The sequence below is a fragment of the Molossus molossus genome, unplaced genomic scaffold, assembly GCF_014108415.1.
Source record: "Molossus molossus isolate mMolMol1 unplaced genomic scaffold, mMolMol1.p scaffold_m16_p_17, whole genome shotgun sequence".
Taxonomy (NCBI): Eukaryota; Metazoa; Chordata; class Mammalia; order Chiroptera; family Molossidae; genus Molossus; species Molossus molossus.
In genome coordinates, this window is record NW_023425352.1 from 385,448 (window position 1) to 455,293 (window position 69,846).

Below are 69,846 nucleotides of genomic sequence, written 5' to 3' on the forward strand. Positions count from 1 at the left end.
TTATTTTTTTTTAATCCTTACCTGAGGACATTTTTTCCACTTTTTGTACAGATAGAGTGGGAGGGAGAGAGGAAGAGAGAGCGAGAGAGAGAAACATTGACGTGAAAGGGACACATCGAGTGGCTGCCACCCGCACAACCAACCAGGGCTGGGGACAAACTGCAACCGAAGTACGTGCCCTTAGCGGGAACCGAACCCAGGTCTCTCCGGACCGCAGGCCGACGCTCTAACCGCTGAGCCAAACCGGCCAGGGCTGGACTTACTTATTTTTTAAATCCTCTCCCAAGGATACTCTCCCCCCGCCCCCATTTATCTTCACATAGAGTGGGGAAGAGAGAGAGAGACAGAGAGAGAGAGAGAGATATCAACGTGAGAGAAACACATTGATTGGTTGCCTCCTGCAGGACCCCGACCAGGGCCAGGGACAAACCATAACCAAGGTCCATGCCTCGAACTGAACCCGAGACTCTTTGGTGCGCAGGCTGAAGCTCTAACTGCTGAGCCAAACTGGCCAGGGCGTGGCATTTATTTTTAATCACCACAACTGGACGATTCTGTGGAAGTCCAGACAATGGAATTCTTAAACCTGATGGACTATCTCACAACCTATTTCCACCAAAGTCCAAGCTTGGTAAGAGGAGCAATAAATAGAATCATGATTTTCCCTAAGACATCGTGGTCACGTACCCAACGCAACCTGGTTAGGTTAATCTAACGGGACGTGCTACCCATGAGTACAATGTTAAGACACTGTTTATTGGGATTAAAAAAATTCCGAGGGAGAAATCACATAAGAAAGTCCTCTAGTTTATTCTTCCTTGAAAAACAGCCAATAGCTGGATAAGCACACGCGGACGAAGCTAAGTGGCCCCAGGAGTGAGATACGCCGGCAGGTCGGTGGTGTGGGCCACCCGGGAGACAGACAGGAGCACAGTGGGTGACCGAGAGGTGAGGGGGCTGACGCGGCCCTGCTCCTTAATACCCAGGACAACCATGACATTGGTGACTCTTAAGCGCAATATTTTTATTCCCCAAATATTTGCCCAGAGTCACAATATTTTTATTCCCCAAATTTGCCCAGAGTCACAGAGCTGGGGTGGCAGAGTGAGGCAGGACTCTTGCCTGTCCGTCTGTCCAACCGCAAAGCCCTCAGCATTCCAGCCGCTCCTGCTGCCGCTCTGGACACAAAGGTGTAAGAGAGGCACACCCTTCACATGCCCTACTCGGGACGAACCCGTTTCAGTGTGACTGCTCTGCTCAGAGTGCTCACAGGAGGTCACTGACTTCACCACCTTCATCTTCAGCACCTCCATCCCTGCTCAGACGTGCGTGCCTGTGTTCTCTCTGATGCGGCATCGAAAGTTTACTTATGGAGTCATTGATTCAGTAATACAGTATTTTTGTCTTCATGCCCTTCCTCTGCTTCCCATTCTTAAGAAGAACAGGAATCAGATATGTCACCATATACTCTTATCTCACTACCTGTAAAAGAAAGAGGACGTTGTCCTAGTTTAAGGATGCAAATGATGTATCAGGGGAAGGATGCTCCGAGCCCATGTGACAGGCTTTGAGGTGGACGTCATTGGACATGGGGTGGGATGCTAGTTATTCACACATAGAAGAGAACGGTTTCTTTCCTATTAAAGACGGCAGTTGTCCATGGTGTTCCATACTGGCCAACACGATGCTTCAGACAAGATCATAAAAACCATTCACACACTTAATTCACACTCCTGTACCATGGGAGACATACGTCTGACTCAACCCCAACTAGTCATCCGTCCTGGCCGTGAATATCAAACATTCGTGTCCTCAAGGTGGCTTACTGATTTAAACGAACTAACCCCTCTTCCTCCAAGAGGGCTGCCAGCTGCCCTCTGCTTCTTCCAGCTCCTGCACGGACTCCCCATTGTCACCTCGTGGCTGCTTGACCTTATGCTTGTGGCCATTTAAAACTCCTACACCATCCACCATTTACTGAGGACCAGAAAGGGTGCCAGATGTTGGGGAGAAAGAAAGATTGCCCCCCCCCAAGAATTCTAAGCCTCCCACAGTATTTATTCTCCTATATTACAGTTGCCTAAACATGTGTTCGTCTCCCCTGCCAGACAGACATATCCTCAGATAATATGTGGGGTGCACACATGTCACAAGAGTGATTCCCGGAGTTCACCGCTTACTCCCACTTACATCTTGGGGGCCGATCAGCCACCTGTCACAGAGGCATCAACGATTCTTAACACGGGAGTGGCAACTTCAGGTCTGTGGTTAGGGCATCTCGGTGACCCCCACAGCGTGCTAGGGAAGGGGGTGGTCCAGGGAGAGTCGGGCAGGGGCAGAGGACAACCAAGAGCCAACCACGTCCATCGGCTTTAACTGAGGGGACATTGAGGGTGGCCTTCGAGACGGCTGATCTGCAAGAGGGACGGGGTGACGCAAAGACCTGGCCGCATGGTGTCCCTTTGGTTGACCGGGGAGCGGAACATGTCGGGGAGAAGCTGACCCCTGCAGAAATCGGGGAGGGAGCGATGGGGTCTGCTCCGGGCACTGTTCCCTTGGGGGCCCCGCGGGCCTCAGGGACGACCCGGCGTCTCCGGTGTTTCCAGCCCGAGGTGCGTGTTCCACACCCCGGAAACGCGGTCTGCGAGCCACTCCTCTGACTGGCGCCCCGGGGTCACCCCACGTCCCTCATTCACGGACTGGAAGCGACCTGCGGGCGGACTGAGCCCTCGGACGGGCTCCCCGACTTGCAGCTCTTCCCCTCGCGACTGCGCAGCACGAGGCCTGGGCCGCACCGGCTGCAGAGCAGACACGGCGGGAGGGCCCCGCGGCGCCACGGCCCGGCCTCTGCGCAGCAGCGGACCCCGGGGCTGCGGGACCCGGGCCAGGCGGGACCCCGGGGCTGCGGGACCCGGGCCAGGCGGGACCCCGGGGCTGCGGGACCCCGAGCCAGGCGGGACCCCGGGGCTGCGGGACCCGGGCCAGGCGGGACCCCGGGGCTGCGGGACCCCGAGCCAGGCGGGACCCCCGGGCTGCGGGACCCCGAGCCAGGCGGGACCCCCGGGCTGCGGGACCCCGAGCCAGGCGGGACCCCCGGGCTGCGGGACCCCGAGCCAGGCGGGACCCCGGGGCTGTGGGACCCCGAGCCAGGCGGGACCCCCGGGCTGCGGGACCCCGAGCCAGGCGGGACCCCCGGGCTGCGGGACCCCGAGCCAGGCGGGACCCCGGGGCTGTGGGACCCCGAGCCAGGCGGGACCCCCGAGCCAGGCGGGACCCCGAGCCAGGCGGGACCCCGAGCCAGACGGGACCCCGGGGCTGTGGGACCCCGAGCCAGGCGGGACCCCCGGGCTGCGGGACCCCGAGCCAGGCGGGACCCCGGGGCTGCGGGACCCGGGCCAGGCGAGACCCCGGGGCTGCGGGACCTCGGGGCTGCGGGACCCCGGGGCTGCGGGACCCCGAGCCAGGCGGGACCCCCGGGGCTGCGGGACCCGGACCAGGCAGCACCCCTAGGCAGGCGGAACCCTGAAGCAGGAGGAACCCCGGGGCAGGAAGAACCCTGGGGCAGGCGGAACCCGGAGTGGCCGGACAAGGTCAGGGAAATCCAGGAGCGGCGGAACCAAACTGCGCTGCCCGCGGAGCCGCCCGGACGCTATTGGGGCCGGAAGTGCAGTGGCCGCCGCTTCCGCTCGCCGTCGGCCGGGAGCGCAGGTCCGCCGCAGCGATGTTGCCGCTGACCGTGAACTTCAAGGTGTCGTCCCGGACCCTCACCGGGGCCCTCAGCGCCTACAACAAGGCGGCGGTGGACTGGTGAGGGCGCCGGGCTCCGCGCCAGGCCCGCCTGGGCGTGAGGGGGGGACCCCGGGAGGCTCCGCCGTCCGCTCGCCTCGTCCAGGCGGCGCCGCTGCCCCGCGCGAGGCCGCCGAGGGCGCCGAGACGCTCCTGTGTCGCCTCTGTCTGCCTTCGCGCCCCCCCTCCAACACCGCCCTGCACCCCGCTCTCCGCGCTGCGCCCCGGGCCTCCGGCAGCTCCTCTCGGCGGTCCTCGCCCGCCCCCCCCCCCCCTTCTGACCGGCGGCGCCGCGGTCGGAGGCTGGACCGGGCGCAGCCGGCCCTGGGGCGGGCCGCGGGGTGTCTCCGAGGCCGGGGGAGACGAGGGTGGCCCCTGGAACCATAGGAGGCGGGGGCTGCTTTGTACTTGCTCCCGGCCCCCTGCACCCCTCGCGGCCTTTTGTGTCCCAGTGAAGAACCGAATTTCAACAAGCAGCTTAGCTAAGCCTTTGATTTAGATGAGATCGTGTCCCCTGCTGACCTTTGGGCGCGGAGACGGCTGTTACTAACAGCAGTAAAATCGTATCGGTTACTAATCATGTCGGCTGGACCCGTCATTTATTTAGGGTGCCTGTGGGCCAGAGGCCGCCGGCTTTGTTTCACCTAAAGTTTGTGCTCACTGTTTTCTTAGGGGCTGGCAAGGTTTGATTGCCTACGGCTGCCATTCGCTCGTGGTGGTGATCGATTCCGGCACTGCCCAAACTCTTCAAGTTTTAGAAAAGCATAAAGCTGATGTGGTCAAGGTAAGTCAGAGCCCGCTTTGGCCCTGTGCCGTACTGCCTGCTCTCGGGTTTTAAATGTTACATCACTAGACTCTCCTTCAGTCACACGTATAACTGTTGAATAGCTTTTAAACAGGATAATGGCCCTGGCCGGTTTGGCTCAGCGGTTAGAGCATCGGCCTGCGGTCCCGAGAGACCCGGGTTCAGTTCCTGCTAAGGGCATGTACCTCGGTTGCGGTTTGTCCCCGGCCCTGGTCGGTCGTGCGGGTGGCAGCCACTCGATGTGTCCCTTTCACGTCGATGTTTCTCTCTCTCTCTCTTCCTCTCTCTCCCTCCCACTCTACCTGAACAAAAAATGTCCTCGGGTGAGGATAAAAAAAAAAAAAATAGGATAATGTATTTGGGGTTGATCCAGTGTTTCCATGCCTATGACTTAATGTCGATCCCGGATGAACTGTGAAATGCTAGTTCTTAGGTCACTTCGAAGCTGACGGAAGTCACCAGTTCTGCCGTGTGCGGGACCTTTCACTCATCATTGGTTTGAGCAGAGTGTGTGCTAAGGAGAGTGCCGGCAAAGCCCCCGGCAGTGCCGTCGGTATGAGGCGCTGCGGGAAGAGAGGGGCCGCATAGGATCCTGCTGCAGGGATCTGGAGACGCTACAGGCGTCTTCGCTTAGGGGCCGGTAAGCTGTAGGCAGCCACATGGAAAATTGGGGGAGGAGCAGCACAGGAAAGGGGAAGAATATACACAAAGGTAAATAGTGTGCAGGGGCTAAAAGACAGGATACTCGTGCAGGGGTGATGGAGGAGGCAGCCAGAGACATTCACCCGCTCTGAAAGCTCCATACGATTACGAAAATATTTGGGTTTTTGAGTAGGAGACTGATACGATCATATTTGCATTTTAGAGGAGCTCCCTCTGGCAGCAGGGAGGGGTCTGCTGGAGGAAGGGCAGGCAAGGCTGTGAGGTCCTGTAGGAGGCTTTTGCAGTAATTTTGGCAGGAAGTTGTAAGGGCCCAAAGTAAAGTCGAGGCATGAAAGTCTTATTTAGGAGCTGCCGAAGAAGTAAACTTGAGAGCTTTACGGCAATCAATTTTAAGGGAAAGTCAGAGAACAGAGTGATTCCAAAGTTTCTGAGTAGCTGAATGACAGTGTTGCAATGATAGGCTGAGTGTATGTGAAGTTGTCAGTGAGTTTAAGTTTTCAGCACACACATCCTGAGCTGAACAATGAATTACAGTGATCTGAACTTGTAGGAGGAAGCGGAGGATTCCTGCCATACAGTTCACCCGGTTAGCACAGAAGTCCATAGTTTTTAGTGTAGTCAGAGGTGTATAGCCATCACCATGATCTCCTAACTCCAGAGAGAAACCCTGTGCTCATGAGTAGTCACCCCTCCCCCACCACTTCCCATCCCTTTTACCCTAAGGCAACCACTGATCTGTTTTCTACCCTGTAGATTCACCTGTTGTGGACATTAGATATAAATGAAATAGTGCAGTATGTGCCCGGCTCTCACTTAGCACAATGTTTTCAAGGTGTTTTCATGTTTCATGTGTCAGTACTTTGTTACTTTCTGTTGAATATTTCTCTTCATGGGTAAACTACACTTATTTATTGATGGACTTTTTAGGTATTATGAATAAAGCTGTTATGCACATTTCTTTACATTTTTTGCGTGAACCTGTTTTTTCATTTCCCTTGGGTATATGCCTAGTAAAAAGAATTATTGGCTCTGGCTGGTTTGGTTCAGCGGTTAGAGCATCAACCTGTGGTCCTGAGAGACCCAGGTTCGGTAAGGGCGTGTACCTTGGTTGCAGTTTGTCCCTGGCCCTGGTTGGATTGTGTGGGTGGCAGCCACTCGATGTGTCCCTTTCATGTTTCTCTCTCTCTCTCTTCCTCTCCCTCCTACTCTATCTGAACAAAAAATGGAAAAATGTCCTCGGGTGAGGGTAAAAAAAAGAAAAAGAAAAGAATTATTGACTCATGGTAACTGTGTTTAATTTTTGAGGAACTGACAGACTGCTTTCCAAAGAGGCTGCACCATTTTACATTCCAGTTAGCTGGGTATGAATAGTCCAGTTTGTTCATATCCTCACCAACACTTGTTATTATCTGTCCTTTTGATTGTAGCCATTCTAGTGGCTGCGCAGTGGTTCTCATCCTGGTTCTGTTTACTTTTCCTGATAGCTAATGATGTTGGGCATCTTTACATGTGCTTATGGGCCATTTGTGTATCTGTTAGAAATAGCTTGTCCGTCCTTTGTTCACTTTTAAATTGTATTATCTTTTTATTATTGAGTTGTTAAGAATTGTTTTCTAGATACAAATTTAGATATTTGGTTGGAAAATATTTTCTTTCATTCTGTGAATTGTCTTTCAGTTTTTTGATGATGTCCTATGAAGCACAAAAGTTTTTTATTTTGATACAGTTTATTTTATCTTTTTTTTCTGTATTCAAGAAACTTCTTTTTCCATGTTATGATGATTTACACCTTTGTTTTCTTCTAGGAATTTTATAGTTTTAGCTCTTACATTTAGGTTCCTGATCTATTTTGAGGTTATATATACGTGTGTGTGTGTGTGTGTGTGTGTGTATGTATATGATGAGAACTGGGAAAAAATACTGTTGATTTTGGTATATTGATGGTATCCTGTGATCTTGTTAAACTCATTAGATCTAGTAGTTTTGGGAATTTTTACACATACAATCGTGATCTGTAGGTGACAATTTAATTTTTTCATTGATAATCTGTGTCTTCTTCTTTTTTTTTTTCTTGCCATATTGCATTGTCTAGGACCACTACTGCAGAGAACTGGAGTGGTGAGAAGATATTCTTGTCCTGTTCCTGAGCGTAGGAGGAAAGCATTCAGTCTTTCCCCATTAAGTCTGATGTTAGGTGCAGATTTTTCTTGAGAAAAAGATCTTCTATCTCTCTTTCTCCCTCTTTCCCTCCATCCATCCATCCCTTCTGTCTGTTTGGCATTTCTGGAGTTTTCAAATGTGTAGATCCAAGTTTCAGTTTGGTATTATATTCCCTTTGCCTAAAAAATTTCCTTATTTCTTGAGTTATATATCAAATATTGGTTATTCTCTCAGCTTTTATTTGTCTGAGAAAATATTTCACAGGTTTTTTTTTTTTTTTCTTGTAGTACTTTAAAGATATTACTGCGATATCTTCCAGGTTTCATAATTCCCGATGAGAAATTCTCGTCTCTGTTTCTCTGTATCTTCACTCATCTGCCGCCTTCAGGGCTTTCTTCTTATCCTTGGTTTCCGGCAGTTTGATTATGATGTGTCTAGGTGATTTTTAAAATATATACACTGCTTGGAGTTTACCTAAATGTACATGTACAGAGGTGCAAATCTTCTTGACAGTGGCGAAAGCAGTGGTTTCTTGAGTACAGCAACAGAAAAATAGATAAATTGGACTACATGGAAATTTAAGACTTTTGTGCTTCATAGGACACCATCAAAAGAGTAGAAAATTGGAAACTGAGATGTGAACCAGGCCTGCTAGATCCTGTCCTGTGGAGGTCACGGCTCGTGGGTCGGTGACGATCGCAGGTCGATGTGTGGTGACTGAGGAAGCCAGCAGGGTGCTGAGCTGGAGGAGGGGTTCTGCCAGGAGAGGCCTGGGCGGGGGACTGTGTTTATTCCTGACTTGTCTGTGTTTGATGCTCAGGATGAACCTGATTTGCAATGGAGTTTTTATGGGTTTTATTTTGAAAGTTTTGTTCTTACGATGTTGCTGGAGGTATAAAGCGTACATTTTGTTTTAGAGAAACTTAACATTTTTCCAGTTTTATGGAAGAGGGCAGCCAGAGTTTTTGTTTGGTTTGTTTTTCTCTCTGCAAGGTTTTCACAACTCAAGGTCTCCCTGTCACTGGAGGATGGGCTGCAGGAAGCGTTCTGGTTAGCGGTTCGGGACTTAGATGTTCTGTGATAATTAGATTTTATGACTGACATTTGACCATTAGAACGATGAGACGGTATACAGTGATCACCACCATTTTATGATTTGGTGTTCTGAGTTTTTACCTGAATTTCTCAGGATATTAAGGCTGTGCATACTTTTTCATATTTTAAAGGCAGGATCGTGGTGATGTTTTCAAAAATATTTTTTTTTTTTTTTTTATCCTCACCTGAGGACATTTTTCCTTTTTTTGTTCAGGTAGAGTGGGAGGGGGAGAGAGGAACAGAGAGAGAGAGAAACATCGATGTGAAAGGGACACATCGAGTGGCTGCCACCCGCACAACCGACCAGGGCCGGGGACAAACTGCAACCGAGGTACGCGCCCTTAGCGGGAACCGAACCCGGGTCTCTCAGGACCACAGGCCGACGCTCTCACCGCTGAGCCAAACCGGCCAGGGCTTCAAAAATATTTTAATTGCTACTTTAAAAAATCATAAATGATGAAAATGCTTAACTTTCAAGATGGAAATCAGTTTACTAGATGCCTAACTTTCAAGATGGAAATCAGTTTACTATTTATTCTTTCTAAATGTTTTTGTAATATAGTAGTATAAGTTTAGGTTGATTTTTCTTTAGATATGTTTTTATTGATTTTAGAGAGAGGAAGGGAGAGGGAGAGAGAGAAACATCGATGAAAGAGAAACATCAATGGGCTGCCTCATGCACACCCCTACTGGGGATTGAGCCCGAAACCCAGGCATGTGCCCTGACCGGGAATCATCAAACCTTCAACCTCTTGGTGTATGGGGGACGGGTGCCCAACTCAGAGCCACAATGGCCAGGCCTCAGGTTGGTATTTTATGAAAATTATGTTGAATTTCATCCAGTGCAAGTATTTACTCGATTTATTTTTTCTTGATACTAGGTTAAGTGGGCCAGAGAAAATTATCACCATAACATTGGTTCACCATATTCCTTGCGCCTGGCTTCTGCTGATGTCACTGGAAAAATCATCGTTTGGGATGTAGCAGCAGGAATAGCTCAGTGTGAGATCCAAGAACACGCCAAACCTATTCAGGGTGAGGAAAGTCTGTGCTCTGCCGTCTGTGCTAATGCGCTTATTCTTAGGGGGTTTTTTCCCTTTCATTTAATTGCATCACTTCCCAGTTAACTCCTGATTGTGTTAGCCTATTCTACTGATCTGAATCTGGTTTTTAAAATCCTTATCGATATACTTCTGGGCACATTTCCTCAGACCCCAGCTGATTTGAGTTTTGGTGAAGTGCATGAATTTCAACATCAGCCTCAGTCAAGCCTGATGAAAAAAAAACTAAGCTGCAATAAACATTCTTGTAAATTAAACCACAGTAAAAGTAAACTTAGCCAAACTGCTGTTTTATGTCAGTGCTTCCTTTCCATTAATAGAGAGGATCAAAATTTTATTTCCTTTTTTTTTTTTCTTCTCACCTGAGGACATTCTTCCATTTTTTGTTCAGATAGAGTGGGAGGGAGAGAGAGAGAAACATCAATGTGAAAGGGACACATCCAGTGGCTGCCACCCGCACGACCAACCAGGGCCGGGGACAAACCGCAACCGAGGCTCACGCCCTCAGAGGCCACCGAACCCGGGTCTCTCTGTTCCGCAGGCCGATGCTCTAACTGCTGAGCCAAACTGGCCAGGGCTATTTCCATTTTTATATAGACCATTTGTTTGCTTATTTATTTGTTGACCTAAACCCCACAAAGTATTTGAACTCAAGGCTTTGGCTGATTGGCTGTTTTGAATGAGTGAATTTTTTAAATGACTGTTAAAAAATATTTATTAAGTGCTTACTATGTACTAGGTACTGAACTAGATCTTTATCCTGTTTATTGTTGTGAAAAAACATGAAACTACGAAGTCCCACTGAGTAATTCCACAAAAATATTAGGAGAGTGACATTAGTGGTCATGCCTGTGACATTCTGTGACATGCGATTTTCAGTACTGATTACTGCAAATAGCCTTGTATTTTCTTCGAAGTAATGTTTCAGATTATTTACACATTTTGACTTTGAGATGCTAATGTCCACACAGCTCATTTTTATATAAAAGTAACTTTTTCTCTGCAGTCTTGACACACCTGTAACATTGCAGGGAGAGGGACAGTAAACATTTTGAAGATTATGTGAGGAAAAACAACTAAAGATCAAGGACATGTTATCCAGGTGTCTTTAAGGTGGATGCTCCCTGAGCTTTGTCTGTGTCTGTTTTCATAGACCTTCAGTGGTTGTGGAGTCAAGACGCTTCCCGAGATCTGCTGCTGGCTGTCCACCCGCCGAACTACATTGTGCTCTGGAACGCAGACACGGGCACCAAGCTGTGGAAGAAGAGCTACGCGGACAACATCCTTTCTTTTTCTTTTGACCCTTTTGATCCCTCACATTTAACTTGTGAGTAATAGTTCCTTGTGGGAGGCAGTCGCGGTGTCATACGGAGTTAACACTACGTATCCGTCAGGTGTCTGTGATGGTGACAGCCACGGGGCGAAGCGGAGGGGCCCCTCTGAGCTGGCTCAGCTCCCGCAGCTCCCACACAGCTGAGCCGCAGCCCAGCACTGCAAGTGCCCTGAGCTGGGAGGTTGGACCAGCAGGCTGGACCTCACTGTGTTGAATTCTTCCCTGAGCAGAATTAGATCAGCCAGGGAGGGAGTTGCTGTGTTCTTCCAACTCAGACCGAATTAAATTTGTTTTCCGGGACATTTGAAGATCCTAAGCTAAGGGTTTCATTTAATCTGGCCAAATTCAGTTCCTGTTTTTAAAAATTGATTCTAATCCGTGCCTTGTGTTCTGAGGGCCATGACCAGACGCTTGTAAGGAACAGGGTAAGCCAAGGGAATTTTTTTTCTGCAGAGGTTGTTTTTGCCACTGTGCTTGTGATGCTTTACTAAACTGCTCATCTAAAACTTAGCTTTGTTTTTAGACATATATTTTTATGACTAAATTATTTTGAAAATATTTTATTCAATTATCTAACGGGTGTTGAGCAATTACTACATGTCAGGCACATTCTGGGGCCCAGAACACATCAGCGAAGCAGACGAGGTTCCTGCCCTCATTCAGTTTGCTGCATCCCACTACTGAGGGAGTCAGGTCCTGAACTTGGAGCGTAGTGAGCTAGTCAAGTCTCGTGTGCTGTGGGTTACCAGGGGTGTAAAAAGTAGAACAGGATAAAGGGAACCAAGGAGAATGGGGGATGGGAGGGAGCAGGTAGGTGGTCATGTTAGATAGTAGGGCGCAGTCGGCAGCCGGCTTTGACTCTAGCTCCACAGGGAAAGAGCCCTCTGTATATGTCCTGAGGTCCGACTGATGCTCAGGAAGAAAAAGGAGATTTATTTAGATGGAATAAACTCATGATGATCATAAAACATTTGTATCATCAGATCAAATATTTGAACTTAGCCTACTGCGATGTACAGAGCCATATATGTCTATATGGGATCTTTTTTCCTTCTGTGAATTTTATATTCGGAAAAGTATTTGGATTTTGAAGCTATGGGATATGATGAGCGAAGGTTACTAATGAAAGTGTGTGCACTGAGTTATCTGGAGAACGGACATCTTTCTGCCAGCAACCTCTGCATCGTGAGCATGAAGCACTGGTCGAGAGCCTGAGCTTGGGGCCTCCGATGAGCTGTGATACCACCGGTCCACTCCGTCTCGGAGAACGTCCCCATTACGTCACGACTGCGTGACACTGCCAGTTCTGTACTGTTAAAATGATCATCACCTTGCTCTCAAATTCTGTTGGAAAAAACTATGCAAAACTTGATTACACTTTAACCAGTGGCTGCTCCTCTGTCTGTAGTGCTCACCAGTGAGGGCATCGTGTTCATCTCGGACTTCTCCCCGTCCAAGCCTCCCGCGGGCCCTGGGAGGAAAGTCTACATATCCAGCCCGCACTCCAGCCCCGCTCACAGCAAGCTGGCCGCAGCCACCGGGGCGAAGAAGGCTCTCAATAAAGTCAGGATCCTGATCACTCAGGAGAAACCCAGGCAAGTTACAAGTGAACTGACCAACACTCATCTGTTCATCATCTGCTCTTGTAAAAATCTGTTTTGAACATGTACTAAGATTGATTTTTTTTTTCATCTCACCCTTTCTCATTTCCCCTTTTGAATTTATAAGAGGAGAAATATTCTGTCTCCTCCCGTAAGAGGAGACTCAGCATTTAACACGGCTCCGTTGTTCCCACTCATTGTGCCGAACTCCCTGCACTGACTTACAGAGTAACATTTCTGGTTCTTGCTTTCCATTGACTGTGTTAGAAATCTGAGGACAGAGTCTGGATTTTTATTTTAAACACATTTTCCTGACTTGAATGCTGTGCGATCCCGTCAGCCATGGAATAAGGGTGTTTTCCTCATGCACGTGAGGATGTTTCTCAGGCTGGTTGAGGGCCTGGATTCCAGGGGAAGTTGTTGCTAGTGACTCAGAATTCTTTGATCTCGCTCCGATCTCACTCTCCCAGTCTCTGAAGCCGTGTTTTAAGTGCTGTTAGGATGAATAGATAGAGTAACTCAAGTGGCTGATACTTAGTAAGCATTCATTTGGTAAATGCTAGATATTGTTCATACCAGAAATTGAACTGAATAAAATTTTAAGTAACTAATTTTATGCACCAGAAATAGGTATCTGGCTTTTTTCTAGAGCCATGATTATTCTTATATTTTTATTGCTTTGGTAGGATTTTTTTTGCATTTATAAAGAGCCTTTACTTTTAATATGCTAACATTATTCTCTCAGACTTTGTAGGTGATTACCTGAAAAATATATGATAAAATACAAATTGCTCTACAAATACGTTTTTAATTTATATCTAAATATTTTTATATATTAAACCATAGGCTGGTTAGGCTTACTAATTTATCCTCCGCCCTGTGCTAAAATAATTTAAGATTGCTTCTTAAATATATTTAGAGAACTCTTTGTTTTTCATTGATTCTGTCTCATAATTATTTTGTAGTTTGATAAGTTACGATTTATAGAAGTACATTTTCTCTCATATGAGTCATACATTCACCTTGAGTTTTGGGGAAATAAATTAATGCCTTTAAAGAGAACTGCTCCGGGTGTTCTCACATACATTGTCACATATAATCTTGCTACAGCCCCGGGCAGCAGTTCTGTTCCCGTTTTATAAATGAGGAAATTGTGTTTCATGTCGTTTCAAACGTCACCCGGACACGGGGTGTGGCAGAGCCAGGACTTCGGTGCAGCCTCACCCCAGTCTCCAGTCCTCTGTTCTGACTTCATGTTAAACGTCAGACCTTTCAACAATATTATTGTGTAAAAAATAGAACATGACTGTATGTCTATTGAATTATATTTATTACAAAAAGGTTATGATTAAATGTATGCAATGCTTACAGTTACTAAAATGATTTTTGAGACTCCTTAACAGTCTTTTACAATCCTCATATAGTTTTCTATATTTTATCTACACAGAAGAAAATGCTCTGCTACGTAACTACATCACCCTATTTTTTTTTCAAAAAGGATTTCAGGCAGTTTACAAGGCGTGAAAACAGCAGAGGACGTGACTCGTCAGGGCCGTGCAGCAGCCGGCCGGCTCCTGGTGTGTTTTCAGTCCGGAGTGTTGAGTTTAGCAATCTGTCTAGTACTTCCAAGTGCAAAATAAAAATATAACGACTCTCTTATGAATGCCTAGTGATCATAGACTTACATCATCTTACATCATAGACTTGCTCTTCATACTTTAATTTTTCAAAAATGTAGACGCACATCTCAGCTGTACACTGCTGTCATGATTTGGATTTGGGCGTGTAGTGGAGGGTTAAGTTTCAGATACTTAAACTGTTGGTCGTTTTATAAACAGTTGTACATTCTCACTGACAGTTTTTATGTGGAAAGTACAAAATTCGATTCTTTATTAGGTTTTTCCGATATGAGTGAAATCTTGACTCATTTCTCAGCGCCTAAAGCGAGTGTCTGCTGTTTTCAGTGCCGAGTTCGTAGCCCTCAGCGACTGCCTGCAGCTGGCCTACCTGCCGTCCAGAAGGGGCCACATGCTCTTGCTGTACCCTCGGGAGGTTCTGATCCTCGACCTGGAGGTGAACCAGACCGTGGGTGTGGTCGCCATAGAGCGGACGGGGGTTCCGTTTCTGCAGGTACGAACAGCTCGTAAATACACCCGGAGGCCATGACGCGTGGCACCTGGAGAGAAGCTAGAACCTTGCACAAGTCCTCCGTTCGACTCTCCTGGTTATTAAACGTCGACAGTGCCACTTCACACTTCTTGCTCTTTTACACTTCTTATTGGCTTGATGGACCCTAGACATTCTTCTGACCTATCTGGAGATATTTACTGAACTATTTAAGTTACATTGATAAAGGCACAATTTTTTATGACTATAAGTGGATTTTTAAGTGTTGATTTAGTTTTAAAACTTAGGAATTATGTGGTATATTTTTGTGTTTTTTGTTTTTTTTGCTCAGATTCTCTAAATATGAGCTTATGAGTTTCACAGTATATACTCTCAAATCTGTGTTTTTAAAAATAAATGAATCATCTCTTTAAAGGTAATACCCTGCTCTCAACGTGATGGTTTGTTCTGCCTACATGAGAACGGCTGTATCACGTTGCGTGTTCGAAGGTCTTACAGCAGTGTTCCCACCACGTCACACGAGGAACCAGGTGAGCGTCTGTCTCATCAGAATCATTTCATAGAACTAATACCAGATCTTAAGAGTTTATGATAATCCTGCCCTTGAAAATGGAGAATATGGTTATGATGTGGGGCACCATACAAGCCCGAGAACCATCTCCCGAATTGTCAGTGCCTTCTACACGACAACAAAAGTCTCATCTGTCCTTCCTTCTGACTGTCTGCAGGGATAAGTGGATACTGTCTTTTGTAATTCTCCTTCGGCACAGCCCACTTGCGCGCCCTAACAGCCCGTGCCTGCCTCTGTGGGGCTCCCCCTGGGAGGTGACGGGTGCCCGTCTCTGTGGGGCTCCCCCTGGGAGGTGACGGGTGCCCGTCTCTGTGGGGCTCCCCCTGGGAGGTGACGGGTGCCCGTCTCTGCGGGGCTCCCCCTGGGAGGTGGCGGGTGCCCGTCTCTGCGGGGCTTCCCCTGGGAGGTGGCGGGTGCAGAGCTGCAGTCATCTGGGTGTGGGTCCAGCCTTGTCCTGCAGGACAGAGGATGTCCCATGAGATGACGTGCTACCGAGAGTTGAAAGGGACTAACATCTTTCGTAAAGTACAGTTATCTTCAGGCTTATTGTAGACCACTGTAAATGATGATGCACTGTTCATTATGTGATCGTATATCACTGTTAATGCATTTTCTTTATTTTTGAAATATTAAAAAACAAGATGTCTTGATTATAATTATTTTGGATATTAAAGTTGGTATAGACAGCATTTATATTTTGAAGAAATTAGTAATACTTGTAGAAAGGGAAACCATTCTTGACAGACTTTTTTATTAGGGAAGGACTGATGACCTTTCCAGTTGAGGTTTTATCTCAATTAAAAGAATAATATTGAGGTGGCTACTTTCTGATATTTAAAAGAAAATGGTGTTGTGTTCAGACCCAGACCCTGTGCAGGAGCTGACCTATGACTTACGGAGCCAGTGTGACGCCATCAGGGTGACCAAGACGGTCCGGCCCTTCTGCATGGCATGCTGCCCGGTCAACGAGAACGCAGCGGCCCTCATAGTGAGCGACGGCAGGGTCATGATATGGGAACTGAAGTCTGCCGCTTGTCATCGAAGCTCACGGAATAGGTACATGAATCAGTAGGGGTGTTTCTTTGTTTTCTGTTTCCTCTTAAAAAAATTATCAGAATCATATAAAGATAACAGGGACTTTAAAAAATATTAAACATATTTTGAAGTGATAATTAAGACTTCAGGTCATCAGGGAAGTATGTAAACCTGATAGAGATATTTCATCTAAGGCAAGAGAAACGGAACGCCACGATCTGAACTTACGACTTGTCAGTTACTGTCAGTGAGTCAGGTTGTGAGAGTGTGAAAACCATCTAGTTGTCGTGTCTCCGCAGCAGCTCTGGCCTGTCGCCTCTCTACTCACCAGTGTCTTTCTGTGGGGTTCCCGTGGGCGTGCTGCAGAGTAAGCTCCCGGACCTCTCCCTGGACAACATGATTGGTGAGCTTTTGTTTTTTCTCTGACTTTATGTTAGGGATTCTTTTCAAAGGGCAAAAGCAATAGAGTCACCGATTTGCAATTATTATGAAGTCAAAGTTAATGCTCGAGAAAACGAAAACGTGGAGAGCCAGGGCCTCACAGAGAATGCGGTATTTATGGAGGGACGAGGAGCTGTGAGAAGTTATTGGAAAAATTGTTTTAACTTTTTGACATGCATTGTCTTGTTTACACATTGGTGATTCTTACTTTCAACAAACATTTATTTGCAGATAAAATATTGCTTCCAACTTACAGGGCCAGTATATATTAAACGAAGAATAAAGATTTATGATTTCAAATATTATACAACTGGAAGTGATAGATATGCCAAGCAGTTTGATGTCTAATTCTTTTAAAATTGTGGTTGTGGTTACAAAGGGTTTCTGTGTCATTACTTGTTCTTCCACATGCAATGGAAAATCTACGGCATTTGCATAGGTGCTTATGTTCAGATGCTTGGAGATGGTACACAAGACGGAGTGCCCCCCTCTGACTTTAAGCAGAGACGTTCACTGGGTGCTTACCACTATGCCAGGCGCTGAGCTAGATGCTCTCGAAGGTGGGCAGTGCCGTTTCCATTGTATGTCTGTGGAAACAAGCCAGAGAGATTTAAAAGAGTTGCTTAAAACCACACGGCCAGTGAGCAGAGGAGCCAAGTGTGAACCTCTCACCCCGCCCCGGAGCCTGCCCCTTGGCCGTGGCTCCAGACTGGGCTGCTCCCCTGTGATCTTGAGCGAGACCTGACCTCTCCAGGCTTTGGTTTTCCTGATTCCTGTTAGTTGTAAAACCCTTTTGCTCAATGACACTAACTTGTATATTTTAAATTCTTTATCTTTTAGACATAAATCCATGTAAGGAAGTTCAGACACATACTTGTTTTGCAAGATGCATTTAGTTGGTAACACAATTTTCTGAGTTAATTGACCTTGTTTACACTTGATAAAAATGTTAAATTGAAAAGAATTAGAAACACACATATGCCCAGAACTAGTCAGTAATATGAAAGACATTGAAATTTCATGCTGTTTAGGTACCTAACTGATATAACTTATATTTCCAAGAGACAAAAGGATATAGATTGTATAATAATTCTCAACAATGTAGTTGATTTAAAAGTATTAAACAAATAAAGCTTTGTTACTTGAAAACATTTTTATTAAAACTTTAAATTTGAAATTCACTGTGTAGTTAGTGGTAATTGGAAGTAATTCAGTTGAATACAGAGGCCTGATCTATAGCCGTTGGGTACAGGCTGCTGCGTATTCTGGCCGGATCCTCCCTGCCTGGTGAGCTCCTCGTGGGAGACGCTTGAGCAGAAAGGGCAGCTCTGCGGAGCCGGCTCCGAGGCACTGAGGGTGGTGACATGTGCCTGCCTGTTGGACTGACTGTTCCTTTAGACCCCATCTTTCGTAAGCAAAGATGGATCTCAAGTGTAGGACTGAGCCTGAGGGGTTATGTATTACATATATGTATTACATATAACCTGCGTTAACTTGATGGCCCTTTCTTTCTGTATGTCTTACGGATTTTAGAATAACTTTATTATTAAAACAACTTTATAGCTTCAAAAGATTGTATTTAGAGTCCTGTCACCCACTCCTAGTAATTGTTTATGTTTTTCCTTTTCCTGGTGTATGTGTGTGCATATATATACACGCACACGTGTTCGGTGTTGTGTAGTTTTGGCAATTTTATGTAGAAGTCGGCGGTGGTTCACAGGAAGACAAGCTGTAAGCCCTGTTAGGAAACGGAGTTGATTTTGCTGTGCTCTTCATAGCAACATTTTGTCACATTTGATTTTATTGGAGTCACCTTTTTAGTTTGAGACTCGATAACCCAAGTGTGGATGTTATGTCTGAAAGTTAATGCTGAACTCTCGACAGTTACAGGTTATGTGTAATACATATTATTTTACATATTTACATGTAACATTTAGTTCACACTTAAATTCTGTAAGATGTCTTGTGAGACATCTAAATGCATTCTGGAACCTGTTGTTTGTGATGACTAATTCTAGATGTGCTTCACAGAGTCAGCGATCGGAAGTAGCCCTTTAGAAAGGGTTGTGGCATCTCCCTGCACGGAGACTGCCCTCTCTCACCCAGCCTTCTCGATTTGCTTCTGGTGCCTGATACCAGGACCTTTCACTGAAACAGTGTATCGTAGCAAGTATCTTAGCGACGTATCTTAGCAGTTCTGGACAGCAGTGCGCTGGAGTCACTGTCTGTCAAGATGTCAGACAGTACAAGAAGCCCCATAGCCAAGTGCAGACCCTTGTGTAGCCACAGCCCCTGGCTGCCGCATGACAGCTTCTAGACCTGAGAAGTATTTCCACTGAGTCTTTTCAGATTTTGAAGATCAGCATATGTTGTAATTAATGTGTTGGTATTTTTGATCCCCAATCAGCGCAGAGCGCAGTTGCTGGGGAAGAACATCCCGAAGGCTCCGTTCTGCAGGAAGTGTACCTCAAATTCCTGCTCACAGGGCTGCTTTCAGGTCTGCCCTCGCCCCAGCTCACTGTCCGCATGTGTCCACCGCTGACCACAAAAAACATCAAGATATATCAGCCACTGCTTGCTGTCGGTGAGTATTGGTCCTGTTTGTGTTTTTCTTTTTTTTTATCCTCACCCGAGGACATTTTTCCATTTTTCCTCCAGTGGGAGGGAGAGAGAGGAAGAGAGAGAAGGAGAAACATCGATGTGAAAGGGACACATCGAGTGGCTGCCACCCACACGACCAACCAGGGCTGGGGACAAACTGCAACCAAGGTACACGCCCTTAGCAGGAACCGAACCCGGGTCTCTCCGGACCGCAGGCTGACGCTCCAACCACTGAGCCAAACTGGCCAGGGCTGTTTGTGTTTTTCTTAAAGATTTTTGTTTTTACTGATTTTTAGATAAAGAGGAAGGGAGAGGGAAAAAGAGACATCTGTGTGAGAGCAAAACATCCGGTCGGCTCCCTCCTGCACGGGATGGAGCCCAGCCGGGGCATGTGCCTGACCGGGAGTCAGGCCGGCAGCCGGTCCCGTGCTCAGGGCGACGCTCCGCCTGCCGAGCCTCAGTGGCCAGGCGTGGACCTGCGTTATGTGTTTGTTCTTTGTGCATGTTTTGCATTTTATTAGACTTAACTTGGCTAATTACTAGAACATCCTTTTTTATCTTTGAGAATAAAGAGGAAGAGGCTGAGTAAAATTTTTTTTAAAGATACTTTTTGTTGGCTTCTGACTTTCTCCTGGGGTCTATAAACATGTGATTTATGATTTTTTCCCCCTAAAATGAAAACCTGACCACATTTGCTTCTTTGCTGGTTCGTCTGAGTCATGCTCGTGAGTTGGCTAATGGCTGACTGGTGAGCACTAAGAGCTCGTTTGAACTTATTGCTTGGCGGTCGGTGTTCCTTTCCCATTTCATCGCGATCATCTGAAAGCGATTTGAATTTTAAGGTTCAATAGTCCATGTGTACATATGCCCAGATTTATATAAATGCAGATCAGTGCTTAATTTTTGCTTTAGAATCTACTGATTTATATTAAACTTCTTACAGAGATTTCAGTTAGGAGTTTTCAGTACACCGTGTGCGCACAGGTCAGTGTGCTTGGTCAGACAGGGCTTCGTCAGTTTCTTGGAGAAAAGTGTTTCCTGGGATAGCTAGGTAACAGCTGAGTTTGCGTCTGAGGTCTCTGTTGAGTGAGCTGCACTGCTGCGCAGGGACATCAGGCCACGGACTCCGTGAGGCCAGAGGAAAGGGATGGAGACTGAGGGCCGCGTGTTTGCCAAGGGGCAGGGACGCGAAGCGGAGTTTGGCTGTGGGGTTGCTGCTCCTTGGGGTGCCCTTGAGTGTTAGGTCGTGGGCTCAACATTAGCAACACTTGCAGAATGTAGACAGTATTGATTATTGTGAAGATCAGTTATCGGAAAAGTTTCAGTAACTTTAGATATTTTCTCAGCACTAGAAAGAATCATAGTGGCAAAGATGACAAATGGGGACAAGGATAAAACCATGCTTTTCTAGAACAGTTTCACAAACATTTCTGAAGCTTTATTCGGCAAGCAAGCTAAACCTGGAGTGTGCCCACCATTTTACTTGTCTGCCACGGCCCCTCTGTTCTGCCGCCCCCCCATCGCCTTGTGGGCTCACCACCCCTGCGAGCCGTGCCGCCCCCATCGCCTTGTGGGCTCACCACCCCTGCGAGCCGAGCCGCAGAGCCCCCGCCTGGCCACGCGCTGTTTGCTCCCCGCCTCACTCAGGACAGTTGAGGGCTGGAACCTGACTTTTTCAAGGATGGCTGGTCCCTTCTGATGGAATTCTAGACACCACCTGAGATTCTGAGCTTTAGGCCAAATGGTAACTACAGACCATAATCACACTGATAATAGAGGTAGTGATAACCACGTGCTAACCCGTGTCAGGCTGTGCTGAGCGTCTCACACGTCTGTGCTGTCCCGAGTGTCTCAGTGCGTGTTCTCGCTCACTCCCTAGCAAGCGGGTTTCCTGTCCCCCGTGCTAACCTCGTTCCCATTTAGGAAGAAAGCGCAGCTCGTGTCAGCATTAGTTCACTTTCACATAAATGCTCTTTGAGGCTGAAGCAGATCTGACTGGTTTCAGTGTGAAAATAAAATATAAAAATTGTTCTTGGAGTTATTTCTAAACAGAACTTGTCTCTCATCCTAACGTAACAGAAGTGTGTATGATAATCAGTAGCAGACTTTGGGAGTAAGGTTAGGACTGGAATCTGAGAGTGTTCTTGGGGCAAACGGGAGGTGGGTCACAGGGGCACAAACACAGGTGTGGTGTGGGCAGGTGGGTGCTGGGCAGGGTTTGGACTGGGCTGCTGCTTCTGAGAATCCACAGGTAGCTGTCAGCCTGCACCGTTGCTCTGTGACTTATTTAAATGGCAAAATAAAGCCCTGGCTGGTTTGGCTCAGCGGTTAGAGCGTCAGCCTGTGGACCAAAGAGTCGCGGGCTCAGTTCCCATCAAGAGCATGTACCTCAGTTGTAGTTCTGTCCCCAGCCCTGGTTGGGTGTGCGGGAGGCAACCAGTTGATGTGTCTCTCTCACATCAGTGTTTCTCTTTCTCTCTCCCTTCTTCCCCTCCCTTTTGCCCTCCCTCTCTCCCACTCTATCTGAAGATAAGTGGAAAAATATCCTTGGGTGAGGATTTAAAATAAATAAATAAGTGACAAAATAACAAAATCTTTGTATAGAAAAATAGAAAAACCTGGTCAGTGGGTTCTACCTGGAGTCCTTTTTGAAGACTGGCTATAGTGAACACCCCACATTTCGAAAGCACCAGCTGTCAGGGGTTAGAAAGCATAGGAAAGTGCTTCTTCAAAGTTGGTGTGTGTTGAGTTTTGAAAGCTTTCTGTGAAGTCTGTCTTCTGACTTGGGTACCGTTTCAGAGCATGTGAGATTAGGTCTGTTTTTGATAAGAGGGAAGCAGAGGATTTCAGTCCTCCTGTGCGTTGCTTTGGTGCTTCTGTAGGGGTGAACGACGGGAGATGACGGACCTGGAGGAAAGGTGTGTGGGGAGCCCTGGAGCTCCGCAGATGAACCTCTCTGCCTCTCCTCACAGGCACAGGGAATGGCTCGGTCCTGGTGTACCACCTCACCAGCGGGCTGCTGCACAAGGAGCTGAGCGTCCACTCGTGTGAAGTCAGGTGAGTGGGTCACGGTCACTGACGTCCCAGACAGACGCCAGCGAGAGTTCTAGACTCCTGTGCGCTCTGCTCACGGCGTGATGTCTGACTGAACTTCGAGTAGTAGATACTCATGTCCGATTGATGGCTGTGCTCACCAAGGGGTGCTCCCCAAGGGGTGCTCCCCAAGGGGGTGCTCCCCAAGGGGGTGCTCACCAAGGGGTGCTCACCAAGGGGGGTGCTCACCAAGGGGGTGCGCACTGTGTCTTTTTGTGAAGGGTGTTAGGCAGTGGGGACTTTTTCTCACTTTTATTGCTGCATCTTAATGTCCCCCTAAGGCTCAGGCTGCTTCCTTGCTAATCACCGTGTTGCGTTCAGGCTGATTTAGTTGCTCTTCATTTCCAAGGGTCCCTAGTGGGACTGCTTTTAAAATTTGAATAAAGTCATTGTAATAATTAATCTCATTGATTTATTTGTTTAAGCACCACCAGAAAAGTACCAAAACGTTCTAGCATTTATTTAAAAATTTTGAGATGTGATCTGTTCTGTGAGTGTGCAGACGGGGGAGTGGGGGGGCAGAGGGGTGCCTCTCGCTCCCTGGTGACGTGCACCCACCTCCCTGCCACAGCCTCATTTGCTGATTGGATGTCTGTGTTATGCCCAAGCAAGGCTGGGTCGTGTGGTCACACATGTGTAGTGTAAAGTTATTAAATTGCCAGTATTTTCGATGATCTTTTAACAGTATTTTTGATGATCAGGGCACATGTGGGAAGCAACCAATCAGTGTCTCTCTCACATTGATGTTTCTGTCTTTCTCTTTCTCTCCCTCCCTCCCATTCTATCTAAAAATCAATGAAAGTATATCCTCGGATGGGGATTAACAAAAACAAACGAAGTATGAGCAAGGCCATTTTCTGTCCTCTGCATTGTGTAAGTGTAGGTCACGTGCATGTGCTGAAATCCGCAGTGAACCCTAAAGAACACGTTATTCGGAGTAATTGCACTTTCTGAACGGGCAAGGGTTAACCATTTTAGTACCACAGCTGCTGTTAGGGCTGGACGTTTCTGAAGGGTTTACCTGGCCTCGGTCTTCCAGGTGTGTTGTTTGTGGTGCAGCCTGGGTGACAGTTCATCCCTGTCGCATGCTGTGCCCTCCAGTGTCTCCCTGGGCGTCCACGTGGAGCATGTCGTCCTTCAGACATGCTGAGCTCTGGAGGCAGCGGGGCCCAGGCTGCGCCTCCTCCTTTTTGTCTTCCAAGGGTCCCTGCTGGTGACTTCTCTCTTCCCGTCCCGCCCTCATTTCCCTCTGACGTCCCCTCTCACCTGGCCTTGTGCAGTGTTGCCTCTGGTGGTGCCCGCCAATCAGAACTCTCCATTCCGCCAGCGTGTGTTCCCAGGAGCGTGTTAAGCGTCAGCACTTTGCACGCATCGTTCGTTGAACCTCCAACCTCCACTTTAAGTCTGCAGTAGGCACTGTTGTTACTCTCCGCGCACAGTGATTTGAGTATCAGAACATTGATTGCTTTCAGTAAATTATGTGATTTGTGGAAAGTAAAATGATCTCTATGTTGCCTGTTGATAAATTTGCAGGAGTTTTATATGCTCTTAGAATTTCAAGGCCTTTCAGGAAGTGAGTGCTTCCCTAGCCACCCAGGGTTGAGAAGGAGACTGTAGCCGCCCCAGCGGAGGTCAGCAGGCCCGGCTTGGAAAACTGTAGGTGTCAGAACCCCAACATCCCACCACTCTCACAGGCGGACCCCCTGAGCCTTAGGTTGACGGGTGACTGTCTCATCGTTAGTTCTTGTTCTTTGAGATTTTTCTCTTCTGCTTTTCTCTGAGATAACATTGAACCTCTGAGCCACTTCCAAATCTCAGGACTCAGTTTGTGTTGTTTGCTCCAGGAATCTGCTTCCCGACCACGAATTTTGGTAAATTTGATAAAATTCCTGCGTGTACTCAGCTTGAAGCAGTCTGCTGAGAGTGTTTCTGTACACTGTCCTCAAGCAGGGGGGTTCTCAGGAGCAGCTGCGTGACTGTCTCCTTTGCCACATTTACAGTTATTTTAGTGCCACTACGGATACCGATAATTAAACTGTCTTGTCGTGATTTGGGGCCAGTTTTAAATAGAAATGACCTCAGGTGTGTGAAATATGTGGCAATGTCGTCTCAAATAAAAGTCCATGTAATAGTACTCCTTAATCAACTTGTATAGTTTAGTTCTTAGAAAAGGGACTAAGATTAACCTTTGTTTAATTTCTCATTATAGGGGAATTGAATGGACGAGTTTGACTGGTTTTCTTTCTTTTGCTACCTCAACACCAAACAATATGGGATTAGTGAGAAATGAACTCCAGCTGGTTGATCTTCCAACAGGTTTGTGTTTAGACTGTTGAAAGGCTCACAATGGTTCGTCATGTTGATCAAAGATGTTGTCATTTATAAACAGGCCCTAAAACACTTTCTTTCACCTCGGAGACCTTTCTATTACTCTGTCTCTATGCTCAAGCCTTGCTCTGCAATAGCCGTCCTAGAAGGACGTGCGTTGTCTGCGTGCAGACGGCGTCCACGCGGTGCTGGTGAAGGAGCCGTCGGCCTGATGGCAGCTTCCCAGACAGGTGCTGCCGGCCCCTCCGCGAGCGCCTGCCAGAGCGCGGGGCACGTGCAGATGTGTCTTGTTCCCAGGGACTCGATTCCGTTTCACATGCTGGACCTTGTAGGAAATCCTTAACAACAGGTAGGTGAGGGTCGTTTCTAATGCTCAGATTTAAGACTTTCGTTAGTCTCGCCCTGGCCGGCCTGGCTCAGTTGGTTGAATGTCGCGCTGAGCACGCAGGCAGCTGGCGCGGTCGCTGTCGGGGCGCGTGCCCAGGTCGCGGGCTCCACCCTGCGCAGGGGGCAGCCCGTGGCGTCTCGCCCTCACAGCTCTCCCTCTCCCCCCGCCCCTCAGAATCAGTAAAAATCTTTAAAAACACAACTTTTGATAGTCTGGCTGACTGAGTAGGGAGATTTAATTTGGGAGTCGAGAGACTTGGCACCGGGAACCCCAGTAAGCAGCAACCTCAGAAGCGTTGCGCCTGCAGCCCAGAGAGTCTTAAATGGAAACTTGAAGGCAGAATAAAGTGAAGATTTAGCACATGCACTGATTTCAAGTAAATTCTTCACAGAATTGTGGTTTCTTTAAAGTAGCACAGCAATGTGAACGTGTGTGGCTTGGTGTCAGCCAACGAGATGTGTGTGTGACAATCGCGTGCACTGTAGCCCTTACATTCGCCACGTGCATTTCCAAGACGTGGCAGAGGACAGCAGACGTCCTCGTCAGAGCACATCACTGAGCCCCGGCGAGTCGGCTGTGCCCTCAGACACGAGTGGTCTAGTTTCACTGGAGGTGACCTCTGTCCCAGAGCCCTGGTCTGCAGCAAGCTGGCCCTGGTCTCTCGTTGCCCAGGGGCGAGACGGTGTTTCTGGGGCCGCGCACAACACAGACCGAAGGGAAGCCCTGCTCACTTCCTTAGTCAGCTCGAGTCCAGGCCTGTAGAGTTCTGACCTCTGCTTTCATGACCTGTTTTGAGGAACAGGAGTTGCTGACTTGTCTGAGTGGGACAGGGGTCCATAGGTTGTGGGCTTTTATAGCCTTGTCTTCTAAGGTGGCAGCCGACCTCGCGGTCAGGAAAGGAGGTGGGCACTTGGCGAGCAGCAGTGGTGAGGCCACTGAGGCCGCGAAGAGCAGGGGACCTGCAGACACTCGGTTGTCTCCGAGTTGAGTGTGTTCTCGGGAGCAGGGTTTCCAGGGGGAAAAGGAGAAACGCTCACAAAAATGAATCAATTTTTAAAAATTGAGTATGTAAATAAAAACCTAGGAAAATAGATTAGGATATATTTGTTCAAACGCAGGTGGAATTTGCATTTTTTTAAATTAGAGAAAATCATTCAGCTCTTTGGCAGTTAACTAATTCTTATCCTCCCCCAATTTTAGTTTGTAGAAAACTTTTGGTAGGAAGATGTCAAAGTAGTTCAGTTGAGTGTTTTGTATATGGAACCAGAAATCTTGCTCTGTCAGAACCCTCCCCGCTCATCGGGTCTGTAGCAGGGCCTGTTCATGCTGATGGAGGCCATGCACCAGTGGCTCTCAGAGACCCTGCTTCCCCACGAACGCATTCGAGCTTCAGGAACGATGTGTCTAGATTCTAAAATAAATTACTTGAAAGAAACAGAAGAAATTCAGGAAACTGTAACAAATGAAAATGTCTTTTTATAAAGTAGAATTTGAGAGTATAAATAATATGTTACTGCTCTTTAATTGAGAATACTTTTTGAATTTGATTATTGGAGACAGAAGCAAATGGAAGACTGAGTGGGAGACAGGTCCCAGCAGTCGCATTCCATCGGGTGCTGCTTGTCCCCCGCATTCGCTCAATTCTGTTTGCTGTTTCTCTGAAGGGAGGAGCATCGCCTTCCGAGGTGAACGAGGCGGTGACGAGCCGGCCATCGAGATGATCAAAGTGTCTCATCTGAAGTACGTGTCAACCTAGCAAGTCTATGGTGTTACCTCACTGGAAGCTCAAGGATTCTTCTTTTTTTTCTTAATCCTCACCTGAGGATTTTTTTCCAGGTAGTGTGGGAGGGAGGGGGTGAGAGCAAAGCATTCACACGGGAGAGACCCATAGATTGGCTGTCTCCTGGGGGTGGAAACTGCAACCGAGGTACGTGCCCTGATCGGGAATCAAACCCTCGACTCTTCGGTCCACGGGCTGACGCTCTAACTGCTGAACCAAACCGGCCAGGGCTCAAGGATTCTTTTTCATCTTTAACATAGAAAGTGTGCTGAAGTCCGTCAGGATTTCTGAGTGTTAGCAAACAGCGACGTGCCGTCCGTCTGGCTCCTGAAATGCTCTGGATGCCTGCTGTCCCTTCATCTTCGTGTATCCAGTGAGGCGGGGGGACAGGCTCTGACACAGTTCACAGATGAGCAGACAGAATTCTGAAGGCTCAGGTGTCTGTCCGAGACCTCGCCACTGTCGCGAGCAGACGTGGTCCTGAGCAGGGAGCCTCAGCCCTCGGGGCACCGAGGGTGGGCTAGCGGGGGCCCAGGCAGCTCCCACGTGACGTGGACCCTGAGCCGCAGGCTGTCCACTGGCGGCAGCGGTGCCCTCGTCACCTGTGAGAAAGCTGAGCCGGGGGGACAGGAGGTGCAGCCAGGATGTGAGCTGTCGCCTGTCCTGACTCGTGCTTCTGGGGGAGCACAGGACTCTAGGGTCACCTTGGAGCCTTCAGAGCTGTGACTGTTAATCGTGGCTCAAGGTCGGTTTAAATTGTCTGTTTAGAACGTGTCATCTCAGTTTTTTTGATTTACTGAACTTTTTACTTGTACTACGGATAGTGAAAATTTTGCAAAAAAAGGGTCTTATTTAGTAATTTTGTTTATTTTAGGCAGTATTTGGCAGTTGTGTTCAAAGATAAACCCCTGGAGCTATGGGACGTTAGGACTTGTACCCTTCTTAGAGAAATGTCCAAAAACTTCCCTACAGTAACTGCTTTGGTAAGTTGTCATTTAAGCACTAAACAGTGTATTTAGGTACAGATATATGTGGTGAATGTTTTTCTTTAGCTTGAGTTTAAATCATTACTGCCGTGTACTTTCTTGTTAAAATGTTTGTTCAGAGAAGGTGATCTAAATAAATGGAGATAACTCATTCTTGGGTGTGTTAAGCTAATACTATATTAGTGCAATTCCAATTCAGGTTTTATTCAGATGTTTTGAAGAACAGGGTAAACATATTAAATGTTTAGCACTAAAGCTTGTGAAGCTGAGTGAACCCTGAGAAGAAGAAGAGCCATGTGGGGGAGGACGCCGGGCCCGTCCTGCCAGACAGATCCACTTAGCACAGAAGGAGGTCGGAGCAGCGCCGCGCTGGCCCGGCGCAGGAAGTCGGCCAGTGTCATAGAAAGTGCACTCACAGACCCATGGTGCTTGGGGACTGCACAGTGAAGGGACAGACACCCAGGTGGAGGGCTGGACTGTCTGTGAGGGGCACTGAGACCCTGCCTCAGCACATGGGGGCCTCAGCACATGGGGGACCACACTGGGTCTCGGCCCAGACACCCGGAGGTGGGCTCCACGGGACCACAGGCCTCAGTGTAGGAAAGTGGAGCTGTGAGGTCACATAGTCAAGTGTAGAAGAATATTTGTGTTCTTGGGGCAGGAGAGGACATCGGAAGGTCAGCCCACAAGGCAGAGTAGGGAAGGAGGTCAGTGAGTTAATTCCATCACGTGGGCGTCCTCAGTTCAGTGGAGGCACCAGAGTCCACGGTGAGTGTGGAAGACAAGTCGGAAAGAAATCTCCCGGTGCCTAAGACCAGTGGGGCTAACCAGCCCTCTCGGGGACTCGCACTGTGGGGACTCCTGCGCATGGGTGAGGAGAAGGCAGGAGCCCAGTGGGGAGTTGGACCAAGGGTGTGGTCAGTCAGTGAGTGCCAGAGAAACCTAGAAGGCCAATGCGCCATGAAGGTGGATTCAGACTCATCGTGTTTGGAGATGTGCGATGTGCACCAGCCCCTCACGTCAGATAAGGGTGGGTGTGGCCTGCGGGGACCCTCGTGCTGCTGGCAGGGGCGGAGCCCGGGAGGCCCCCTGCAGCGCTGAGGCATCTGAGCTGTAGCTGCTCAGCCCCTCGTCTGGGCAGCTTTGTCAGGACATTGACCCAGCATCGCTTGTCCTGCTGAGAGTCTGAGGGGATGTGGGTGCCTTAGCTGGGAGAACAGACTGAAAAGGAGGGGTGCTCATGTGGAATGTTACATAGTGTGCAGGGAACGGAGAAGGGGCAGTAGAGATACTGTAGAGTCAGACGGAGGGGACGGATGACAGGCTGTGTGTGCGAGGCACATGCCTGCTGTCAAATTGTGCCTGTGCGAGGACGCTCCGTTGAATGCTGGACGCAGGTGGACCCCTGGGTGAGAAGGGCAATGATCGGAGAACACGAGGATCTCACCCTGGGAATAGGAGATACCTTAATCGAATTTATTATTTTCATTTGGTAAAAAAGAGACAACTATCAAAAGGTTAGACTTCTTGGAGGTTTGCTATTAAATTCTTCTATCTTAAGCTCTAATTAAAGATTAGAGGTAGCAGGAGGTAGAGGTAGATTATTAAAGTCTACTTTAAGCTATAATTAAAATGCATTTATTCAGCCTTTCTATAAATAGATGAATGCTAAGAACAGATTTTAAATTCACTTGTAGTAATAATAAACGACACACACTTGGCACCGGTGAGTGCCCCCTATTCTAGAAGGATCCTTTGATGGAAGGAAACTGAGCACTTCTGGGTGTGTCTGTCTGCTTCACAGGAGTGGTCACCGTCTCATAACCTGAAGAGTCTGAGAAAGAAGCAGCTGGCCACCCGGGAGGCCATGGCCCGCCAGACCGTGGTCTCGGACACGGAGCTGAGCATCGCCGAGTCGTCCGTGATCAGGTGCAGTGTGCTCTCCTGCCACGGCCGTTGGTGACGTCCGTGGCATGGTTGGGGCTTGACAGTGGCGTCCAGAGCCGTCTCTAGCAGCAAGCTGCACTCTTCTGAACGCACCTGCACCCAGCTCGCTTACGAGCTCACGCAGCTAGCGCTTGCTTCCCGCAGTCAGTAACTTGGACAGGAGCATCCATTAGTGGACCGTTCATTCTGTTCCATAAGCTTGGGCTTCTGAAATTCACACGAAGGTAGCATTGAACATACAGAGAGATCATGTCATTTATGTACACCAAAGGAAATAGATTCAGAATCCTAAATTTATGTGTTGGTTTCATCCCCATCCCCACCAGTTTTACAAGTAAAGAATGTCCGAGAGAAGGATAGGTCCGGGGGGCCTGTCTTCCGTGGACGAGAGTTCTGTAGCAGGAACAGTGGGGGTTTTCTCGTGGACCCTGGAGTCACCACATGTCTGTGCGGGCGGGTGTTCTCGGGGCGGCTGTGTGGGCGGGTGGTCTCGGGGCGGCTGTGCGGGCGGGTGCTCTCGGGGCGGCTGTGCGGGCGGGTGCTCTCGGGGCGGCTGTGCGGGAGGGTGGTCTCGGGGCGGCTGTGCGGGAGGGTGGTCTCGGGGTGGCTGTGCGGGAGGGTGGTCTCGGGGCGGCTGTGTGGAGTGGGCTCTGCTCTCCAGGGACCGGCTCCAGCTTTTTCCTGGCGATGGCTCTGAATCTCTGTCACGGCACCGGTGTTGTGGGCGAGTTGATCAGCTGTGGGTACAATTCTCAGGAGTGAAACGTCTTTACCTTGTTTCTGTCCTGAAGCCTGTTGCAGGAAGCAGAGAGTAAATCCGAACTCAGTCAGAACATCTCCGCCCGGGAACACTTTGTGTTCACTGACAGTGACGGCCAGGTCTATCACTTCACTGTCGAAGGGAACTCGGTGAAGGACAGCGCTCGGATTCCACCAGACGTGAGTGCCGCCCGAGCGCGTGTCCGTGGGGGGGTCTGTCAGGGCCTTGTTGGCTCCACAGCCAGGGAAACCACACTTGAGTCAGAAAGCCATTTCAGGGAAGTTTAGTGTCAATCAACGTTAGCATTTAGGGGGTGTCGTCACTGATTGACTTGCTCCGTCCTGCAGCGTGACAGTGACTTTGGTGAAACACATGCCCTTCACCTTTATCCCTGTGACCGTCCATGAGCAACGACTTCCATCTGATCTGTGACAGGCTGAGGGAGAACGAGGGTCTATCCCCGGCCACCCAGCCTAGCGACACAGCGGCTTCCCACTCGGCACCCTGACGCCGGCGTCTGTCCTCATTCCATGTCAGGCACTGCCCTGAAACCTTTGACTGACAGTCTAGCATCATTTTGGATCATAGTGATCAGGTTGTGAGTTGTGACTGTGTCGTTAATATTTACTGAGTCACACTTACCCTTCTCATGGCCTGTGGAACCCTCCCACTCAGGTTTCGTAGGCGATCAGTGTACCAGGGCATGTCTCACAGGCCGTAACTTCTAATGGGTGGATGGAGAGCGTGTCTCAGTTAACGAATATGCTGTCATGGTTAAGCGGAGGCATGAGATGATTTCTTAAAACACATACGTATTTTTTAAGTTGCCATCTAGAGATGGGATCTGCTCGTCGAGTGCCAGCCCCATGTTTCAGGTGGCTCGAGGTCTCTTGTGGTCCAGTCGGACGCTGGCTGCGGGGAGGGTCCACTGCTCGGCTCGCTCACGTGATGCTGGCCTGGTTCCCGTGCGGCCCCTCCCGAGGGCTGCCTGAGCGGGCGCGAGTGCGGCTGGCTTCCCGCGTCAGTGCTCAGGACAGTGCAGAGCTGCAGAGTCCCTCAGGACCCACGTTCGGGAGCCACACCCTGCCACTCCACATGTGCTGGTTCACAGGCTGCCCGTTCACTGTGGGGACTGACTGCCAAGGGACATGGTGCCAACAGGCAGAACCAGTGGGGGCCTCCTAGGGGCCAGTCACCGCGTCTTCCTCGCTGACGTGTAGACATGGGCACGGACGTGCGGGAGGGCTCTTCAGACCACAGTGCCGTCGTTGCTGCCACACAGAGCGAGTCAGGTTTGAGTCGTCTGCTCGGCTATCTCTAGTGTTGCTCAAAATCGTCGTTAGTTTGTAAGGTTGAAAATAATAGTGCAGATGTGAAAGGTTGATATTAGTTGTATCAGTTACAATAGGAAAAGTAATCTGACCGAGTGCACAGAGAGCAGACTGCTGCTCGGGACACAGACGTGGGAGCTGTGTGGCAGCCGCTGTCCTTGGAAGTCAGCTTGCCCCCTGGCCCTGCGTGTCGGCTGCCCCCTGGCCCTGCGTGTCGGCTGCCCCCTGCCCCTGCGTGTAGGCTGCCCCCTGGCCCTGCGTGTAGGGCTGCCCCCTGGCCCTGCGTGTCGGCTGCCCCCTGGCCCGGTGTGTCGGCTGCCCCCTGGCCCTGCGTGTCGGCTGCCCCCTGGCCCGGTGTGTCGAGCTGCCCCCTGCCCCTGCGTGTCGGCTGCCCCCTGCCCCTGCGTGTCGGCTGCCCCCTGGCCCGGTGTGTAGAGCTGCCCCCTGCCCCTGCGTGTAGGCTGCCCCCTGCCCCTGCGTGTAGGCTGCCCCCTGGCCCGGTGTGTAGGCTGCCCCCTGCCCCTGCGTGTAGGCTGCCCCCTGGCCCGGTGTGTAGAGCTGCCCCCTGGCCCTGCGTGTCGGCTGCCCCTCCAGAGCCCAGGCAGGCCCCAGCCCAGCCTTCTAGCATCACTCGCAGGTGCTCGGTGCCCTTCTCATCAGTCTTGGTGAGATTAGTGTAGAAAGAATCCAGAACTTGTGAGATGCCAGTTCCCCCTCCTACTCACAAAAGTTTAAAATCTTTGGACATCAACACGAGTTTTCCTTTCTAGAAGTGCTTCTTGCAGGGTAATTGCACCCTGCAGCTCTTTAGATTCTGACTCCTTCAATGGGCTCTGAAGTCAGACCAGCACGTCGCTCTTCGGCCAGCTGGGTCCTTTGATTCCACAGCCGGACACCACTCCTCAGATGACCAGCCTGAATAGTGATAGGAACTGGCCTGCAGTGAAATCTGTGCGTGTTTCAGAGCAGATTCTTTATAGGGGAGAGAGTTGAGTGTCTGTTACATGATGAAGAGGCACTGGTCTTGGATCATTATTTTCTGTAATTAAAATATTTCTAGGGACTGTAATGTAGAAGTTAGGCAGAGGTTTTGTTTCCTGGTTTAATTCATTTTTTATGTTACCTTCCTCTCAAATGTAAGGTAATAAACATTTGTTTTGAGTTGGCTTCCTAACTATAAAGTATATAAAACTGGTAACAAGAAGAGAAGGCTAGGCATGTTTTAAATTACATTCGCATGGTGAGCCTGGAGTTGCCCTGCTCAGCACGCTGGAATGGCGGACGGAGTGACTGTCTCTACCTTGCTGCCCGACCCTGGTCTCCACACGGCCCATCCCACACGTGGGCAGCATGTCGAGTCCGCTGGCAGCATCCGGCTGAGTTTCCGTCTGACGCTGATTCTCAGGGTTATTTGGAGCCACGAAACAAGGTGGGGCCATCCTCTGAAAGCACCTCCGTGTCTCTGCGGCTTGCGTCCGGTCGGCACACTTGGGTGGAATAGTCTGGCACGTTGACTTGCACAGTTGTGTTAGTACATCATCTGTCATTCTAAGCGGAAGCACTGATTTCTGTGTTAATTTAAGCTTTAATATTCTAATTTTTTGTAGTTTGAAAATAAGATTATAAAATGTGAAAGTTTTCAAGACTAATAAGCAAATTTAAAGGCAAATTTCTAGTTAAACACTGTGTTAATGTCAGGAGGACAGAAATAAGATCTTGGAGTGTTGCTTTATACTATACAGAATTCTGTTTATTTCACACAACTTTCTAATTTTTTTTTTTATGGAATACATGAAATACTCATTTTTAATCCAGTGTTTCCATTGTTCCCTGGCTGCCGCGAGGCCCCAGGCAGCACTTGGTGTGTGTGCCAGTCGGCTCGACAGCCCGGAGCTCCTGCTCCTCACCGGGCGCCGTGAGGCCAGACGTGGACTTGACACGGTTCTATAAAAGCAAAAACAAGGTCTTTTTCAATAAGTGGAGAACTAATTGAGCAATAATATAATTTAATAGCTAACATGTATTGACTCTTTCGTGTGTGGTAAGCATTATTTTAAGGCCTTTACTTGTATACGTTTATTAATACTAATGGAAACTCTTCAAGTTTCATGAGCTTACCCTATTTTATTGATGATAAAATCCAAGACAGAGAGAGATTAAGTAAACATGCCCCAAATCACACAACAAATTCAGTGCTGAAGTTAGGAGTCAAGCCCAGTTGGGATGGCTGAGCTCTGTCCCAGGCTCTGTGTGTGACAGTGTTGCCTCCGCGGGCCCCTCCCCCACCGCAGACCCCTCCCCCACCGCAGACCCCTCCCCCACCGCAGACCCCTCCCCCACCGCAGAGTTAGCCAGCAGCAGGTCCTCACCCTGCGCCTGTGCGGAGCTTCTCTGCAAAGCTTCCTGTGGATGAGGCTGTGCAGGCACCTAGTGCAGGGCGGTGTCTCTCCGCCTTCACTGCTGCGGATGGAACCCAGGCCCTGGCTCCTCCCTCCAGCAGAAGAGCCGCTTCCTCTCCCTGGTGAGATCCGTGTGTCCTTTTGCAGTGAGAGCAGCGGAGACAAGCGCGCGGTGAGGGGCTCCTGTTCCTTGTTACCGTTGATTCCTTCACAGACATCCCTTCTCTGAATCAGACAGCTTCATGTCCCTCCAGTTGACATCTGTTTTTCCATAGTTGGAATTGATATGCGAGGTAGCTCCTTCAGCATCCAAGCCTGTTAGCGTTTGATTGCATTCATAATATAGCAGACCATTTACAATGAAGCTTTATCAAAATATGTCTGTGGAGGGTCCTGGAGAGCATCATCATGCTAAGCGAAACAAGCCAACCAGAGAAAGACAGATGTCCCGTGATCTCACTTATTTGTGGAAATAATGAACAAAATAGACCCAGAGACAACAGAAACGGGGAACAGACTGACAAACTTTAGAAGAGGAGGATGGGGGTAAACCGTGGAACTTACATGCATGTATGCCTGACCAATGGACATGGATACTAATGCTGGGGGGAGGGAGGGAGGGGGTGCCAAGGCGGGGAAAAGGAGAAACATCTGTAACAAAAATAAACACATTGCAAAAAGTTTAAAAATGTCTAATATTTTATCGCAGTCACTGAATGAAAGTGCTGCCCTGTTAGGCAGGCTGTGAGCAGCGAGTGTGCGACTTGTGTTCTGTTCCAGGGAAGCATGGGCAGCGTCACTTGCATCGCGTGGAAAGGTGACATGTTAGTTCTTGGAGATGTGGATGGAAACTTAAATTTCTGGGATTTGAAAGGCAGAGTATCCAGGTATGAATTAAGGATGTGGTCTTGTTATTTGGTTTTTAAAAAGTAACCTCTTGATGTGGGTGTCTTGTCACTGAGCTTGGGAGGAAGGGCTCGGGCCTTGAGCCCAGCTCTGGACCATGCGATCTGCAGGGGCCCCTACAGCAGTGCTGGGGTGCTGCTCCAGCCGCGGTGAGGGGCGGTGGTCTCCCCTCACAGACCTGGTCGGAAGTGAAGTAGAAGGAGACATCGGACGGCTTCCAGCGATGAGCTCTCACTCTGCTTCACGTGGTGTTTCGTTTCTGTTCGTTGTCAGAGGGATACCTACACACCGAAGCTGGGTGAGGAAGATCCGTTTCGCCCCTGGCAAAGGAAACCAGAAGTTAATAGCCATGTACAATGACGGAGCTGAAGTGTGGGACACGAAAGAGGTAGGCCAGCTCCGCGGGTGCGCCCTGCGAGGACGTGGCCCTTCTCCTTTGGGGTGGAGCCCGCGGGGTGGGTTTGTCAGACCTGAGACGATGTCCTCCGCCTGCACATTCTACTTTCACGGTGTTTCTGCCCCAAAGGGGACGCGAGCTGACGGGTAACGTTGTCGTTCTCCTCGGGCCTCTGGAGGCCGTCTGCACGTGCTCAGTTCTGAGCTCCCCCTGAGCCTCCGCCATGGGCGCCGTCCTTTGACTGATCAGAATTGTGAGCACCTTCCTTTTCTTCCTGAAAGTGACAACCACACTCACTCTTGAAGGTTCAGATGGTGAGCAGTGTAAGAAGCGGAAGAAATGTGACCTTCCGGATACTGGACGTGGACTGGTGTACGTCAGACAAGGTGATCTTGGCGTCGGACGACGGGTGTATCCGAGTCCTGGAGATGTCCATGAAGTCCACGTGTTTCAGGATGGACGAGCAGGAGTTAACCGGTAGGGTCCTGACAGGAGGCTGTGGAGCCTGGCTCTGTGGTGGGCCAGGTGCTTGCTTTGGGGGAGAGTCCTGCTCCCCGATGTCTGACTTGAAGAAATTAAGGCTTGTTTGTGCCTCTGAGAGCTAGACGCTTGGAATTGCGGGTGTCGGTCATTCCCCATCTCCAGTTTGCCAGGTGCCTCCTCTTACTCTTTTCTGAGTGCTGTTTCAGAAGGTCTTGGAAGTTTTCATTCACTGAAGTGGCTGACTCAGAATTCAGGAGACTCATCGGGGCCTGAGTCTGGGCAGAGGTGCTGCTGGCTTTTCAGGATGAGCGTATTTTTGCAGCACATGTTGTTGAAATCACTCTGGCAAGTGTTCTGAGTTTTATGACTTTTGATGTCTGTCTTACTCGTGTTAAATGGCCGTTAGATGATTGTTCTGTCTCACCCTTTACTGTATGATTGTTTCAAGATCGATTTTTGCCAGAATGAACAATACTTTAGTAAACGTAACGTACGGTGGGACTTGAAGGGAAGGAGGAGAAGACGGAGCACATCCGTCACTCCGATGAAGGCAGCTCTGTCTAAGGAAGTGCGGTGTCCATTCCCGCAAGATGCGTTCGGGTGGAGACAGCTCTGCTCCGCACAGGGGAGAGCAGGGCTTCCTGCGCCCCGTGTCCTCTGACATCCCTTCGGCACACACTGCGTCCGGCTGTGGCCAGGAGAGTTCACCAGACCTGTTAGGTTGCATCCCGGCTCTCAGCGCGGAGCTTCAGCTCGGAATGGTCTGAGCGTTTGCAGAGTCTGCTTTGGGCAGCCGTCTGCCTCGGTTTCCATCGTTCACAGTGGTTCCCCCAGGGCCTGTGGAAGTGTGTCAGGACTTGTGAGTGGGGCCCAGGGGCTCCGAGTCGTGTGCAGTGTGTGGAGAGTTCAGATGACTGATGGACAGCTGTCCCACCCAAAACGCCAGTGGTGTTCCCGGTTTCCCTTCCCCCCTCCGGGAGTCCCGTGGACAGAATTGCCCTGTGGGGTGCTCCCTCACCCAGATCGCTGCTTCCCTGGATAGTGGCCCCTCCAGGGTGGAGTCTTCCCCTTGCCTTTCTTCTTGGCCCTTCAGCCCGTTTCCTGTGTCGCGTCACAGGGCAGCTCAGCCTGCATGTGTTTCTGTCACATGTCGGGTAGCTGAGCCCAGGCTCCGCAGGACGGTCTGAGGGCAGCGGTGCAGGTGCCTGTCCACTGATGCGTTTCCAGGAGTGGGCGGGCTCTCGGAGCAGAGTCTCCAGCTGTGATTGGGTCGTCTGCGTGTCATGCTGATCTCACCGTGAGGGCGGGAGGCGAGCGAGTTCACTTCAGTTTGTTCCCGCTCATGGGAGACTGTTGCTCTGGAGAAATGATGATCTGTTTACTGAGAAGACACGTCTTTCGGTTCCTCCGGCCTCACAGATGCTCCTTGCTCACACGGCGGAGCGCCCCATGGGCCTCTCCATCTGCCCCTGATTAGAAAACTTCAGTTGTTTCCATGTCGGATGGAGACAGTCCTTGAATAGTCCATGTTTCATTTGTATTGTCAATTTCTGTTCCTGGTACTTACTGTTTCCAAACGAGCTGTGACTCGATGCAGCCCCGCTGCGAGTGACGTGAAAGGGGCGACGCGGCAGCCCGAGCCTGCTGGGTGCTGGGTGCAGGCGCCTGAGCAGAGCGCCCCTGCCTGCAGGGCGCTGTCTCACAGGTCGCGGTGGTCGGTAGGCCTCGTTCTTACAGGTGTAAGAGAAAAGATAAATTTGACTCAATGGAAAAATTTTAAACTTTTATAGCAAAAGAAACTATAAGCAAAGCAAAATACAAATGGTAACCTGGTGGAAATCCTGGAAGTCATTAACCAGTTGTCCACAGGGGAAGAGAGATACAGATGGTCCTTCACCACGTGAAAAGATGCTCAACTAGATTCATACGAAGAAGAATATAAAACAAAACTACACTAAGAAACCCTTTCTCACCTGTCAGATGAGCCACAGTTCAGGTGTGCAGCCCTGGCTGTGAGGGACAAGCCGTCTCATGCGTGGGCCCGGCTGGCAAGAAGGGCCGTGTGGCTGTCGGCGTTGACTGACAAATGCGTGTCGTCGTGATGCTCAGGGAGAGGGGTGCGGCCGGAGGGCAGGGTCGGAGAAGCGCCGTCTGCCTCCGGTTGGACGGGTGATTCCAGCAGTGCTGTCGGTGGGTGTCGAGTCCCTGGGCCATCGCATCTCCCCCACGTCACTGATTCTGAAGAGGAGGTGCCCTGAGAGAGAGTGGGGGTGAGCCCCTCCCCCTCACAGGGTGGCCAGAGGGACTGGTCCATAGGAGGCCCATCAGCACGCTCCTGATGGGGTGCAGTGGGCATCCACCATCCCCACGTGGTGTTCTTGCCAAAGATGTTTCACCTGAGTCTGAGGCTCAGAAAACACACCAATCAGAATGTAGGCCATTTCCTAAGGCAACTGACTCTGAAAACAAAAACATACAAGATCAGAAGCAAAGTGGGAGGCCCGTCGTAGAGCAGAGGAGACGAGGGAGACCCGACAGACGAGCCCGTGCAGGCCGGGCCTCGACTCGCCACGGGCCTCTGAGGGGAAGGCGCTCCCGGGGTGTGGAGGTGCGGGACTTCCGACTGCACTGCAGTCCAGGTAATTTTACCAAATCAATAGTAAACTCTGGTTGTGATCAAAGTGATTTAGAGACCGTCTTGACCACTTTCCAACTTCGAAATGGAAAGTCCATGTGAAACGTTTATCTGCGATCTAAGTCTCTACACCGCTGCATTGACCGCGGTGGTCTGAACCCGCCGCTCACGGAAACAACACGAGCACATGTGCCGGTTTAGGTTTCTGGTGCCACATTGAAAAGGTAGAAAGAGCTCCCCAGAGCTGGGAAGGGGCAAGATGGCCACCGTCCTGTGTGGCCGCAACTTGGCAAAAGCTCTGAGCACTGTCCAAATCCCGGTGTCCCCATACAGTTCCAGTCCAGTCTGCCCTCCCTCTGCTGGAGCCCAAGAGCCAAGACCCTGGAGATGGAAAAATGAGGAAAGTTAGGAAAACATGAAAATTTGTAGTTTGGGACATTTGCTACATTTCCTGGCAACACAAAATGCACATGCATGCACATATGAACACACATGCACATATGAACACACATGCATACACACGCACATATGCACACACATTGTACACACACACGCTCACACACAAAAGGTAAAAAGAAACAGATGAAATTGATTTTAATAAAAATTTTATTTAAGCCCAGCCAGTGTGGCTCAGTGGTTGAGTGTCGACCCTGCACCAAGAGGTCGCCAGTTCGATTCCCAGTCAGGGCACATGCCCAGGTTGTGGGCCTGATCCCCAGTGGGGGGCGTGCAGGAGGCAGCCAGTTGATGTTCTGTCTCATTGATGTTACTGCCTCTCTCTCCCTCTCCCTTCCTCTCTCTCTAAAATCAATAAAGAAAAAAATACTTAAAAAAAATTTTTTTATTTAAGCTAGCATATCCAGAATTTTATTATTTTAACATAAAAGCATTATTTAAAATTACGAATGAGATGCTTTACATTTTTTAGTACTTGGTCTTCAGAACTCAGTGTATTTTAGTTTAGAGCAAATCTAAGCGCAGAGGACAGATTTTCAGCATAAATACTTACGTTGTATTTAGATTTATAAAATTTACAACTGAGAACCTGTATCCAAGTTTTTCCAAATATTCTACAAAGTTATCCAGTGACTGAATTGAGTATTAGTTTTTAAATTCAAATTAATTCAAATTAAATAAGATAAAATTCATTTCTCTCGGGTACTAGCTGTATTCCCAGTGCCCACTGGCCACATGGGACCAGAGGCTGTCATAGTGGACAGCACAGTGGAACGTCCGTGGCCACCTGCATGAGGCAGCACCATTGCAGGTCTGTAACTTCAGGTAGAAGCCTGTGTCCGAGGCTCTGCAGGTGCGAGAGGGGCCGTGAGGCCGTTTGTCGAGGCCAGGGACCCCTGGGAGCCTGTCTGAGGGCAGGAGTCTGCGGATCCCGGCCGTCTGGTGCTGGGTCTTTGGTCCTTCTGCTTCTCTGCACTGGAGCTGGAAACGCCTGGCTGTGTCCTGTGGGGGTTCCAGGGCCCAGACTGGGGAAGACGGGGCCTTGTCCAAGGCCCTTTCTCAGGGAGACCCGAGAGCCCACCTGGTCGGAGTCGCCTGTCCCTGCAGCGCGAGGCTTGGGTTGGCGCGCGGAGTGAGGCGGCCCCGGGGAGCGTGACTTCAGCCTTCACAGCAGTGAGCTCTGGACGCCTGCTGAGCTGCTGCCCTGACTCAGGCAGGGTCCTCGCTGTGTGCACAGCACCCCGGAGCCTTTGGGGGGCGTGTCCGTCCGTCAGAGTGGAGCCCCCTCCGCTCCTGCGCGCTGGCATCGTGCTTGCCGTCTCCACAGTCCACTTGCCACCAGGCTGCTGCAGCTGAAGCTTCGTAGCAGAATAACAGCCCTTTCTTTCCTGAAACAGCTTGTTTTTTGTCTAGAGCCCGTGTGGTGCCCGTATCTCCTCATCCCGAGAGCCGCCCTCGCCCTGAAAGCTTTCCTGCTGCACCAGCCGTGGGGTGGACAGTACTCTCTGGACATCTCCTGTGTGTAAGCTTCCCTACTGCTCCCGTCTGATGTCCTGTGGGGAGGCCCCGGGAAGGCAGCCGTGGCCTGGACTCCAGGCTCGGGCGGAGAGAGACTGCAGACACGGGAGGGTCAGCGGTCGTGAGCTGGGCTGTGCGTGTGCGCTGCCCTTGCTGCCTGCTCGCTCCCTGTCTGCACGTGGCGCGCTGCGCGTGGAGAGGGCCGTCGAGGCGATTTGGGGGCCGGCTTAAATCTGCGGAGCTCCGAGAACGGCCTGCTTCAGAGGTGCTCTCTGTTCACGACTCAGTAGCTGCCTCGTCACAGAAAATGTTCGCCAGCTGTTAGCAGTGTTGCTGGGCGGAGGCCACGTGGAGTGTGCAGGCCGCAAGCGTTAGGAGACTGGAAAGTAGCAGACGTGTCTGTTCTCCAAGAAGTGCCTGCGGGGTGAGCGTCCATCGGCGGAGGGGTCGCGCTCACCTCCGCCACGCTGACCTCATGAGCGCGAGTCCGCGCCTGGGTCTGGAGCCCGCTGACGAGTGTCCTGTTTCCTGAAAGTCAGAGAGACTTCTGTACCATTTCCTAGTTTTGACTAAGACAGAGGCAGGCGGTAGAGACGGTGGGTGGGTTCCTGAGGACAGTGTCGGTGTTGGGTCCACAGCCATGTTTTCAGCCAAGGACAGAGAGCGCATGTCTATAATTAACACAACTTTTATCAGCGAAGAGATAATGAACTCATTCGAAATCTTTTCTGTACAGTGATTATCCAGAAAATGAAGAAATAAAGAAGCTCCTTCAAGAGCAGTTGAATTCATTGTCCAGGTAAGCACTCCAGTTATGTTTTATCAGGAGATAAGAATGTGAGAAAGAAAAATACACTAACTCAGGCTGTTTGAAATGAAGAGAAGCTGCGTCTGAGAAAACGGTGGTGGTGCAGTTTGAGACCGTTCCTCCCGCAGGGGGCTGTGTCCCCGTGGGCTCTGGCACTTCCTAGTTTCCCTGACAGGGCATCTGTCTGGGCAGAAACAGAGCTGGGTGCGAGTGTCCTTCCAGCTCAGCTGCCCCCACCCCCGGTCCCCCGCACGCCTCGCCCCAGGACACTCATGGGCGACCCATGTGTCCCGCCTCCTGCTGCGGAGGCAGGGTCTCTGCCCAGGGCCATGCCCAGGTCTGGCAGAGGTGAGTGTGCTCCCTGAGCCAAGAGCATCGAGACGTGCGGATGAGGAATCGCACGGCAGAGGAGGCAGGAAACATGGGTCCACAGGAGTTCTTGGCCACACGTGCACGTCATGCATCCAGAGTCTGTCGCGCCTGATTATAATACCTGATAATTTCGCCATGACAGGATGGTTTATTGGTACCAAATTTAACATGACCGCGTTGTTTTATTCTCTGTTCAAAGAGAAACATTTGTGTTTAAATGGAAAAGAACAGATGTAAAGAGCATCTCTCCTCCCCTTCACCCCAGTGGTTGACTGTCCCACGTCTGGCTGTGTCAGGCCCCAGACACTGGCCCTCTTCCTGAAGCAGCTCAGTTTGGGCCCATTGGGAAGGGATTCTGAGTGCGGCATCTCCGCAGCCTGCACTGTCCCAGTGCCCAGCGGGACGGCCTGTCTGTGACAGTCTCCTTCCTGTAGCGAGGCAGCCGATCGCGTTTTCAGAATCGTGAGTTCAGTTGTCGCAGGAACGTCAGCCACAGTCAGAGCCTCGCCGCCGTGTGGCTGACAGGCCCCCTCTCCAGGCCCGACACACATCTGCCCCGGAAGCCTTGGGATGTCAGGGCACGGCCTGCGTTCGTCCAGGCGCACCTGAGTGGGGTTCCTCTTTCTAGAACATGCTGACTCCTCTCCGTGCTCTTTGTTTAATTAAAATGTTTCCTCTTGTCTTTGTCCGGATCCCTGTCCGCAGCGACATAAAGAAACTGCTGCTCGATCCAGAGTTCACGCTCTTGCAGAGATGCCTGCTTGTCTCAAGGTAACACTGTGAAGAATTCTGTGTGTAAGAGACAGAATTTCGGGTTAATTCATTTCTCTTATGGGTTTTTGAGACCACACCTTTTAACAAATTGTTTTTCTTCATTGATTTTAGAGAGAGAGGAAGGGAGAGGGAGAGAGAGATAGAAACATCAGTGAGAGAGAACATCGACTGGCTGCCTCCTGCACGCCCCCTGCTAGGGATTGGGACCACAACCTGGGCATGTGTCCCGACCGGGAATCGAACCATTGACCTCCTGGCGCAGGGTCCATGCTCAACCACTGAGCCACACTGGCCGGGCTAACACCAAACCTTTTATTTATTTTATTTTTTATTCCTCCCCTGAGGATATTTTTCTACTTATTATCAGATAGAGTGGGATGGAGGGAGAAAGAGAGACAGAAAAACATCGATGTGATAGAGCCCCATGGACTGGCTGCCTCCCACACGACCTGACAGGGCTGGGGATGAACCGCAGCCGAGGTTTGTGCCCTTGACCGGAATCGAACCCGAGACTTGTTGGTCCGCAGGCCGATGTGCCAACCACTGAGCCAGAATGGCCAGGTCAACACCAAACCTTTTAGATAGAAAAATGTGTTAGTTCATCCTTCAATGTGACAATTAATTTTAAAAGTGTAACACAAATAGAAAAAAATTACATTTACATGTGAGAGCTAGGTGCCTTTTCTCTATTGAAAAGACTCCCTCCTACAGACAGCTTTTTAAATGTCGGCCATAAAGGGCATGTCCTCAAACCTGTGGGTGAGCTGTGTTCAGGGTCAGTGACCTGTGCTCTCATTGTGCAGAGTTGTCGCTGTGGAGACATTTCCCTTCATCCACACGGCTCGCCAGGGCCCAGGGAGCCGCCGCCTCTGCGTGGTGCTGGGTTCGGGGTGGGAGGCTGCAGGTGGCAGACCAGGTGGTGCCTTGGCCCTGACAGGACGGGAGGTGTGGGCTGGGCCCCTGCAGTCAGGCCCCTGCGATGTTCGAGCCCCAGGCACAGGGCTGGAGAGCCTGCTCCTTCAGCTGCTTCCCGCGCCAGGCCCCAAATGTCGCTCACGTAGCTGCACGCGCCTCAGTGTTTGGGCCCCGTCCAGGCCCCGTCCGCCTGCGGATGGGTTCAGTGGACGCTGTGGGCCCTTCGCAGGCTGTACGGCGATGAGTCGGAGCTGCAGTTCTGGACGGTGGCTTCCCACTACCTGCACAGCTGGGCCCGCAGCGCCGCGCCGGAGGCCGCTCCTCAGGACAGAGCCAGCAGCCCCCTGGACATCTGCCACGACGTGCTCTGTGAGAACACCTGCTTCCAGGTGCGCAGTGCGGCCGCAGCCCGTCGTCCTGGTCACGTATGTCTGTGCGTCTGTCCACCTCGGGAGACTTGGACCAGGCTGAGACCCACGTGATAGGGATGAGTCTCTCCCCACGTCTGCGCGGGGACCTGACCTCGGACTGAAAGAGTTACAAACGCTTGCTGAGTCTTTAACGCACATGCAAATGTTAGCGTTAAGTGTCGTGTTTTTCTTTGCCTAAAAACTTTTACTTAGGTGGTTTAATTTTCTCTATTTTCTATAAGTGACGTATTTCTTTCACGTGGTTTGAATTTACTATTTTGTACATAAAAGGTAGCTTCATAATGTTCATTCTGTAGTGTGTTCAGCATGTGCTGGGCTTCCGTCCATTGCGCACAGCGCGTCTGCGCGGGCAGCTGCGCGGTCAGCACACATCGGCCCAGCCCAGCCCAACTCTCGCGCCTCCCTCACGTCGGTTAATCATCTGCGTCAAAGCGATGTTTGTTCAAGTGAAGTTACTAAGTATAGGAACATTTAAATAATTCAAAAGTCTTGTAATCCAGGCTCGTTTCTCTTTTTTCCCTGCTCTAGAAATTTCAGCTGGAAAGGGTTAATCTGCAGGAAGTGAAACGGTCCACTTACGATCATACACGGAAATGCACAGACCAGCTGCTTCTCTTGGGTCAAGTACGTCAGTTTTTATACCTCTTCCGGGCACATGGAGTTGCTGGTGGGTCCGTGTTTCAGAGCATCGCCTGTCTGTCATGCGCACATGAACTTGCACTAACACACATGCACAAGCATGCGCACACACACAGACATGCACCATGGTGTTTCTCTGAAAGTATAAGTACAGATTTATACGTTCTCTCAAAACGAGACCAGCGAATCTTCTAAGAAAGCGATGTGTGGGGGACCAGCCTGTGATCTGGGCGCCCACAATTCTCCACGAGGCCTGGCCAGTGTTCGGTGTCTGTGAACCGACTGGTGCAGAGAGCCTGCTGCCCAGGGGACGCGAGGCAGGGCTTGGGTTCCGTGCTGTGTGGAAGCAGCACTCACGGGCGTGTTTGAAAACAAGGGTCTTTAGCTGTGAGTTGCTGTCCAGACTGTGCGTGTGAAGGGTCGCTGGAGGGAATGATGAGCACTGTCCCTGCCAGACAGACAGAGCTGTGCAGCTGCTGCTGGAGACCAGCGCGGACAACCAGCACTACTACTGCGACGCGCTGAAAGCCTGCCTGGCCACCACCGCCCCCTCGTCCGGCCCCTCCCAGAGCACCATCAAGCTGGTGGCCACCAACATGATCGCCAACGGCAAGTTGGCGGGTAAGGCCAGCTGCGGGCGTGCTGGGAGGCAGGCCCCTCCGGCAGGAGGTGGCGGTGAGGGGTCACCTAAACCAGAACACCTTTCGGTGCAAAGGACACTTTTAATAAACGCCAGGACGGGAGGCACAGACGGGACAGGCCTGGGCACCGAGGTGGCGAGAGCGGTTGCGAGATGCGCGTTGCCTGTGGGGCAGGAGGGCGCACTGGACTCTCCTCAACGCTCTCCGGCCAAGTCTCAGTCCAAAGTGTCCCCAGGAGGCGCCCCGCACGGACTGGGCGAGGCCGGGGGTGGTGGGACTGCCGGGGCCGCGGCCTGCGCGTCAGAGGGCAGCCTGGCGTGTCTTCCAGAGGGCGTCCAGCTGCTCTGCCTCATCGACAAGGCCGCGGACGCCTGCCGCTACCTGCAGACCTACGGCGAGTGGGGCCGGGCCGCGTGGCTCGCAAAGGTAGGCGGTTCCGTCGGCGTCCGTCGTCTGGGGTGGACGGTTCAGCCTGCACCTCCTCACTCCTGGTTTAGAAGTGTTTTTGACCACAAAGCTACTTTGCAGACATTTCCTGGCAGCTCCCCTCCTCCTCCTCTTTCCGCTACGGGAAGGTGTGTGCACGGCAGCAGCAGTTACTAAAGCAGCTGCCTCCTCCCCTGCTGGGTTGAGCCGAGACCACCCAGAGGTGCCGTGGGCCCTGCCTCCCTCCTCCTGTAGTCAGCGCAGAGGAGCCCAGCGTGTGTCACAGGACAGGCCCCGTCTCCAGCGACTCTTAGCACATGCGGTGCAGGTGTCTCTGTTAACGTGGCATCGTTCTCAGGTCCGTTTAAATTCTGAAGAGTGTGCTGATGTCCTAAAGCGGTGGGTCGACCACCTCTGCTCTCCGCAAGTCAACCAGAAGTCGAAGGCCCTCCTGGTCCTCCTGTCCCTGGGCTGCTTTTCCAGCGTGGCCGAGACTCTGCACAGGTACGTCCCGAGCGCCGTGGCAGGTCCCGGCGGCCACGACCCGTCACTTCACGCACTCCCGAGGCTCTGCTGGGTGGGCGTGGTCCTCGGTGCCTGGAGTGTGTGCTGGTTCTGCTGTGCACTGGCCAGGTCGGGTGGGGCCTCTGGGACCCTTAGAGAAGAGGTGCCGCTCAGCTTTGAGGGGAGGCCAGAGAGCAGCAGGAGGGCACAGAGCGTGGCAAGTGAGATGTCGTCTCTGCTCGTGCCGAAGAGGGAGGCCCTCCCAGGGGACACTGAGCAGCGAGGGGGGAGGCCGAGGTAAATAGGGGAAGGAAGGCTCATGGTCGAGTCTGGGCAGCGGGCACAGGCACGCTGTCCTCCTTCTGACGATCTCGGTGTATGTCACCTGTCCCTCGTTTTTTTAAGTATTAATAAAAGAGGGTTTGGGGTTGGGGACCCTCGTGTCCCCTGCCCCTGTCAGCCGGGACTGGAACGGGGCTGCTGTGACTCGCACAGCGTAGGTCCAGGGGGATGTGTGTCAGGTTGGCCCTCGGCCGGGTCTGCCCCGCCGGCGTCACCAGGCCTGACTCTGCCTCTGTTCTGCGAGCAGCATGAGGTACTTCGACCGCGCCGCCCTCTTCCTGGAGGCCTGTCTGCAGTGCGGCGTGCTGGGGGCCGGCGCCGACTCCCATATCCTTTCCGGTGCCGGGCTGAGGGGCTGGTGCTGCGGGGGGTCGAGTTCCTCTCGGCCGTGCTGCGGGGGCAGGAGCTGGGTCGCATCGAGGGAGACCCCTGGTCTGACTCATCAGAGCCGAGCGGGAGGCAGGGGAGGAGGGTGGGGGGTGGAGACAAGGCCGCAGCAGCCCAGGGAGCAGGAGGGACCGGAAAGGGAGGGACCCCGGGTTTTCCAGTATCTTGTTTGAACTTCTAAAGAAGATGAAGAAGTGATTCCGGAAAGGTGCAGAGCCTGCCCCTGTGACGTAGCCCTGTTTCAGAGCAAGGCCATCCACGGAGCAGGCGCACCCGCGGTGGCCACGTGATGGGGCGGAGAGGTGGCCACGTGACATGGGGCGGAGAGGTGGCCACGTGACGTGGGGCAGAGAGGTGTGCGGGCAGCACGGGCCCGTCCAGGACCAGGAGCGTCCATCTCTCTGGGTGTCCGTGGAGACCGTTTTCCTCTGAAAGAAGGGGTTTGAGGAGTGTCTCCCGCGTGTTCTGTGTGTAGACCCTGCTTGTTCCCGTCACACGTCCTGGCTGCATCGTGGGTTCATCCCTACAGGTCAGACCCTTGGTTCTCTGTGTGTCTTTAGTACAGAAAAGTAAGCCAGACATAAGCTTACCCAAGGTCACGTATCTAGGCCCTGGTCAAGCTGACTCTGGCTCAGGGGCCTCTATGAACAGAACACCGTGAACAGAGCCATCGGACCCCAAGGCCCAGGTTCTCCGAGCTCCCGCTGCGGGTCGGGCCTTATATGCTGCATCTGCCCAGCTGCAGCCCCTCAGGCCTTAGGGGACACGGGGGTGCGGGAGCACATTTCCCCTCATCTCCCCTTAGCCCTGAGCTGTGCTTGGTCGTGGGAGAGTGTGGGAGGGTGTTAGTTGGGTCTCTAAGAGAAGGAGAAGCTTTGGGCTCAGCTGCTGCTGAGTGTGATGTCCCAGATGGAGACATTGTCTCTCCCAAGCCAGGAGTGGCCCTTAGCCCCTCCTGAGCATCTGGGCGGGGCTGGTCTCCCTCTCCCGCCTGGGGGAGCCTGGGTGGAGTGTCCCCGGCCCTTGCCAGCCTCCTGCTCCTTAACCGTGGTTTACAGAGACTCACCTCTGCCATTTATGCTGATTATGCCCGAAGTTTGAAGAGCCTCAGTTTTAAACAGGGAGCAGTTCTTTTTGCTTCAAAAGCTGGAGCGGCCGGCAGAGATTTATTGGATGATCTGGAGCCCCCCCGGCAGGACCTGACTGAAGAGTGACAGGCGGGCACGTGCAGGAGGCCAGCCTCGCAGCCGGTGAGGCCGTGTCGGCCGGCTGTGGCCCAGCCTTGGGCCACCTCTCCAGCGTCCACGGCTCCCTGCGCAGCGGCACGGAGCACGTCATCCTGGCTGCTCTCAGAGACGTGGACACGCCGATTCTCACCGTGGGGGCGTTTTATACTCTGGGAGGGATCTTTAAGAGTCCTGGGAACACTTTGTGTTTTTATACTTAAAATTCAAGTACTTAATTACTTTTCTCATCGGTTAAATGTAAAGACGTTTGAAAGTCCACAGTAAGTCTGTGGAGCCCGTGTGCACTGTCACTGAGAAGGGGCAGAGTGAGGTGCTCACACGGGGACGCGACCCCAGAGCCCCAGCCCTGTGACCTGGACACCGCCGTCCGTCCCCTTGTGTGAGCATCAGCTGATTGTGGTTTCGGGCTCATGGCTCCTAGGGGGATGTGAAGCTGTGTGCGGGGTTCCAGGGGGTCTGATGGTGTGAATCCGGACTGTGACGTCGCGGCGTCGTCCTCTTCGAGGCCTTGGAGTGTCACTTTTCCTTCTTTGTGGTCGAGTGTGAGACGTGACTGTTGTTACTGCTGAGAGCTTGATGTCTGTAGCTACGGAAACGGTAAATAAAGAGGAATCCGCCAGGCCTCCGTGTGCTCTGCACTGCTGTGCTCGTGCCGGGTGTGAGCTGGCTGCCCGCAGTCGGTCGGCTGCCCTCCCGCGTCCAGGCCGCTCACTGTATCCCGGGGAACCCGGCGGTGGGGTCCTGGGGTGCAGTACAGAGCAGGCCGGACGCCTGCACCCGAGCTGGCCTGCCTCTGCATTCCCGAGAGCAGGCTCAGTGTGCGGCCTCTACGGATGCGACGGGGAAGCAGCATTCTCGGGGCCTCCCTCCCAGGTGTACCCCACCGGGGGGTCAGATTTCTAGGTGGAAGCACAGCCTGTACCGGCCTCCCGAGACGAGGAACGGAGGTCCGCGGACGGGAAGGGCGGGCCCCAGGAATGCTGCTCCCGGTCCAGCGCTGCTGCGGAACGTCCCGGAAGAAACCCAGGGCCCTGTCCTTGTCCTGGGACTGGCTCCGTGCACTTGGCCGAGCACTGTTCTCCTATGTCACTGATCACGTAACGATGGTTCAGATACTTTATTTATTCAGCCACCAACTAGTTAAAGGAAAAAAGAATGCTGGTCTTAGTAAGCAGAGAAGAAGAAAACTATTCCATAGTAGGGCCTTTTGAAAACTGAATGTGCTCTGGATTTGAGGCCGAGGAATAGGTGGGAAGCACCGCCTGGTCATGGGAACGGCCGTCGGGACCAGGCAGCTCGGTGGGAACCCGCTGGCAGACTGGCCGCGGCCCAGAGCTGCGCTGCCGCCCAGCTGGTCGGAATGGCGTGGTCACTGCTCACAAGGAGACCAGGCCTGTGTCGGGACGCCAGGTGCGGCGGGACTGTTCTTCACCACGCGTGTCCGAGCGGCCTCTGCCCGCCTCATACTCCTCCCAGCTCTTCTTTTTTTAAATATTTTTTCTTCATTCATTTTAAAGAGGAACGAGAGGGAGAGAAACATCGATGAGCAAGAACATTGATGGGCCGGCCGCCTCCTGCACGCCCCCACCAGGGTTCGGGCCCACAGCCTGTGCATGTGCCCTGACTGGGAATCGAACCGGCGCCTCCTAGTGCAGGGTCGATGCTCAGCCACTGAGCCACACCGGCTGGGCTCTCCCAACTCTACTGCCTGGACGTGTCGTCTTTTAGGGGGACAGTGCTGTCGGTGAGCCCTCTGGCCCCCCGTGAATTCACTCAGCACCAGTGTGTGACTGCAGTGAAACCACGAGGGTCCCACCTGTGACGGCCTCTGCGGGAGAATTCCACACGGCAGACGGCGGGGGGGGGGGGCGCCCACTAGTGCGGCTGCTGCTTTGGGAGCCTGGTGGCGATTGATCGGACTCGACACAGTTTGTGTGAAAAAACTTGTTTCGATTAAAATGCAAATCCATGTTCAACTGACTGCACTGGTGCTGGTGGTGTAGGAGGGAGGCAGCTGGGCTTGGGGAGTGGGGTCCCTGAGAACTGCTGGGCTCTCCAGATGGCAGCCCAAAGGGAGCTGGAGAAGCCAGTCCCACAGCCTTGCCGTGGCCCCTCCCCACAAGTGCTCAGTCAGCGTGCAGGCCACTCACTGTGGCCACCCCCCCCCCACTCACTGTGGCCACCTCCCCCCACTCACTGTGGCCACCTCCCCCCCCCACTCACTGTGGCCACCTTCCCCCCCCACTCACAGTGGCCACCTCCCCCCCCACTCACAGTGGCCACCTCCCCCCCCACTCACTGTGGCCACCTGCCCCCCCCCACTGTGGCCACCTCCCCCCCCACTCACAGTGGGCACCTCCCCCCCCCACTCACTGTGGCCACCTTCCCCCCCACTCACTGTGGCCACCTTCCCCCTACTCACTGCTGCCCTCCGTCCACGGCGGCCTTGGTGACTCTGGTTTGGGGTGCGCTCCTTCCGTCCCAGACCTGGAGGTGCTGCTTTGTCTCTGTCCTTACTTTTTTTCCTTTTGGTTCATCCTCACCTGAGGATGTTTTTTCCCCATTGATTTTTGGGGAGAGGGTGGAAAGGAGAGGGAGAGAAGAGGTGAGACACATCGATTGGTTGCCTCCTATTCATGCCCCACCCAGTGTTGGGGGTCGACCTGCAACCCAAGTGGGTGCCCTTGACTGGGAGTTGACCCTGAGACTGTCTGGTGTGCAGACCAGCTCTAACCACTGACCCACACGGCCAGGGCTGTCCTCACTTTTAAATGACTAGCAGATGAATCGGGGGCTGACGGTCTCCAGCGTGTCCTCCGTCCCTTGATCAAGGGCTTGGGTGTGGCCGCTTCCTCTCCTGCGCGTCCGGGTGGCTCCGTTTCCCTCGCGCGGCCGGCAGACGGCAGCCTTTGCTCCCAGGCCCGCGGGACGGCCGTTCCTCACCCCGCGGGGCCACCGCCGCCACCGGTCGTCGGGTTCCTGGTCTCTGTGTTGCTTCTGTTCAGGGTTTGGGCTGCTCAGAAGCCCGGGTTGGATTCAATTCAGCAAATAAATCTCCACCACCATTGAGGGCCCAGGCGTTAGGAACCGAGATGAGCAGGAACTGCAACCGGGCGGCCTGTGGCCTCGGGGCGGGAGGCCGCCTGTGTGTGGGTGAGGGCGGGGGCGGACCACAGAGAAGGTCCAGGAAGGACGCTGCCTTGGTTTGCACTGGCCTCCAGGCCCACCCTCCTCCCCTCCCTCCCCTCCCCCCCCCCCCAGCAACTTGGCCCTGGTCTCCCAGGGGAAATGGGCCCTTGGGAGCCTCCTGCTGCTGCGGCCTTGAGGACGTGAAGTGGAGACCGGACCCGACCGACTGCCACAGGGTGCGAGCTCGCTGCTGCGGCCTTGAGGATGTGAAGTGGAGACCGGACCCGACTGACTGCCACAGGGTGCGAGCTCGCTGCTCGGTCCGGGAAGGGCAGAGGCGGTCTGAGTCCGTGAAGACGGGAGGGATCTGCCTCCGCCCTCGGAGGACGTGGAAGGGAGCCTGGGTCTGGCCCACGTTTCCCTCTGATCCCCCAGCCGGCCCCTCGGTCAGCTGCAGTGTGCGGTCCTTGAACTTGACCTTGTCCAGCAGTGGGCCGTGCACGGAGAGGCTGCGTCTGGGAGGTGCGGCCAGGGGCTGGGCACAAAGTGACCGCAGTACCTGGTGAGTCTCGGCTGCCCGGGCATCCTGGCCCCTGAGCTGGACCTTCAGGCGGACCAGGATGGAGCCCAACTCAGCCCAGAAAAGACGCCCCACAACCTTTCAGGGACACACACGTCGTCCTGAGTGGAGGAGGACACGGTCCGGCTGGGATGGCGGGCTGTCCTGCAGGGGTTGAATGGCGTCCCCTTAAAATTGATGTTCCCTCTGAAGCCAAAGTTATTACTTTATTTGGGAACAGTGTCCTTGTAGCTGTGATTAGTGAAGACTTTGACGCGAAACCGCTGGTCTGTGACTCGTGTCTGTGTGAGAACAGAGGACGGCCCCGTGCAGACAGACGAGCGACACCGCGACGGCTGAGGACACCGTGACGGCCGAGGAGTGCTGAGGGTCACTGCAGCCACCAGAGGCTGGGGAGAGGCACGCAGGTCCCTCCCCAGAACCTCCCGAGCAAGGGTGGCCCACCAACACTTCGACGTCTAGCCTCCAGAACAGAATACGTTTCTACTGTTGTAACCCACCAAGCTTGTGGTGAGCTGTTACGACAGCCCTGAGAAACCAGTACACTTCCAGTGACCAAAAATGAGGTCCTGGAATTCTCAGGGCCTGCGGGTGTGTGTGTGTGTGTGTGTGTGTGTGAGAGAGAGAGACACACACACACACACACAGAAAGAGAGAGAGAGAGAGGGAGAGGTGTCCTCCTTCCCCAGAACAGGAAGAATCCCGACCACTGTCCAGTTGTCCTGGCCAAGGGGCCAGGAGCAGGCTCCCCGCTCACACTGTCCACTCAGTCGGCTTCTCCGGGAGGACGCCCTTTCCAAAGGGGAGGAATGGCTTTTAGGTGCACCTTCCAACCTAGAAATTTCAGTTTTAACCGGATTTACACAACCAGGCTCTCATCTGTCTCCGTCACTGTTCTCACCTGCAGGGACTTGGCTGGTGTGTCCTGCACCCTCTGCTGATGGGCGAGAACCGTGGGCACCCACAGCCCAGGGAAGTCCCGCGTGGCAGTCAGAGCTGTCCAGACCCACCATTGTGGCCTGCGGAAGATTCCAGAGTCGGGGATTCTCTGTGTGTGAGCTTTCCGAGCCTCTGGAGCTAAGAATCTCCTTTGCTAATACACCCGAATCTCCATTTCTTAGAACTGCAGCGTTCTGTGAACTACCAATACATGTTTTCTGATGTGTTAGATACACGTTGAAACTGCCAAAACACATGTAGTTACACGCATTTCTTTACTGCAGACCTTCTCAGGGCCTTTTAATGTGCCAGATACAAGTTTCCCAGGTCTCCGTCCAGGCCGAGCTCACCGCAGCCCAGCCTCAGGGCACCCCCAGCCCAGCCTCAGGGCACCCCCAAGCTGCCTGAGCGTTTCTGAGCCGGTGGCGCCTCGTGGCTCTGCTCCTGCCATCTGGCTGTCCCTCCTGGGTCACCTGCCTGGAGAATGTGCTCGCCCCTCCCCCCACCTCAACCTCGACGCCCGCGCCCAGCGCAGGTGCCTCACCTCGGCCCGCACACCCTGAGCGTCCACGTGGCAGCGCCCTGCCTTCCTCAAGGCGCTTGCTACAGTGTAGCCCGGGATTCGCTTCCTGTGCAATTCCTGCTCCACGCCCGCCCGCCCTGCTGGGCACCGAGGTGGGACCCGCGCCGGCAGCCGCCCGCCCGCAGGTGCTGCTCCAACAGTCTCGCCCAGCGGGTGAGGGCGGAGCGCAAGTCCAGGCCCCTGCGCCGCGCGGGTCTCGCCCGAACCCTAGATCCGGGGAGGCGGCCTCGCCCTGCAGTGGGGCGCAGGTCCCCCCATTGGGGAAGGCTGTGCCGCTGCCCTGAGGAGTCCTCGCGACGTGGACTCCCCCAAACACAGACACAGTGGTCCCGTTCCTGCCCCCGCCCCCTTGGAATTGTGAAGCTGCGCAACGGGGTACGAGCCTGCTCCCCACTGCTGTTTGCGGAGACGGCCGAGGTCGAGCTGGGCCATGCGCCCCAGGCCCCGGGGTCACTGGAACGCCGGGCGGGGGGCCGCACCTCCACTTTCCAGTCCCCGAGGTACCAGTGGGGCAAGGAGCTGCCTTTCTAGCCGGACCCTGAGCCTCAGGTTCCCCGCGGGCAAAGAGGATCCCTCAGAACCCGGTCTGGGGCCGCGCACCGGCTCTGCACCGGCGCCGGGCAGCAGAGGGCAGCAGAGGGCCGCTCACCCAGCCCTGAAACAGTCCCCACCGCCTCCTTCAACATCTGTCTGGCAGCTCCGCGCTCCGAGTGCCATTGGCCAAAAGAACAAGACACTTCCAAGTCCATCTGTGCTCGCTCGGGACTAGGAGGATAGAATCGATAATAGATTTATGAGAGTCCCACGCTGCCACGTGGCCTTAGAGCCCTGCAACAGGGAAACAGGCTGGAGAGGGAAGAAAGGCCGTGGTCCCACGTTGGCGGCCGGGGCAGGGAACGTGGCATCTACATTTTAACAAGCCCCCCCTCCCCCAAAGGATCTAATTTGCACTAAAGTGTAAGAAGCAAAACTTAGAAACATTTTTCTGTTTATCCAGCCGACAGATATTTGCCGGGCATCTCCTCCCTTGGCACCGTCAGATTCCTCTCCGGTGGCTGAAAAACAAAACATGCCTCCCAGGCACATTCCCGCCCTTCTCTGGTCTCATAGAAGTCTCACCTCAGGGCGCCTGTGCCAAAACGGCTGCCACCTCCAGGCCCTCTCCACCACATCCCCTCCCTCAGCCCCTCTTGGTCTTTACCACAGGCTCACGCTAGCTCATCTGTGTATTTCTTTACTTGTTGCCGTGTCTCCCCCTCGACCCAAGGCCTGGGCTTCGTGTGTGGAGATCACTCCTTTATCCCTCCTGCTGCTGGCAGAGCACAGACTCAGTGCATATTTGTTGAATGATGAATGAAGCCACTTCTCATCAGGGACAATGGGACAGGCATTTGTTGGAGAAAGAGGACATTTGAAACGAGGGAAGGTGTAGGTGGCGGAAACCCCTAAGCCCTGACGACCCAGCGTGGCTGGCTGCCAGCCCCTCTCAGGGGACGCTCACCCATGAAAGAGGAAGGGAGGGCAAGAGAGTTCACACACCAGCCCCCCCCCCCCCCCGAGGAGGGATTCAGGGCTCAACATGCTTCCTGGGGCCAGGTCTGTACAGGTAGGAGGAAGAGGCCTCTCGGCTCCCAGGTTGTACCCGCCCGAGGCCCGGAGCTCTGCAGGACCCCCCCTCGGAACCTGCTTGTACCGACTCGCCCTCCTGGCATGCCATGAATTGTGTTTCGGTGCCTTGTTAGGAGATTAAGATTCTTTTTAAAAGATGAAAAAAGATCTCTAGCAAAGGCTTGACTAGAGCTGACCCCCAAGGAGGCGGCGGCAGTAACTGATGGGCACTGTGTTTGTTTAATTAATCTTGTCAACGAAGTTGTTCTTTGCCAACTCTGACATCACCTGCAAGCTTGCCACCCTGGTTCACACCCAGCTACAAAGGCCACCTCTGACCCAGCCCTACGCTCCCCAGACACCCCCAAACGCAGCCTGTGGGCGGAGGCTGGACTGAGAACAGGCGCCCCACACCTGCTGGCTGAGGGGGGACCCTGGGGTCACAGCTGGTCCCCAGGTAGGACTCAGAGATGCCGAGCTCATCTGAAGTTAAACCTTTAGCTTCGACTGCACAGGGCTGGCTGCTCTTGGGATGGGTTGCCCCGAGTGGCAACATCGCAAGATCAAGAGACGTCAGGACCCAGGCACGTGCATTAGTATGGCCGGGTTTAGAGATTGGGGCGCTCGGACTGTGGTCCTGTGCAAGAGTCCAGTTTTCAGGCTCTGCAGGTTTATGGACTAAATTGGACCCCCCTGGTGGGCACTTGACACATTCATTTGTTGCCTCCTGCACGTCCCGACCTGGCCAAGGATGGAACCTGCGACCCAGGTATGAGCTCTTGACTGGGAATTGAACCCTCAACACTTCAGTGCTCGGGCCAACGTTCTAACCACTGAGCCACGGCTTCTTAACATCAAGTATCGTAGCCCAGTCTGTTCCATTGGACTCACCTTTGCTGCTGGCTTTGTTGTACATCACCGTGCGGATGTCCTGCAGGGCGTCCGGCCCCGTCCACGCTCACCCTGCCGATGTCCTGCAGGGCGTCCGGCCCCGTCCACGCTCACCCTATTGATCACTTACTTCCTGCTCACTACCAGCTAGCCGCTCACTACGAGAGGTCTGTGGATAAAACCTAGGGCCCGTGATCTGGATGGGCATGTACGTCATTATTCTCAGTAACCCTGGTGGACCTTAGCTTTCCCGTCACACACCAGTGTCACCGGCGGCTGCCGCAGCTGTTTTCTTGTGTGGCCGTCGATGCCGTTGTCTTGAAACATCATCTGTGCTCATCACGGTTTGAAAAGACCGAAGTTAGGGTGCTGGTCTGTGATCTGTTCATCACGTGTAAACAAAGAACGTGGCTCCGTTTCATAATTATTCTGATGACTGTGTTTCAGCACAACTGTCTGCCTTGTAGTCTGTGAATCTTAGCTCATGTTTTCAAACATCCTGAGGGGCCCCGGGCGCCCACTTCCCGCACGGTGGGTGCTCATCACACTTTTGCTGATGACGATGAGGCAGGAACCGAGCGGGGCACTGGTGGGCCCCGTCCACACACGTGTCCAGTCGCTGGGGTGTCTGCCTGGCGCTGACAGGCTACGAGGACTTCTGCGTGTCGACTGTAATTAAACAAGGAAACTTTCCAGAAGAGAACGTGCCCTCGCGGGGGTTCCGGGACCCATGTTTCTCCAAAGCAGAAGGTCCCAGGACCCTCCGCCAGGTGCGCGCGCTGCTCCCCCGCGGGTTCAGGGCTGACCAAGGCGCCCCGCCAGCAGGGCCCCGCGGGCCATCCTGTCCCTGCGGCAGCCGCACCCTGGGCTGCAGGCCAGGCTGGTCCGAAAGGCCCGCGAGGCCCTTCCGCAGCCGCGTCCCAGCTCCGCAGGCCTGCAGGTCGAGCCCACGGCCGCCGCGGCGCCTCCGTCCTGGCCACGCGATGGCGCTGCGCCCCCGGCTGCGGGGCCTCCCGCGTCTGGCCGCAGCCCCGGCGAGGTTGAGCGGTCAGCTCCAGGGGCCTGGGAGTCACCCCGGCCGGAGGCTTGGGAACGCGGGGCGCCGGGCCTGGGCCGCGGGAGGGAAGAGGGGGCCGGGTTCTCGCCGCCAGGGGGCGGGGTGCGGAACCCCAGCAGCCGGCTCTACCTCGCTGTGCACACCCCGCGTTCTCGGGGCTCAGCGTGGAGGCCCAGCGCCCTGTCCGAGGACCAGCCGGACCTGGGTTCCGATCCCATCCCCGCCTCCGGAGCGGGCCAGGACCGCGGCCCGGTAGGACCACCAGCTGATGGGGACGGTTGCTCAGCCCAGCGCCCTGCGCCCCGGTGCGGAGGCTGCGCCTCGTCCTGCCCCGCCCGGCGACCTCGCGTCGCCTCCGCAAAGCAGGGACCTGCGCCCGGTCGCGGAGCGGGGACCCCCGCAGGCCCAGCCCGCTCGGGCCTGGCGCTCCGGACAGGCGCCGGCCCCTCGTGCTGGCATCGCGCGCACTGTGCTCGGGGGCAGGGACCAGACGGCTGCCTCTCGGGTGGCTCACGCCAGGGCCAGAGGTCATGCGGGGAGGGGGCCACACTGCGCCGGGGTCCCCCGTTTTCTGGGGAGATCGGGGCCTTGCGGATCACTCCTGTAGAAGACGCCTGGAGGGCGTGAGAACAACCATCCTGATTCCTGGACGAACGGTTCAGGCTTGGAAACCTGGTTTCTGGTCCGGAGGCCGGAGCGTGGGAAGGCCAAGCGGCGGCTGGAGCCCAGTGAGGTGTTTGGGGGAAGCCCTGGCCGTGCTGGATGGTCCCGCCAGTCCCGCCCCGACCCCTGGTGCTGGCCGGGCGCCTGCCCCTGTGCGGTCCCTGGGCGTGGAGACCCGAGCTGGCCCGCCCTGGTCAGCCGGCCGGGCGTCCACAGTGAGAGACGCAGGTCAAGAAGGGAAAGGCCTGTGGCTCCCAGCCCAGGACAACAGGCGGCCGAGAGAGCCGGGTGCTGTTCGAGTGTTATCAGTTTAATGACCTACTTACGGGGTGTTGAAGCGGCCAGTGGAACACGGCACCTGGGATCCTTCGTTCAGCGACTTCAAACTGGGCGCTCGCGGTTCGAAAATGCCAGTTAATGGTGTAAAGTCAGAATTTCTTTCTTTTTTGGAATCAGAATTTCTAATGGAGAAGAAGGGTTTTGTAGTAGCTTTTTACATGATCTCGAAAGGTATTCACACACAACACAACCACAAAGACAAGGTTTATTTATTATTTATTTATTTATTTTATTTTTTAATCCTCACCCGAGGACATGTTTCCATTTCTTGTTCAGATAGAGCGGGAGGGGGAGAGAGAGAAACATCGATGTGAAAGGGACACATCGAGTGGCTGCCACCCGCACGACCCAACCCGGGCCGGGGACAAACTGCAACCGAGGTACATGCCCTTAGCGGGACCCGAACCGGGTCTCTCTGGACCGCAGGCCGACGCTCCAACCGCTGAGCCAAACCGGCCAGGGCTGGACGAGGTTTTTTCAGTCAAAGAAGCACCCATTTGCTACTCTGTTCTGCGTTGTTGCGCGACGTGTGGTTGCTTTTCAGCAGGAGAGAAGCTGCTCGGAGATTTGTCGTTTTACCATTTCCTGCTGGAAGAGGGACGGTCTGCGCTGCAGGAATATTTACTTCACTTTCCCGAGAGAAATTTCCAGGCTACCCCTTGAAGCAATGAAGTTGGATTTGGAGCAAATGGAAACATTGTGAAATTGCTTATTTTCTTCCAAAATTTGTATTTTCCTTCCTTATTTCCTGTTAAATCAGGGCCACTCATTAGCAACCATATTTTTGCGCTACACGCTCAGCAGAATTCTTGCCCCGTGACTATATTCCAAATTAAACTTTTACGTTTCCAGGAAAAGTGTAACAAATGTTTAAATCAGTCAGAACTTAAGCTAATGAGAGGACGAGGGAAAACCCACCACTTCATCAGCGACGCAGCTATTGCTTTTTATCTGCATCACGCTTGGAGGACACCTTTTTTCTTTTCAATCCTTCTCCAAGGATATTTTTCCATTGCTTTTTAGAGAGAGTGGAAGGGAAGAGATAGAGAAACATCGATGTGAGAAAGACACGTTGATTTGTTGCTTCCCCCACGACCCCGACCAGGGCCAGGAATCAAACTTGCATCCACGTACGTACCCTGCCCAGGAATCAAACCCTGGACCCCCTGGTCCGAGGGTAGACGCTCTGACCGCTGAGCCACACTGGCCAGGGCATCCCTGGAGTCTTGAAAGGACAGTTCGAATAGCAGGAAGTCTCGGGGAAAGCCCGAGATGTCCACTTAGAGCTGACCACGCTGGTCCTGGGGAAGCCACAGGCAGCCTGAGGATTTCTCGGACCGTGGGGATGGGCAGCCTACGGCCAGCTGCCCCATGTGGGAGCTGGAAGGGTGTCCAGTCTGGATGGCCCGTTTTACAGATGGTGTGACGGCAGCACCCCCAGGATAATGGGGTGACCACGGCCCACGCAGAGCCCATGCTCTTCATTGAGCCGCTTGTCCAGTGTCAGGGTCTCTCTGCAAGTCGCCGTTTTCTAGCCAAAAGCGAATGACACCTTTAGTAAGAGGGTGGCCACCAAGTCACCCCCGGTGATGTGGTCCAGCAAGACCCGAGCCGTGTCTTTGCTCTGCCCTCGGGTGTCCCTCGGTCCCAGCGTGGAGACTGGGATGAGCCTGGAGAACCCTGAGCTCTCGCCCGGGCACGAGGAGGCCACTGCTGCTGACCCTGGCTGCTCAGGCCGGCCCCACCCACGTCCGGACGACACACACGGGGGCCTGGGACAGCTAAGGACGTTTCGGTAGGTTAAGCCGGCTCAGAATATTTGGGGAAAGAAGTATATTAAAAATATTACATCGTTGAGAAAAAAAGAAATAAAATTTAAATAGCCAAATGAAACCATCTCCAGGTGGGTCGCCGTGAACATGCCTTGAACACAGACCCTCGCGGAGCGAATACAGATGAAAACTTAGTCCGTGTCAGGGTCGAGAAGGGCATGAGATCAGTTCACACCAACCATGTGGGAAAAGTTAAAGGAGGCCCGCGCTCGCCCAATATACCAAAATAATCCCACCTGCGTTTAACAGTGCTGCAAAAATAGCGTAGACTAGAGGACGTGAGTACATTTCAGATCTCCAGAGGAGGACTTGGTAGCTATAAATGCTTAGAAATAGGCTGATAAGAAAAGGTCATCGGAGCTGACCACAGAAACATGAGCCGTCTAGATGTCAGTAACATCAGAAGATATTTGTGGAAAACATTCTCAAGAGTTAACCTGATTTTTATGTTTCGTTGCAGCTCTGTCTCCCACGGTGGGGCGCGCAGTCGTCCGCGTGAGCCAGGGGCAGGACAGCGATAACGCAAATCTGTGCGCAGCTCGTCGATTGGGTCCAGAGCCGCCCTGTTCAGATGGGTCCTGAGGTGGACGTTGGAACTGAGCGGCCATGAAGACGACACTTGGACCCTCCCTCTGGAAAGCCCCTGAAATAAATTCTTACGGGTTTAGATGGGAGGACTCGGTCTCCAAGACTGTCCTTGTCGTGTGAGTTCACCTCTTCCCGAAGTCTGTCATCTGCACATCTGTTTCCTTGCCCCTTGGCGGGATCGCGGGGCCGCTGGGGAGACCCGCACGGCAGACCCAGACGGGCCAGGTGGCATGTGTCCCTTCCGGCCACTACCTGTCGGCGTCTACTTGTCCGGCCCTCCTTGACCAGTGCCCCGTCTCCAAACCGCATCAGGACCCTCACCTACTCTGCCACTAGGACAGGGATGCCCACGGGGTCCCCATGTTCTAGGCTTCCCCATCCGTGGACGCTCCTCCCCACCTGTCCCCACAGAGATGAAGGGAAGAGTCAGAGCACCTCCCAGTCGGACTCAGGACGGCTCACAGGGCGTCAGTGCCCCTCTCACTGTCTCTGTCCCTTTGCAGGTAGGCGGGGCCACGTGACTCGTTCGGGCCAATGGAAGTGAGAGGAAGTGACCCGTTACCTCTGGGCTGAAGCATAAAACTGTGCAGGTGGGGTGCCCACCGTCCTGTCCTCGAAGGTGACCGTGGGGGTCGCGCTGCGGAGAACATAGTGTAGCTGCAGGATGTCCCTCAGCTGTACCCCCCTCACGCAGTGATGTGGGGTGAATTACTCATCACAGTGCAGTCTAACCTCACCTGCCTAACACGGTGGTCTCCGCGGCTGAGAAGGAGCCCGTGAGCTGGCAAGTCCTGCAGACCCAGCGGAGCAGGGCACCCCTGGGCGCCGGGTGTGACACGCCCCTCTGAGCAGGGCACCCCTGGGCGCCGGGTGTGACATGCCCCTCTGAGCAGGGCACCCCGTGGGCGCCGGGTGTGACACGCCCCTCTGAGCAGGGCACCCCGTGGGCGCCGGGTGTGACACGCCCCTCTGAGCAGGGCACCCCGTGGGCGCCGGGTGTGACACGCCCCTCTGAGCAGGGCACCCCGTGGGCGCCGGGTGTGACACGCCCCTCTGAGCAGGGCACCCCGTGGGCGCCGGGTGTGACACGCCCCTCTGAGCAGGGCACCCCGTGGGCGCCGGGTGTGAGGAGCTATTCTGCGGGCGGGAAGACAATGCCACCTGACGTCTGACTTAGGGGAAGTAGAAACGGCGCTGCCCATGGCCAGCGGAGGGTGTTTCCCTGGGACACAAAGAAGCCCAATAAACTTTTGAAATTCGACACGATTATTTATTGTGGGATGTAGTTGTGGGTTTAGGATCACGGTCGGCGTGTAGAGTCTGAAAGCCGACGTCTGATGAGCGATGTGGACGCCTGACATGTCCCCCGGGACAGACATGGAAACATCAGTGTGGGTGTGCGTCTGCCTACCTATGTGCTCACAGGGGTTGAGGAAGTGAGAACTGGGGGTACTGCTGCCCCGATTTGTGGTTGGCCTCCCGGTGGCTGTACCCCAGGAGCCAATACCAAATAGTGGTAGATTTTTATAAACAGCAGATGAAGAAAGCCAGAAGGAAGAAGGCCAGTCCTTTATCCAGATATTAGGCAGCAAAGCACAGCTGTTAAAAGTACAAGATTTGAACTTGAATGTGACCTTGGGCGAGTCATAAGCTCTGAGCGCCTCGGGGTCCTCATTTGGAAAAGCTGTCATGTTCTTATAAGGGTTAGAAAGAATAACTCTCAAAGGTTTGTACTAGGGTTATGCTTGGCTGTTTGTAACAGAAAACAACGGTTTGAAACAAAAGAGAGTTATTTTCTTCCAAAGACCAGAGTGCGGCCGTCCAGGCTCCTGGAGACGCGGTCTGTCATCGTCCACAGTGGCTTCCGCCCGTGACCAGGACAGTCCTGGCCTGCAGGTTCCCGCCCGCACCGCAGCTGGCGCGAAGGGGGAGACCCGAGGCAAAGTCCTCATCCCGTATGTGTCACCCCGACCTTGGTGGCGCAGAATCAGCTCCCAGCGGGTGTGGCCACGTTCCCAGTCACCGCGGACACGGAAAGTTGAACTCCGTCTCATCGTCCAAAAAGCGGACTCGCTGTTCTCGTTTCCAGTGAGTGGGCTGTACCCCGGGCAGCGCCCTCATGTCCTCCTTCAGTTTGGGCGTGATGACGTTCTCGGCTTCCCCACTTCTCCCGCTGTGGCCCCACGTGCCCGGGTGGGAGAGAAGGGTGTCGCCTGGAATTTGCGTCTCTGCGAGGGGACATGTCGGCGGGGTGCCTGAGCCTCCGGAACGTGCTTGGGAGGAACCAGCCGCAGGCAGGCAGGAAGGACACCGGCTGAAAACAGAGAAAACAGAAAAAGTCACTGTGCTGACCTTGGGGTGGCTGTGGAACCGCCTCTGCCCTCCCCCCACTCGGGGAACACACGCGTGTGCATCGAGTGCCTGCTGTGTCCGTGGAGACGTGGTGGGAAGCTCTCGTGGGCTCCCGGACACCGGCTCCGTGCGTAACGAAGGTGGTCTCGGCCGACGCGTCGGCGGCACCTGCAGAGACCGCGGGGCGGACGCGCGGTGCCCCTTCTGGAGGGAGTCGGGCCGGGGTCCCTCACCTCTAACTCTGAGAGCCCAGCTTCTGAGACTTGTCCAGAGAAAATCATCAGGCAAGTGAGTGAATATTTATTTGCATATTTTTTGGTTAATCCTCACCCGAGGATATTTTTCGCATTAATTTTTAGAGAGAGTGGAAGGGACGGCTGGGAGAGAAAGAGAGAGGGAGAGAGAAACACTGATGTGAGGAGACACATCGATCAGTTGCCTCCTAAACGAGCCCGTACCAGGCCTGGGGATGGAGCCTGCACCCCAAGTCCATGGCCTTGACTGGGAATTGAACCCGTGGCCCTTTGGTGTGCAGGCCAATCTCTAACCACTGAGCGACCTTCCAGGGCATGAGTGACTGACTACGCACAAGGATGTTCATGGAACAGTTGTTTATAATGTAATGGAATACTATGCAGCTGTGAAAAATAACGAAAGATAAATATTTATTAATATGAAAAGAGGTTCGTGAAATGCTATGAAGTGAAAATGTAACCACACAACGCAAACACCACGGTCCCATTTTCATGACTAGATATAATCCACCTGGGCTGTGTGATCCCGGATTCATGATACAGCTAGACTGAGTTTATTGGTAGGAAAAATCCCGGGAGGATGTATATTCATAAGGTCCCACATCTGGGGTGTAGGTTACAGATGCGTTTAGTGACTTACTCTTTGTCCTGCTCAGTGTTTTCTAAGGTTGTTTACAACCAACGCTGCCTCGTGACCAGAAATGTGCAATTTTTATAACGACTGCGTTTGGGGTGCTCACTCCATGCCGGGCACTGAGCTGTGTTCCGTAATCCTTAACTCTTAATTCAAGTTCGGAGGCGATCGCTGTTTATAGTGTGTAATCGGTTATAGAAACAGAAAGTCTCAGGACCCCAGCTTCACGCTGTGGATGTGGTGGTCGCCCCCTCTGACAGGCCCCGCGGCCCCCGGGAGGGGGAACCTCGGAGGAGCCTCTGGCCCGCGTCCTGGCTGCTCGGGGAAGGCTGAGGCCCGGGCAGAATTCCTGGGGCCTGGCCACCGCGGGCAGGCATCGCGTCTGCCTCCGGCTTTGTTTTGAAAAGAAGTCGCCCTGCCTGGCCGGGCTGAGCCCGGTCTTATCTGGTTTCCTTCAAAGGCTGAGCGAAGATGAGTGGCTGCCGCTCAGCTATGCAGGACTGTCTGGGAATCGGGTTCTGGGCGGGCCTGTGCTCGGCCAGACCCAACCCTCAGCGGGCCCACTGCGCAGGGATGAGCTTAACAGATGTGGGCGTGGGAGCGTCGGTGTGTAATTCACCCTCTGGAGCGTGGCTGGATCCCCAGCCTGGATCTTTCTGACAGTGAACACACCAAACAATGACCACAGCGCGGCCCCCTGCCCAGGGCCAGCCCTGGGTACCGCTCCACCTGGGCTGGGCTCCGGCCTTCTGCTTCCCCTCCCCCCGGAACCGGGTCTGCTGGATCTGAGGCGGGGGGCCTGAGGCGGGAGCCAGTTTGCCATTAACTCTTTCTGGCCCTCAGTTACCCGCTGCAGAGCTGGGCTCGAATGGTAGGTGGTGTTTTGATTCGGTAACTGTGTATGAGAAGTAGGGACGGAGGTACAGGTCCCGTCCTGGGGGCTGGGGCGTTCTGTCCCATGGAGGGGCAGCGTCTGTTAAGGCAAACCCTGCATGTGAACTTTTTTGATGTCAAAACACCAGGATTCAGGGGCTCCTGGAAGTTCAGTCTCAGTGAGCTGAGCCGGGTGTTTCTATGGCAGGAGGGGGAAGCGGAGAGAGGGGGTCCAAAATCACGCCACACAGGGGACCCCGACCGACATAAAGCAACCAGGGCCCCCTGGGGCCGCCAGTTGGAGCTCCTGGGCTCCTCCGATCAGGAGGCGGAACTCAGCACCCTCGCCAAGACCCACTGAATGTCAGTTTCCTGAAAATCCACTCCGACAGTCCCCATCAACTTCTCCATCATCTGCGCCCTTCCCCCGTCTCCCAGAGCCCCCGAGGTGCTTCTGAGATCAGAGAGCATAATTACAAGTGAACTGGGGCTCTGGGGAGGCTAACAGCTTCATTAGCTCCGTCCCGCACTGTCTCTGCTTCTGGGCCTCAAGCTCGGTGCCGAGTCCCGAGTGCCAAAGAATGCGGAGCAGGAGCCTCCTGGCTTGTTAACAGGCTCTCCGGGTCCCTCCCCACACACCCAGGCTGCAATTAGGCGCAGGAGCAGGGGAGAGGCCTCCGTGCCCATCCGGAGCTGAGGGGCCTGTCTGAGCGGAGGGAGGGAGCTGAGGTGGAGGAATGCGCACCTGCCGGCCCTCCCAGGTCAGGAGGCTCTGGGCTGCAGGTGTGTTTCCGGGGGCGTCTGGCAGGGGCCCCGCAGGGAGGACACCTGGGGTTAGAGAGGCTCACACACTTGGGGGGGCAGCGATAAGGGCAGCGGTGGCTCCTGGGCATGTTGGGGAAGGGCTTCCCTCTCAGCACAGCGGGGACCCAGAAGGGCTGTGGCCGGTTCAGCACCACAGAGGGGCAGGCGGTCACACCCGGGGGCCCTCAGAGAAAGTGCCAGCCCCTGAGTTCATTTCTTGGTCCCCATGACTTCTCGGTGGCTTGGGGTTAGACCATCCCTGAGTTCCTGGCTCTGCCCTCCAGGGGACTCGCTCCCCTGTCTCCTGGAGGGGCTGGGGCTTGGGGGAAGAGAAGCCACTGACGGAGCAGGGGTGTCTGGGAGCCGCCCGCCCGCCCGGCCCCCCAGGAGGGTCTGCTGGGCTTCCTGGGGCCCAGGCCCCGCCCTCAGTGACCGGGAAAAACAAAACTGAAATGAATAGGTGTTGAATTTTACATCTGCAAAGTGTAATATTACACCTAAAAGTCAACCTTCCGTCCACTTTAATGCTTATTTAAAATGTGTTCCAGTGCTGGCCCGGGATGGGTTTCAATGTTTGACTGAGCAGGGAATGTGGTCCCCAAAAGCGAGTGCCCTGGGCCCACAAAGCCCTTTTCATCGACCGGCCTCACTCCCCAAAGAAGCCAGACCTCTGTCCATCACCCAGACACTGAGGCCCGGGGCCCAGGGGCCCAGGGCCAGGCCTGACCCGGCCTCGGCTCCGAGGGTAACTGCCCGAGGGGCCTCAGCGCTCCACACCGTCACGGTCTCCCCACACCGGCCGGTTCCCTGGGAGCCCTGCGCAGCAGACTGGGGCTCCCCTCTTTCGGAGAGCACGCTGAGGGGTGTTGGGGGAGCACGCTGAGAGGTGTTGGGGGAGCACGCTGAGGGGTGTCCTGTCTCAGCGGTGATTCTCTCTCCGCACAGGGGGTGCCCTGGGTGACGCTCCCGCTCTGAGCCGGGCTGCATTTGGGGCCCAGTGTTTTGGGAGAAGCACGGTGCCCAGGCTGGGCCTCGTCCCATTCGGATCTCAGACGACCGCGGGCCTGGCCGGGCTTCCTCCGCGAGCAAGGTCCGGAGCAGGGAAGGCACAAGGCTGCGGCTCGGAGACCTGAGTCGTCCTCGCTCAAGGTCAGGAACCACACAGAGGAGGACGGCCAGGCCAGGTCCCCGGCGGGCGCGGGGTCCCTGGGACCAGCTGCGAGGGGGTGGGAATGAGGGGTCAGGGGCTGGGATGGGGGGGCTCGGGCTGGAGAGAAGGGCCCCCGCTGCTGCCCCGAGCAATTGGGCAGTCGGGATGGTCGCCCTGTCTGCAGGGACCCAGCAGGGGACCCGGAGCTGGTTTCTGGGGGCTGGAGGAGGGAGGTCGGCAGGCCTCTTCCTCTGGGTGCCCTGAGCCGCACTGCAGCCCTGTGGGCACAGCCGGAACGTGCCCACCACTGTGCTGCAGGCCCAGCGCCCAGGGCTCCTGTAAACCAGACGTGTTCACTGAGGCTCCAGCTGGATTTGGACCTCGATCCACCGCTGTCTGGACCCCCGGGCCTTGCTCCTCGAGGTTTGGTCCAAGGACCACAGCGCAGCCTCCGGGGGCCCTGCCAGGCCACTGGGTCAGATCCCAGCTCTCCAGGGCGGGGGGCTTCCTGAGGCTTCCTGGAGTGGACAGTGAGACCCCAGGAGGGACGCTTCCCCGACTCAGACCCTAGGACGCCCTCCAGGCGCTAAGCAAGGCTTCAGCGTGGGCTTCACTGCTCCAGGTGGGAGGCCAGCCGTGGGCTCAGCGCTGCCGGGCCCAGGGCGTCAGGAATCTAGACAAGCCAGGGATGCAGGTGAGCTCACGCCACCCGGCGCAGCCGTGATTCAGGCCACAACAAGTTCCATGTGTCTCCCCGAGCGGGCGGCTGCACAGGTGGGGCTGTACCTGTCAGCACGGACATTGGCCGTGACGACCTGGATTTCAGTCACTGGGGCCCAGAAAGGGAGCTGCCACACTGCAGTCAGCTGAGCGAAGCCACTTGCCACGCTCAGGGTGGAACAGTGTCCGCAGACGCAAAGAATAACCAGCTGTGTGTGCAAGTGTGTGCAAGCGCATGTGCGAGTCGTGTGTGTGCGAAGGCATGTTGTGTGCATGTGCGAGTCGTATGCGTGTGCGAAGGTGTCATGTGTGTGAGTGCGTGTGTGTGTGTGAAGGCATGTTATGTGCAAGTGCATGTGCGTGTGCAAGGCGTGTCATGGGTATGTGTGTTGAGTGCATGTGCGTGTGTGAAGGCGTGTCGTGTGCGTGTGCAGGGGCTGCTGGGCTACCAGCACCTGTTGGCGGGGACCCCACTCTGCCCGTCACAGCGCGAGGAAAGTCTCTCGTCACCGCAGGGCCTGAGCGTTTGAAAATAATAAAGAGGAAAAGTTTCGAATTAAAATTTATGGTTGAGCCTGCTTGTCTGGGAGAAGGGGCTTAGCGGGCAAAGCTGACGCCAGCCAGGCTGCAGGGGCTGAGAGGATTGGACACCAGCGTCCCTGTAAATGAGGGCGGCTCTCCCGGTGACCTGCGCCGTGGCCCCCCTGCCAACCCGGCTCTGGCTGACGCCGGCGCCCCGGGCAGCGTTTACTGGGCCCCAGCCCGGACCTGCCACCTGAACTCCGAAGGGCGGGGTCGTTCATAACGCTCCCCAGGTGGTTCTATGTGACGTCGGGCCGAGAACCCCCCAGACTCCAGAGCTGCAGGGCAGGGGCTCCTCTCTCCCCGCTGGCTCTGTGGGCCCAGAGGGGTTCATCCTGCTCTTGGGGAGTTTTAACCACCTGGAGAAGCCCCAAAGGAGATGGGGGGTCAGTCAGCCTGACGAACTCACCCGCCCAGCGGCCACCCCCGCCCAGCAACTGGACACGTCCGATGTCCCTGTGGACACTGGCTAGAGAACCTGGGCATCTGTGCCCTCACTCGACCTGCGTGCGGGTTTTCTGTCGACGGCGTCACGGAGCATCACGCGTGGCCTGGCGTGAAGCGAGCTGTCAGCTCACAGTGCTGGCTCAGCGTGCGGCTCTGTCCTAGGGGCTGAGATCAGGCGACCTCTGCAGGTCGAGGGGACCGACCACCTGTGTCCCTGACTCTTCCTGGAGGCGCCCGCGTTTCTCGGCCCCTGGTCCTTTCTCAGGTCACCCCAATGTCGGCTTGTCTCATGTCTCCTTCCGGACCTGCCCTCCGGTCTCCCTCATCCACGCCCCTTCTGATGAACTGGGCCCCCCAAGTTCATCTCCCCCCGCAGACCCCTACCTTACAGCCCCCTTTGCCATGGGAGGTCTGTTCCCAGGCTCCGTGGATTCGGACGTGGTCCTCGTCAGGGAGGACTGATCCTCCGTCTCCCACACCCTGACCATGGCTCTGGAGGCAGGGGTGCGCTGCACACCTTCGGCCAGAGCGACGCTGACACCCAGCCGGGCGGCGGCCCTGACATTGGAGGTGGAACCATGTTCTGGTCTCCCCCAGCCTGGTCACCACACATCCGGCAGCCGCCCCGGGTCACCCATCCGGCCCTGCGCCGTGGGGGTCCCTCTTCCCTCCGTAAAGTACAGGTGCCCCCTGACCGCCGTTGGGTTGCTGTTCCCACACGGATGTCGGGCAGCTCGCGGGCACCCAGCTGCCGCTATGTGGGGGACAGAGACGCCCACGGCCGCGGACACAGCAGGCGTGGCCACCGGGCCCGGGAGCCAGTTCTCTCTGGGTCGCTGTGCGCCCGGCACCAGACCCTTCCCCCGAGGCCTCGCCGGAATCCCACCACTGTTCACGCACTGCTGCAGTCCGTCTGTCTGTCCCTCTGAGTCGTAAACTCCACGAGGGAGGATACTTTTCTTCTAGCTCACCAGGCCTTGAAGCGGGTACGGCATCTGGGGTGTTTAATAAAACTCGGTTACGCGAAGGCAGGCCTTCTACACACTAACTAACGCGTCTCTGCCTCCTCGCCGCGGTGGCTGGTTGGCTGACGTTCTCACCCATGGCCTCCCCCGCAGGAGGACTGCATGTCCCTCGCGGAAATGTGGCCCTGGACCTGCCCCGCCCCGGCTCCGAGCCGGGCGGGCGAACCCTGGCCGATGGACTACGTGTGGGTGCGACAGAAGCCGCGTCTGTGCAGATCTGAGAGCAGCGGGCAGCGTGGCTCTGCCCCTCACCACCTGGCAGGGACACCGCCACGCTCACCACCGCTGCTCCCCGGGCCACGCCCAGGACGAGACTGGTGAGTGCGGCCGGTGCCCAGCTGGCAGCAGTCGGCAGGAGCAAGGAGGTGGTGTCAGCCGACACGATCTGGGGGATTCTGTCACCGCGACGGAGCAGACGGACGAGACGACGTCTCACTGACACGCAGACGGTTCAGCTTTCTTCCCGTCTGGGGACCACGGTGCCACCTGAGGGTGATTCTGAGCCTGGTGCCGTCTCCTGGCCTCGCCTCCACCGACGCCAGCTTCCTCCCGCAGAACCAGCCCACCCTTGACATCCGACCCGTCTCACGGGATGTCTTTGCACGTGGCAGAGGGTACCAGGGA

General features: G+C 53.8%; 1 protein-coding gene across 4 annotated transcripts; it reads left to right on the plus strand.

The window, feature by feature from the left end:
• Window positions 1–3,693: 3,693 nt before the first annotated feature.
• Window positions 3,694–48,786, plus strand: WDR11 (WD repeat domain 11). Of its 4 annotated transcripts, none has more exons than XM_036265208.1 (29): window positions 3,694–3,807; window positions 4,459–4,570; window positions 9,391–9,544; window positions 10,724–10,897; window positions 12,312–12,498; window positions 14,469–14,634; window positions 15,047–15,161; window positions 16,063–16,258; window positions 16,537–16,640; window positions 19,086–19,262; window positions 22,252–22,336; window positions 24,582–24,688; window positions 26,753–26,828; window positions 27,743–27,851; window positions 29,659–29,783; window positions 30,593–30,740; window positions 35,072–35,178; window positions 35,471–35,585; window positions 35,900–36,071; window positions 40,582–40,690; window positions 41,423–41,485; window positions 42,572–42,637; window positions 43,785–43,944; window positions 44,515–44,610; window positions 45,081–45,246; window positions 45,595–45,692; window positions 46,051–46,196; window positions 46,786–46,865; window positions 47,982–48,786. In XM_036265208.1, exons 1-29 carry the CDS (start codon window positions 3,722–3,724, stop codon window positions 48,137–48,139), a joined length of 3,657 nt encoding a protein of 1,218 aa, XP_036121101.1. In that variant the 5' UTR covers window positions 3,694–3,721; the 3' UTR covers window positions 48,140–48,786. The 4 variants fall into 4 exon arrangements, 3 of the variants coding, with proteins under 3 accessions (XP_036121101.1, XP_036121102.1, XP_036121103.1); XM_036265209.1 differs by having other exon boundaries at window positions 16,540–16,640; XR_004959993.1 differs by lacking the exons at window positions 46,051–46,196; window positions 46,786–46,865; window positions 47,982–48,786 and having other exon boundaries at window positions 45,085–45,246; window positions 45,595–45,674.
• The last annotated feature ends 21,060 nt before the right edge of the window (window positions 48,787–69,846 follow it).

Coding starts and splice junctions, on each gene's coding strand:
- WDR11 (XM_036265208.1), top strand. CDS start 3,722: ATGTTGCCGCTGACCGTGAACTTCAAGGTGTCGTCCCGGACCCTCACC. Junction 14,635..15,046: donor CGGGGGTTCCGTTTCTGCAG/GTACGAACAGCT, acceptor ATCTCTTTAAAG/GTAATACCCTGCTCTCAACG. Junction 29,784..30,592: donor GCCGAGTCGTCCGTGATCAG/GTGCAGTGTGCT, acceptor TCTGTCCTGAAG/CCTGTTGCAGGAAGCAGAGA.